The sequence below is a fragment of the Nicotiana sylvestris genome, chromosome 5, assembly GCF_000393655.2.
Source record: "Nicotiana sylvestris chromosome 5, ASM39365v2, whole genome shotgun sequence".
Taxonomy (NCBI): Eukaryota; Viridiplantae; Streptophyta; class Magnoliopsida; order Solanales; family Solanaceae; genus Nicotiana; species Nicotiana sylvestris.
This window is the reverse complement of record NC_091061.1, coordinates 126,052,166-126,124,254: the sequence shown is the minus strand read 5'-3', so window position 1 is coordinate 126,124,254 and position 72,089 is coordinate 126,052,166. Positions and strand designations below refer to the sequence as shown.

At 40.7% G+C, this 72,089-nt stretch overlaps 2 protein-coding genes and 2 long non-coding RNA genes across 4 annotated transcripts; 3 read left to right on the top strand and 1 right to left on the bottom strand.

The window, feature by feature from the left end:
- Positions 1–1,670: 1,670 nt before the first annotated feature.
- On the top strand, positions 1,671–3,093 carry LOC138891115 (uncharacterized). Its single transcript, XR_011407427.1, has 2 exons — positions 1,671–2,118; positions 2,915–3,093. It is a non-coding gene; the product is annotated as an uncharacterized lncRNA (long non-coding RNA).
- Positions 3,094–12,003: 8,910 nt separating this feature from the next.
- Positions 12,004–13,257, top strand: LOC138891114 (uncharacterized). The gene is made up of 2 exons (XR_011407426.1): positions 12,004–12,326; positions 13,084–13,257. It is a non-coding gene; the product is annotated as an uncharacterized lncRNA (long non-coding RNA).
- A 19,637-nt stretch (positions 13,258–32,894) lies between these two features.
- On the top strand, positions 32,895–33,352 carry LOC104234587 (uncharacterized). Its single transcript, XM_009788184.1, has 2 exons — positions 32,895–33,101; positions 33,191–33,352. The coding sequence occupies exons 1-2, from the start codon at positions 32,895–32,897 to the stop codon at positions 33,350–33,352; spliced, it is 369 nt and encodes a 122-aa protein (XP_009786486.1).
- A 9,285-nt stretch (positions 33,353–42,637) lies between these two features.
- On the bottom strand, positions 42,638–43,570 carry LOC138869278 (uncharacterized). Its single transcript, XM_070146882.1, has one exon. It carries the CDS (start codon positions 43,568–43,570, stop codon positions 42,638–42,640), a length of 933 nt encoding a protein of 310 aa, XP_070002983.1.
- Between the last annotated feature and the right edge of the window lie 28,519 nt (positions 43,571–72,089).

Sequence of the window (72,089 nt, the reverse complement as noted above, 5' to 3'; positions counted from 1 at the left end):
GGTTTGTAAGGTTGGATATTTCAGAGCCCAGTCGGGTATTGGCTTGTGTGATTTCTCGGTCTTCTTTATATGATCGCATCAGAGAGCACCAATATGATGATTTGTATTTGCTTGTCCTTAAGGATAGAGTTCGGCACGATGATGCCAGAGATGTGACTATTGGTGATGATAGGGTGATAAAGATGCAGGGCCGGATATGTATGCCCAATGTAGATGGGCTTCGGGAGTTGATTCTGGAGGAGGCCCACAACTCGCAGTATTCCATTCATCCGGGTGCCGCGAAGATGTATCAGGATCTGAGGCAGCATTATTGGTGGAGGAGAATAAAGAAGGACATTGTGGGATTTGTAGCTCGGTGTCTCAATCGTTAGCAGGTGAAATATGAGCATCAGAGACCGGGTGGCTTGCTTCAGCGGATGGATACTCCAGAGTGGAAGTGGGAGCGGATCACTATGGATTTTGTAGTTGGACTCCCACGGACTTTGAAGAAGTTCGATGCTATTTGGGTAATTGTGGATCGACTGACCAAGTCCGCGCACTTCATTCCTGTGTGTACTACCTATTCTTCAGAGCAGATGGCAAAGATCTATATCCGGGAGATTGTTCGTTTGCATGGTGTCCCAGTTTCTATAAATTCAGATAGGGGCACTCAGTTTACTTCGCAGTTTTGGAGGTCTGTGCAGCGAGAGTTGGGTACTCAGGTTGAGTTGAGCACAACTTTTCACCCTCAGATGGACGGGCAGTCCGAGCGCACTATTCAGATATTGGAGGACATGTTGCGTGCTTGTGTCATTGATTTCGGAGGGTCATGGGATCTGTTCCTACTGCTCACAAAGTTTGCTTATAACAACAACTACTAGTCGAGTATTCAGATGGCTCCATATGAGGCTTTGTATGGGAGGCGGTATAGATCTCCAGTTGGTTGGTTTGAGCCGGGTGGGGCTAGGCTATTGGGGACAGACTTGGTGCAGGATGCTTTAGAAAAGGTGAAGGTAATTCAGGAGAGGCTTCGTACAGTGCAGTCGAGACAAAAGAGTTATGCTGACAGGAAGGTTCGTGATGTGTCCTACATGGTTGGTGAGAAGGTTCTGTTGAAGGTTTCACCCATGAAGGGTGTTATGAGATTTGGGAAGAAGGGTAAGTTGAGTCCTCGGTTCATTGGGCCTTTTGAGGTGCTTCGAAGGATTGGGGAGGTGGCTTATGTGCTTGCGTTGCCACCTAGCTTGTCAAGTATGTATCCGGTATTTCATGTTTCTATGCTTCGGAAGTATATTGGGTGTAAATGCCTAATTTTTGCCTTATATATATATATATATATATATATATATATATATATATATATATATGTATGTATGTGTGTGTGTGTATTTGTTCTTATTTGTGTATGTATAGGTTTTAAGAGTTGAGTAATGGTTTGATAAATGGGGTAGGGTTTGGGCTAGTGTAATTTAATTAAATTGTGCCAAAATTGGCCCAAAATTTGAGCCCAAAGAGCCCAAACCCGGTCCAAAAGGGGGCTGCCAAGAAGAGCTTAAAACGACGTAGTTTTGTCTTGAAACTACGTCGTTTTGGTTAAATGACAAGATTCAATCTCATCCACCCATCTTGATTTAATCCAACGGTCCTAGTTTGATCTTCATCCTAGATATTTAAAGCCTAAAATCCCCAAAATTTTCCCCATTATTTCCTCTCTCTCTTCTTTCCCTCTCATCACTCTCTCTTCTCTCTCTCCCAAGACCGCCGCCGCCGCCCATCGCCGCCGCCGAAAATCGTCCACCGGCGGCGGCCGACCTCCAATCCGCCCCAAAATTTCACCATATAATCTCCAACACCTCCTCTTTCCATATCTCCAAACCAAATCCTAAAAAAAATACCTCAAACTCCTTGAATCTTAGATCTAGAAAACTTTTCCGTCACTTTTTTGCCCAAATTCTTGAAGCTCCAACCACTACCACCCCAAAATACGTACATCAATGGATAGAGCTCCTCAAGACCTAGTTATTGATGTCAATTCTACCCCAAAAATCCGGCGACCAAAATCCGGCCTAATTCCGGCGACCTCCCGGAACACCCTCTTTGGCATACCACCATTTTTTCGGCCTTTTGATGTGTAAAATGGTAAAATACTATTCTTTTTCATGGCTGATTTTTTTATTTTTCAAATTTTATTTTTGTCTATTATTAATTATTTTAGCATTAATTTTTGAAGTTTGAAATGTTAAATTTTCTGTTTTTGCACTTGTTGAAGTAGTAAAATAGTTTTGTATTGATAAAAGTGAGGTAATGAAAAATACTTAAGAGTATATGGTACTTGTTTGGTTGTTTGTTTACTGCTTCAAGACTCTTTGAGTACAACACTCAAAAGTCAAATTGTTTGGTAAGAAAATGTAGACCTTTGGACATTATTTGAATAAAGTCTATCTTTGAATAGTGGAGAGCAGATTTTGTTTGAAATACTTGACAAGATTTGAACTAGAAAGTCTGGCTTTTTGAATTTAAGAGCAGATTTTGTAGGAAAATCTGTCAAAAAGATTGATTTTTAATTTTTTGAAATAGCTGGTTGTTTTAATATATAGAGGGAACTCCATCACACTTTTGGAAGGGATTTTTTTTCTGCTTTTGAACATATAACAAAAAAAATTAGCAGCTGAAGCATCCTTTAGTAAGCTGAAATTGTAAGTCTTAAGAGTGAATCTTAAAGTGCAAACCTTTTTTTTAGAAAAGTATAAGTCCTCTTTAGAGTTTGCTTCTGTGTTTCTCCTCTGAGTTTTCGAGCTGTTTTAACACGGATTTGCTGTTGGTTTTGCTGCTGTTGTGCTGCTATTTTTATGTTGCTTTAGTTGTTGAGCTTCCATTCTTTGTTGTTGTATTTATTATTCTGCGACTCAGGTAACTCTTTAATCTTATGTTGCAGATGTTTTCACATTAACAAGAAGATTTGAACTCATCTTGATTGTTGGGAGCATGTCCATTTAAATAAATGAGTGCTTAGCTAAATTTCTTTATTGTTTAAATATATCTTGTTGTAGTTCATATGTAAAATAAATCCTTGGTTGATCAAACACTTTTTTATTCATGTGTTATTTGTCTTTACTATCTATTATAGTATTGGTGCATATAAAATTGAGATGTTCCAAGTAGGTTGCAATGTGCTTAAAGACTCCTTTTGCACCATTGCAGTTCTGGCCAGTTTATGAAAAAATAACAAAAGAGACATGCTTGAAACCTTTATTTATTTTTACAGATTTTATATGTGACCATCTGCTAGGATTTTAGATTTTTTTTGGTAGAAAGTCGCTAGATCCTAAATAGGTTTGAAATTGCTAGTTAAAAATAAGGGTTAATGGCTTAGAACAAAAGAGGCCAGACTCGCAATAAAGCCCAGGTGGGTTGTCGTAGTAAACCAGCATTTGAAATCTATTGGGCTTTCAGCTTGTGCCTATTTCAGAGCCCAATAATTGGCCAAGGCAGATTCTGTCCAATAGGCCGAATGCTTTTAAGAAATCTATAAATATTTTGTCCATTTATTTCATAGATGTTGGCCCAATGCCATAACTAAGTAAGCAAATTGGCCCACTTTCTCAATAAATAATATGATCTATTTCAAAATAATACTTACTAGATTAGTTGAATAGACTTATTAAGAATTAGTTAATTTTCATGATGTGTAATAATAATCCAATAACTTAAGTACCTTTAATTAATTTAAACGCTAGGCAACCAGTATGTCCGTTTTAACTTTTTATTATTATTTCACGGACTCGCTTGCGTAGCGTGATATTAACTCTTAATATTTTAATTCAGTAATCTCATACTATTTCTACTAGCTTTAATTATTTTCTAATTTAATAAACTCTTTGCTAAACTCGCGGATTCGCTTGCGTAGCGCGATAGTAACTCTTAATAAATAATTTTTTCAATGCACAAATATAGTAATTTTTCTGAAAGTAATAACGTGTTAATAATTATTTGTCATGACTGTGGATTCGCTTGCTTAGTGCTGTTATGACTAAGCTAATAAATTTCGTCTAGATTACACATTCGTTAGCGTAGTGTGATTATGACATTTTATTATTATTATTATTTTATCAAATAAGTAAAATCGGACATAAGAAAAGCATAAAAATCAAATAAATCACCGTTTATCCAAGTTTAATTCAAGCCAAATGTAGTCAATAAAGCGACCGTGCTAGAACCACGGGACTCGGGGAATGCCTTACACCTTCTCCCCGTTCAACAGAATTCCTTATCTGGACTTTGTTTTCGCGGACCAATAGTAAAAGAGTCAAACCTTCCTTTGAATTGGGATTCAAATAAAAGGTGACTTGGAACACCGACAAAAATTAATTCCAAGTGGCGACTCTGTAAATAAAATAATCCCTATTTCAAAATTGTCACTTTAATTGGAAAAACTCTTTAACCCACAATCCATAACCCACATTATCTTTTGGAGGGGTAAAAAGAGGTGTGACAGCTCTGGCGACTCTGCGGGGGACAACCAGAATTCGAGCTTGTACATGTTGACTTTTATTTGGCTTTATTAATTTTGTATATACTGTGATTTATTTGGGTATAATGTGCTACTTGTTTGCGTTTTAGCGCTTTGATATTTTTGAATGGTACATATAAACTGTCTTCTCACGCACCCCCTCCGAGTCTTCTTGAATTAAAATTGGGCATTTGCTTGACATAGCCCGCTTTCTTTGAGATAGCCGAGGTGTTTGTCACCCGGTGAAGGATTTTAGTCACACCTATTTTAGGTGGGGAGCACCACCAGTTAAGCCGGAAAGCAATGCTACCGGTACATTGACCCTCCTCGGCTCGAGTTGTCCGCTCGAGTAAGCCAGTCTAGATACCTTTTCCACTAAGATTTAAACTTAGGAGAAAAAACCTCATACCGTATTTTCCTAGTAGGTTCGCTCTATGTGCATCACATGCATTTGACTTAGCGAAACTCGGCACAGGGGTCGGGGCCGTATAAGACAGGTATCCTATTTGAGACCATCATGTTCACGTATGTGCTACTTGATACATCATTTGGAAGACTTACTTGCATTGTCGACCGGCTTTAGAAAATTAGTGTAGCAGAATTATTAAAAAAAAGGTACCCAGTTTTACCAAACTACGCGGGTCTGATTCTCATCGGATGTGAGATACGTAGGCAAACCTCAACGATTCCGGCCCCCAATTTTCAAAAAAAAAAATCAAATATATTTCCCTTTACTTCCTTCTTTAGAAAATAATTTCTTAGAGACCCCAATTTTAAAAAAAAAAATAAAAAATTAAAAAATATTTTCTTCTTTTTTCTTTTATAAGTCTTTCTTCCACACAAAAAATCAAAATCAGATTTTTTTTTCTTCAAAAATCACAAAAAAAATAAATAAATGAAAAAGAAAAAAATCGAAAATTCCAAAAAAAAAAATTGTTGAATTCCAAAATATTTTTTTTTTGCTTCAGAAGTTTTCCTTTCAAAAATTGAAAAAACAAATATTCGAAATTCAAAAAAAATTATTTCTTCTTTAGAAGTGTTTATTTCAAAAAATTCCAGAAAAAAAAAAGAAACTTTAAATATGAAAAAAAATTCTTTTTTTTTTTTAATTCTTTCTTTTAACAATTCCAAAAACAAAATGAAAAAAAAATTGAATTTCAAAAAAAAATCGCTCTTCTTAGAAGTCTCATTTTCAACAATTCAATAAAAAAAATTGAAATCTAAAAAAAAATCTTTCTTCTTTTGAATCCTTTCTTTTTGCCAAAAAGAAAATCCAAAATTATTTTCCTTGTTAGGAGCTTTCGTGGAGTTATTTGTATATGAGTAAAAAACGAGAGTTAGTTTGTGTACTTTATTCCTGATTTTTTCTGAACTACGTAATGATCTGATTCATGCGACGTCATGATACTTAGGAAATCCCCATCGGATTCGATCATAACCATAGAATTAACTGAGGAAAAAATAAACTAAAAAAAAAAAGAAAAAAAAGAGAGAAAAAAAGAGAGTGACAAAAAATAAAAGAGTGACCAAAAAAAAGAAAGGAGAATGCCAAAAAAATAAATAAAAAGCGACAGAGATGAAAAAAATCAAGAGTGATTAAATAGAGGTAGAAATAAAAGAAAAGAGGTACATACTTAAAGGGTTAGTTAAGGCCGGGATGAAACATGCAACTGTTCAAACACATGGTAGAAATGTTTAACTATTAGGTGCATTGCATCCCCAACGTGCGATTTCCTATGTGTTAAATGTCTCAAAACTAACGAGGTTGTGGTGTGAGCAAATTAGTCAGGTTCTGTTCAGGTGGTTGGTTTTGTTGGTATGCAGTAATGAACGCGCAACCTTGCACGCGGCCACAACATTATACACAAAACCGAGCTCCACCTCCCAGAAATGCACATCCTTACCTAGCTCCATATAATCCCCAACCAAATGATCTCCGATACAATCCTCGCCCATGAGAGCCTTTCAGAAAGAATCAGTTCACCCCTATTGGTGAATCGTATTCAAGCTTGTTCCAAAAGCTAATCAGACTAGATCTATTGCAGCCAGTGGCCCCGAAATGGCCGAACCCCGAGTCCCCCTCGTACCAAGCTGATGCTAGATGTGAATACCACTCTAGAGCAGTGGGAAATAGTACAGAGGACCGTTGGACCCTCAAAAGGGTAGTTGAAGATTTGATTGAAACTGAAAGAATCGTTTTTCGGGATGAAGAAACTTCTGATATGATGAACAATCTGTTGACTGCCCACAACATTGGGCCAATGGTCAGAATGATTTGTGAAGCTGAGGAATTTGATCCGGCACCGAAGGTCGTTGCATCCTTTGTCGAGATAGAAGAAAAGACAAAAATGGTCGCCAAGCATGAAAGTTCCCCATCAAACGGGAGTCTTAGTGGCCAGTCTTGCTATCCTTTCTGCATCCGGATTATCTCAGGGTGTGATCCGGATGTTTTACCTTATTGTCTTACTTTCTGATGCAAACCCTTCTATCTTCACAAAATTGAAAAAAATCAAATAAAAAAAATCAAAAATCAAAAAATCAAATGAAATTAATATTTCATTTTCCAGGAATGTCTCTTTTCTTAATCTTGTCATTTTTCTTTCTTATTCTCTTTTTAGTTCTGTTAAATGCAGATTTCAATAACATGACATGCTTGCGGACTTCATGCCCAGATCCTGAAAGTTGTTAGGCCTCGAAATAATAAATCAAGGATTAGATCGCAATGAAGAAAAAGTTTAATGAAATAAAACAAAGAGTTGGAACAATTGAAGGAAAATTGGTTCCCGGATTGGAAAGGTTCGTACATTGCAACAAGAGTACTACCAAAAGAGTGCGTTGCACTTGGGACACATCGAAGGAAATGTCCCTGAAATAACTGTCAATACAAATACAGTCAAAATATACTATGTTGGATCCTCCATATAGTACTAATATTCTCCAATTGGGATGACGAAGGCTTTAATTCTCGCTACCCAAGCACTATCAACCCTTTGCAAACCCTTTGAGCCGGCTCCCAGTCTTTGATTACCCTCTTTGGAACCTAAAAGTGTTATTGAAAAAAAAAATGAAATGAAAAATGAAACAAAAAATATCAATCAAAACAAGTTCAAGTCACCATGAACTACGTTCGACTTGATTCCGAAAGGATACGTAGGCAACCTCTCTCTGGGGTTCAGTCACACCAAAATAAAAATTCAAATTCCCCCAAAAGTGAAATTGGGGCAGATGTTGTAATGGTCCGGCGATGATCCCGCCTGAATGGTTCCAAAGTTTTAATTCGATCCAAATCATTTTACCCAAATCCTTTCAAGTCCTTCCGATCAATCGGTGAGAATGTTCAAGGATCAGAGAATATGAATACTTGGATCCGATGCAATAAAAATGAGAGAGTCTTATTGGTGAAAACTCACACGGGCACCATTAGGCGATGGTAAGAAGAGAAATGAAAAATAAAAGAGTCTTGTTAGTGAAAACTCATAAAGAGCACTATAAGGCGAGAAGAAAAATAAGAGAGGTCAGCTCATGAAAACCCGCAAAGGGCGCCCCTGATCGAAAAGAGGATCCTTACAGCCATCGGCACCGACAGAGTCCTGGCAAGGTTTCTCGATTTTGAGGAAAAAATTGTGATGAATTTTTGAGAGTCGGACGGTTTACACAGATCTGGCATCCAGTTCAAAAGGCATGTCATGTTCATTGAAGTCCGCATGTACTCCAGATAAGTCCTTCTTTCCTTTCCCTGAAAGGGACATTTCTTGTTTTAAACTCATTCTCCATTCCATTGTTTGTTTTCTTTGAATCCCTTTCGGTCTAACACTGTTCCGAAACTAAGACAAATAAAGGATGGCAAGACTGATTTATAGGGTTCTCATTTGGCGCGAGCTAATATGCAGAAAGGCACCCAGCCTCGTACGGGCATCAAGTCGACCCCGACTAGCCATGGCGGCCGATGCTTCAAAATCAAAACTCTTGGAAAGAGAAAATCAAATGGAGCGCCTATAAAGGCAAATGAAGTTGAAAAGGTTGAGTCCCACGTGGCCAACCGTCTCGGCAAAGAGTTGAAAAAAGCCAAGGCATCCCAAATGCTCTGAATTTGAAGTTGGGAGAAAGAATCCAGAAAAGAAAGGCCAACGAAGGCGAAATAAAATTGGAAAAGATTAAGTCCCACGCGACTAGCCGTTGCAGAAAAGTTTGAGGAGCCAAAAGTTCCCCAATGCTCTGAAAAAAAGAAAAGAAAAAAAATGATGAAAAAAAAGAATATAAAAAAAAGAAGAAAAAAAAGAGAAATCAGAAGGAAAAGGCCTACGAAAGCAAGATAAAGTCGAAAAGGTTGAGTTCCACCAACCAATCATCATGACAAAGTCTAGATAAGATAGAGTTTCTCCAGAGTCAGAAAGGCAATCGGTATTCAGGAAGCAACCAGTTTCAGTTGAAAGGGCCGAGATCAAGTGATCAAAACAATCAAATCCACAAAACCAACCACCACTTTGAAAACTCATTCTTTGTTTGAAGCACGAATAAAGCATGAAGAATGGTGATTCTAAAAGAAGGAATGTCACCAAATGTAAGTTCCTTAAAATCTTCATTTTTCTTTTACTTTCGGCATACATCACTATTGTTCACACCTCCTATATTTATGTAGCTTAACCCAGGTAGAACCGTTTCGCCTAGGGAACCCAGCTCCTAGTTTCCGAGTAGAAGTACTCTTCGCTCGGGTTATTTTTACGTAGCTTAACCCAGGTAGAACCTTTTTCTCCTAGGGGGATCCAGCTCATATTTCCGGGTAGAAGTATTCTTCGCTCAGGTTGTTTTACATAGCTTAACCCAGGTAGAACCTTTTCACCTAGGGGGATCTAGCTCATAGTTCCGGGTAGAAGTACTCTTCGCACAGGTTGTTTTACATAGCTTAACGGTAGAACCTTTTCACCTAGGGGGATACAACTCGTAGTTCCAGGTAGAAGTACTCTTCGCTCAGGTTATGTTTACGTAGCTTAACCCAGGTAGAACCTTTTTCGCCTAAGGGGATCCATCTCATAGTTTTCGGGTAGAAGTACTCTTCGCTCAGGGTATTTTACGTAGTTTAACCCAAGTAGAACCGTTTCGCCTAGGGGGATCCAGCTCATAGTTTCCGGGTAGAAGTACTCTTCACTCAGGGTGTTTTATGTAGCTTAACCCAGGTAGAACCTTTTCGCCTAGGGGGAGACAGCTCATAGTTCCGGGTAGAAGTACTCTTTGCTCAGGTTGTTTTTATGTAGCTTAACCCAGATAGAACCTTTTCGCCTAGGGGGATCCAACACATAGTTCCGGGTAGAAGTACTCTTCGCTCAGGGTGTTTTACGTAGCTTAACCCAGGTAGAACCGTTTCGCCTAGGGGGATCCAGCTCATAGTTTCCAGGTAGAAGTACTCTTCGCCCAGGGTGTTTTACGTAGCTTAACCCAGGCAGAACCATTTCGCCTAGGGAGATCCAGCTCATAATTTCCGGGTATTACTTTTCGCTCAGGGTGTTTTACGTAGCTTAACCCAGGTAGAACTGTTTCGCCTAGGGGGATCCAGCTCATACTTTCCGGGTAGAAGTACTCTTCGCTCAGGGTCTTTTACGTAGCTTAACCCAGGTAGAACCTTTTCGCCTAGAGGGATCCAGCTCATATTTCCGGGAAGAAGTACTCTTTGCTCAGGGTGTTTTACGTAGCTTAACCCAGGTAGAACCGTTTCGTCTAGGAGGATCTAGCTCATAGTTTCCGGGTAGAAGTACTCTTCGCTCAGGGTGTTTTACGTAGCTTAACCCAGGTAGAACCGTTTCGCCTAGGGGGATCCAGCTCATAGTTTCCGGGTAGAAGTACTCTTCGCTCAGGGTGTTTTATGTAGCTTAACCCAGGTAGAATCATTTCGCCTAGGGGGATCTAGCTCATAGTTTCCGGGTAGAAGTACTCTTCGTTCAGGGTGTTTTACGTAACTTAACCTAGGTAGAACCGTTTCGCCTAGGGGGATCTAGTTCGTAGTTCCGGGTAGAAGTAATCTTTGCTCAGGTTGTTTAAATACAGTTTAACTCAGATCAAACCGTTTCACCTAGAGGGATTCAACACTTTATCGATAATACATGGTGCTAACACCCGATTCTATTTCCTTCCAGTAAGAGAGGGTACCAGCCTATGATTACATTTCCTTTCAGTTGCACAAGGTACCGATCCCTGGTTAAACTATCCTTCGTTACCAAATTTTGTTTCTTTCAGCTAGTTTATACTACTGTTTCTATCTGCCTTTTCAATAAATTAGATAATTTACATATTTCTCTAATAACTCACAGAATTTTCCTAGTGCCAGACTGGGGCAGAAAAATTTTGTTCGTTTTTGTTTGTCTTTGATGGCTTTGCAGGCTCTGCCGTATAGCACAAGTGACGATTAAAGCTTGCAGTTTCAGTTTCTCATCAGAAGAAAGAAATCCTTCGATCACAAGATAGTCGGAGTTTAGCTTTGATAATGTGTCAGCAGCCCAGCTTCTCAAGATTCATTTTCTCAAATTCTGATCCAGAAAGCAAGCCATCGAGATTGAGTCATAATTTTTTCTTCAAAAGAATTAAGATCCAATCTAAGGTCAACACAAGCAAGCAGGTCAAGAATCAAGATTTGACTCTAGAAGGCACGTGGATAGGAATTTTTGTACTCTTAGTTTGCAGACAAATGTAGTGCCCTTCTCTTTTTCTTTTGATGTAAGAAGCAGTAACGGTAAGAGTAATAGCAACGGCAGCAGCAACAACAGTCTTAACTCCAGTGTCTGGTAGTCCCACCTACCAAATTTTTCCTGAACTACACTGACCTAATTCCTTTATAGCCAAGGATATGTAGGCAACCTCAGAAGCAAGGTTCGGTCACCACCTTTTTCAAAATGCTTCCACTAGAGTGAATGTGAGCAAAATACTATCCATGGCATTTATTTGTCTTTGCACCAAAACTCTTCATGTTCTTGAGCAAAGAGGGGCAGCTGTAAATGCCTAATTTTTGCCTTATATATATATATATATATATATATATATATATATATATATATATATATATATATATATATATATATATATAATATGTATGTGTGTGTGTGTTTGTTCTTATTCGTGTATGTATAGGTTTTAAGAGTTGAATAATGGTTTGATAAATGGGGTAGGGTTTGGGCTAGTGTAATTTAATTAAAATTGTACCAAAATTGGCCCAAAATTTGAGCCCAAAGAGCCCAAACCCGGTCCCAAAGGGGGCTGCCAAGAAAGAGCTTAAAATGACGTAGTTTTGTCTTGAAACTACGTCGTTTTGGTTAAGTGACAAGATTCAATCTCATCCACCCATCTTGATTTAATCCAACGGTCGTAGTTTGATCTTTATCCTAGATATTTAAAGCCTAAAATCTCCAAAATTTGCCCCATTTTCCCCATTATTTCCTCTCTCTTCTTTCCCTCTAATCACTCTCTCTTCTCTCTCTCCCAAGACCGCTGCCGCCGCCCATCGCCCACCGGCGGCGACCGACCTCCAATCCGCCCCAAAATTTTACCATATAATCTCCAACACCTTCTCTTTCCATATCTCCAAACCAAATCCTAAAAAAAAAATCCTCAAACTCCTTGAATCTTAGATCTAAGAAACTTTTCCGTCACTTTTTTGCCCAAATTCTTGAAGCTCCAACCATTACCACCCCAAAATACCTACATCAATGGATAGAGCTCCTCAAGACCTAGCTATTGATGTCAATTCTACCCCAAAAATCCGGTGACCAAAATCTGGCCTAATTTCGGCGACCTCCCGGAACACCCTCTTTGGCATACCACCATTTTTTTGGGCCTTTTGATGTGTAAAATGGTAAAATACTATTCTTTTCATGGCTGATTTTTTTATTTTTATTTTTAATTTTCAGATTTTATTTTTGTCTATTATTAATTATTTTAGCATTAGTTTTTGAAGTTTGAAATGTTAAATGTGCTGTTTTTGCACTTGTTGAAGTAGTAAAATAGTTTTGTATTGATAAAAGTGAGGTAATGAAAAATACTTAAGAGTATATGGTACTTGTTTGGTTGTTTGTTTACTGCTTCAAGACTCTTTGAGTACAACACTTAAAAGTCAAATTGTTTGGTAAGAAAATGTAGACCTTTGGACATTATTTGAATAAAGTCTATCTTTGAATAGTGGAGAGCAGATTTTGTTTGAAATACTTGACAAGATTTGAACTAGAAAGTCTGGCTTTTTGAATTTAAGAGCAGATTTTGTAGAAAAATCTATCAAAAAGATTAATTTTTATTTTTTTGAAATAGTTGGTTGTTTTGATATATAGGGGGGAACTCCATCACACTTCAAGGGGGGCATTTTTTATAATTGCTTTGTCACAAAAACAAAAAAAAAAAATCAGCAGTTGAACACATGAAAAGTAAGCTGAAATGGTGAGCTTTGGGAGTGAATCTTAGAGTGCAGACTTTTAGAAAAGTATAAGTCCTCTTTAGAGTTTGTTTCTGGGTTCCCTCTTTAAGTTTTCGGGTTGTTTTAACACGGATTTGCTGCTGGTTTTGTTGCTGGTTTTATGTTGCTTTAGTTGTTGAACTACTGTTTATTCTTTTGCTACCAGGTAATCCTTTAAGACTCGTAATGTACGTATTTTCAGCAATGGGAACAACTTGAACATGTTGCACCATTTAAATGTGTTTGATGTGATGAATAGTTTGACAACAAAAGAGCTTGTATGTTATTGTTATGTATCAAGCATGTGATAATGTGAATATAGTCCTTCATAATACTTGAATATTGAGTTGTAAGTTTTATGAATGTGATATGTAAGTCGTTTATGGATTTTTTTTAAGCATGTTTTCAAGCTATTATATCTGAGTAACAATGCTAAGTATGCCATGAATGACTTTAGGTGTATAACACATAGCATGAGTTCGTTTTAGTTGCTAAAATTTCACTGCCAACATATGCTTCTAGGAATGCTGTGATAATATCTTTGTGAATCTGGCCATTTTGCCGGATTTGCAAAAATGGCTATTTTGTAAAGTGGGCGTTTATACAATTGTGACTATGTAGTTAATGGTCATGAACTCAGACTAAGTAAAGAGCTAAGATTGTATCAACTTTGGGCCTTATTGAATCAAAAATAAAAGTTGGCCCATTTACCTTTGAACAACAAAATTACCCCTTTTCTTCTATATAACATTGGGCCAATTGAAATTCATTTTTTGGCCCATTTTAATAATAAATTCCAGCAACCCAAAAGCTCCATACAAGCTGGCCCATTTTTTTTAACAAGAAGTTGGCTCATTTCTTTTAAAATAGGTAAAGTTGGTCCAACATTTATTTGCATAATTTTTCCCAACTATAAATCTCGAAATAATAATAATAATATCAGATTTTTCTACTATTTTAATTAACTAATTTCCCTTTAATTAATTTAAACGTTAGGCAAATAGTAGGTGCGCTTTAACTTCACGGACTCACTTGCGTAGCGTAGGTGCACTTTTAATAAGTTAATTCATCAATTTCATGTCATATTCAAGAGTTTTAATTAATTTATAGTAGGTGCACTTTTAATAAGTTAATTCATCAATTTCATGTCATATTCAATAGTTTTAATTAATTTATAAATCTTTTGTCATAATCACGAATTCGCTTGCGTAGCGTGGTAGTGACATTTAATAAATTTTCTAAAAAAAGAGGGTTAATGTTTCCTCCAACACAATTGCAGCAATTTTTCAAAAGTAAATAACGTGCTAACAATCGTTTGTCATGACTGCGGATTCGCTTGCGTAGCGCCGGTATGACTAAATAATAAATTTTGTCGATCACGCATTCACTTGCGTAGTGTGCTTATGACATCTTATTATTCAAAAATATTCTTTAATTTTTTCTAATAATCAAGAGAAAAAAGAGGATAGGTAAAACATGAAAATAATATAAATCACAGTTTGTCCAAAATTAATTCAAGCCAAGTTTAAGTCAATAAAGCGACCGTGCTAGAACCACAGGACTCGGGGAATGCCTTATACCTTCTCCCCGGTCAACAGAATTCCTTACCCGAACTTTGTTTTCGCGGACCGATTAAAATAGAGTCAAACCTTCCTTTGACTAGAGATCCAAATAAATGGTGACTTGGAACACCAAAAAAATCAATTCTAAGTGGCGACTCTGAACAATAAAATAATCCCTATTCAAATTTTGTCACTTTAATTGGAAAAACTCTTTGGCCCATACACATATTATTATTATTTTGAGGGGTAGAAAAGGGGTATGACATTGGGGATCCGTCTCATGTTCTGGATTTCAACATAGTTCAATTAGATGGTGATTAGACTTATGGGGTGGAGGTAGCATCTATTTTGGAGCGTCAGGATAGAAAGTTGAGATCAAAGGATATAGCTTCAGTGAAGGTGCAGTGGAGAGGTTGGCTCGTGGAGGAGGCTACCTAGGAGACCGAGCGGGAGATGCGGAGCAGATATCCTCACCCGTTTGAGGCTTCAGGTATGTTTCTTGACTCGTCGAGGACAAACATTTGTTTAAGAGGGGAGGATGTGACGACCCGACCAGTCGTCTCATGAGTTACCGCTCCGTTTCCCCCATTTCTACTTCTTATTGCTTTGTTTATTGGTTTTGTGTGTGATCGGGTTGGTTGGCTCGGGTTCGAAAAGGCTTTGGTAAGGTTTGAGTCACTTAGTCTCTTTTGAGGAAGCTTAAGTTGGAAAAGTCAACCGAATGTTGACTTATGTGTTAAAGGGCTCGGATGTGAGTTCAGATGGTTCGGATAGCTTCGGGAGGTGATTTGGGACTTAGGAGCGTGATCAAAATGTGTTTTGGAGGTCCAGAGTAGATTTAGGCTTGAATTGGCGAAATGAGAATTTTGGCATTTTATAGTTGATAGGTGAGATTTTGATATAGGGGTCGGAGAGGAATTCCGGGAGTTGTAGTAGTTCCGTTGTGTCATTTGGGATGTGTGTGAAAAATTTCAGGTCATTCAGATAGGTTTGGTAGACTTTTTGATCAAAAGCGGAATTCGGAAGATTTTGGAATCTTAGGCTTTATTTTGATGTGATTTGGTTGATTCGATGTTGTTTGAGGTGTTTTGAAGATTGGTATAAGTTGGGAGGGTGATATGTGACTTGTTTGTGCTTTTAGTTGAGGTCCCGGGGGCCTCGAGGCGATTTCGGATGGTTGGCGGAAAGTTTGGAAGTTGGTTTTGGTAGCTGAAGATATTCCATTGCTGTCATAACCGCATCTGCGGCTAGGGGACCGCAGGTGCGGTCTCATAAAAGCGAGTTTGGAGTCGTAGAAGCGGAAGGAGCCAAGGAAGGTAGTAACTGCAGAAGCGGTTGAGGAACCGCACCTGCGATGGCGTAGGTGCAGTGTGTGTATCGCAGATGTGGAATTGAGGATTTAAGTGAGGACCATAGATGCAGCATCTTAGACCATAGATGCAGCATCTTGGACCATAGAAGCGGACTGCCGAAGCAGTATCTGGACCGCTGGTGCGAAATGCATGGGCTAGAAGGTATAAATTATTTCCTTCGCCAATTTTTGGGTTATTCCACCATTTCTAAGTCGGTTTTGGAGCTTTTTGGGAGATTTTGAAGAGGGAATTCAAGGAAGTTTCGTTGAGGTAAGATTGTTGAAACTAAAAACTCGTTTCTATGGTATTATTTCATGGATTAGAGTTGTAATTATGGAAATTAAGGGTTGAAAATTGGGAAACTAGAGCTTGGTATTGGAGACCTTGACTTGAGGATTTGAGGGGCCATTTGTGGTTGGATTTTGGGACTTTTGATATGTATGAACTCGTGGGGAGATAAGGAATCTATTGATGTAAATTTTATCGAATTCCGAGACGTGGGCCCAGGAGTCGGGTTTTGGTCAATTTCGGCATTTATGTTGTAAATTGATTGTTTTCGCATGGGCTTCATTCCCTTAGCATATTTTGATGTCGTGATTCTGATTTTGGATAGATTCGACGTGAGCTGAGGCCGATTCGAGGGGTAAAGGTGTCGCGGGCTAGAGTTTGGACCGGATTAAGGTGAGTAATGATTTTAAATATTGTCCTGGGGGTATGAAATCCCGGAATACACATCGTTGTGCTATATTGGGGTGGCACACACTCTAGATGACGAGCATGGGGTCGTGCACCGTTGGGGATTATGACTTAGTCCATCCGAATGACGATTTTACCGCGTATTTGATTGAAAACTGTTTGCTATCATCATAATTTGGGCTGAATGCCATATTTGGGCCTTGTGCCAACTATTTGGACCCTTATGGGATTTTTTACTGGTATTTCCTCACTGTTTTGACTTTATACTTATACTCAGTCATGCTATATTCTACTGTTTTCATAACTTAGCCATGTTTGCTCTGTTTTAATACATTAAATGATATTTTAAATGATAATTTGGGCTGATATTTTCTGACTGAGTAAGGCTGAGGGCCTGTGTTGTGAGGATACACTGATTTATGATTTTGAGGTCGAGGGCCTGAGATTGTACGCTATGAGGTGGCTTATTCTTATGAGGCCGAGAGCCTATTGATTATGCCACGAGATGGCTTGATATTGCGCTTGGGCCGTAAGGGGCCCCTCTAGGAGTCTGCACACCCCCAGTGATCGCGGGTACCCATTGTGATACGAGATATAGCCCGAGGGGCTGGTATTGTTCCATGTGTTACCCGAGGGGCTGATTATATTGGTATTGTGCCCGAGGGGCAGTTCTTTATGTGTTTATCTTTTCTAGCTGTCTGTCATTTACTTGCTTAACTGTTAAAAAGGTATTTTAAAGAAGCTTAAACTGAACTAAGGTGACTTTATATGTTTTCATTGTTTCCTTACTTTTACTGGCTTTATACTGCTTCTTTTTAGCATGTTAATGTGCCTTTACGTGATTTCTTATCACTCAGTCTTCATTTATTATTATTACTCACTTTACTCCCTACACCCCGTGTGCAAATTCAGGCACTTCAGGTCTTGCTTGTGAGGGTTGAGAGCTTCCAGCAGATTTGAAGATTCACTAGGTAGCTGCTTGGCGTTCGTAGCCCAGTGCTTCTCCCTCTATCTTATTTTCTCATATTTTTGTTCTGTAATAGGCTATGTAGACTCTTCCTATTTTAAATCGGTTTGTAGATGCTCATTACTGGTGACACCTCGATGTCGGGCTATGACTATTCCGCAATTGTACTGTTTCACCTTATTTTGGGATTATTATTATGATAAAGACTTAATTGGTATTATTTTAATTACTTAAAATGTATTGGGTATGTGTCGACTGGCCTTGTCTTCACGAGAGGCGCCATCACGACCGGGTCTAGGTTTAGGGTCATGACAAAACCCTAATTTTCTGACATTTCTTTGTTTGTCTTCTGAGTACTGATGTATTGATTGTGTTCTTGCCTTAAGTCTTGTGATTTCTCTTTAGCCATTTGAATGTCTCGTGGTTTTCTTACCCTAACATGCCTCTACTGAGATTCTTAATTCAACTTTTCACTAATTTTATATGTTTGTGTTCATCCTGACTACTCATGTTAAGACCTATATCTTTCTCCTTGAATAACTGTCATTTTAACTATCTGTTTTGTTAAAATTATGTGTCGAATCCTGACTATTCATTTCTTACCTTATTTCATCTACTAAACTTGCTAACTCTTTCGTGATTTTCTCTCTAACTGAGCCCTATTAAGGTTCTAACCTAATTTTCGACTAAGTTCTATGTTTCTGTGAAACTTTACTTAGTTTATTTTCTATTTATGGGAACTGATATATATTATTTCTAGAAATCAGTATTACTTTGAAATTCTGGCTGATTGATTACTTCGTTAAAGATTGGTATGCATAGACTTTATTTGTTTCTTTGTTTATAACTTTAATTGGTCGTCTCTGCCTTAATTTCTTGCCTGTATAACTTTGGGATTCTTACTTATTCTTTATTTGGTATGGTTTGGTCTTTTTTGCCTTAATTAAACCCTTGTTGTTACCGTTTGTCTAATTGCCCCTAATTAAAGGAGTCTATTCTGAACTCCTTATATGATTGGATTCTGATTGCCCTTAATTTCTGATTTCTGATTCTTTTACCTTATTGACTCTACCCTCAAACTGCTATATAAGCACTCTCCTATTATCACTTCAAAAACAGAACATTATTTTACAAAAAGCACACTTACACTCTAAAGCTTTCTTTTCTCCTCTGCTACTTGTGATATTCACTGGTCTAGCCGGCTGAAGCCAAGGCTAGATATTGGAACTTCATCTGCTTTATATTCTGCACTCTTTTCTTCAATTGGTATGTCTCTAGTTAAGTATTTAAATCTAAAACCTATGTGTTTCATTCCTGCACTAATTCATCAGTTATGAATTCAACTTGTATTCCTGTTTACTTCTTTGCTCAGCATGTTTAAACTCTGTCCTGTTCAATGTATGCTTTATATTCTACACTCTTTCTTGCTTACTTCTTTGCCTAGCATGTCTAAACTGTATATGTAATCCTGTTCAAGACATGTCAGGTTTTCTGTATTACAATTGTGATCTATGTCTTAACTATTTACTATCCATGACTAGCCTGCTAAAGTCCCTAAGATCCTAAGTGTTTATGCAGTCTGGTTGACTATATGTTTCCGTATACCCTATCCATGTACCCCAATGTGACTCTTATGTACCCCAATCCCTTTATCCCCATGTGAGATCTGTTTATTAAGTGTTTTCTGAATCTAGATATTTTTTATGACCAATTGATTGTTTGCTGTTTTGGTACTCTTCTCAAACTGTCTTTTACCACCAAACTATTTCCTATTTCTGAAAAACCTTTTTTTACTTCTAAAGTCATCTTTGTACTATTTTCAAAACCTTTTCAAAATTATGTCAAGCACTCTCACTTCACTCTTAGAGTACTAGGTTCTGCCCCTCTGATATGTGTGTTTACCGTGAAAATGGTAACAACAATTAAATTTGTAAATGAGATTCTAAAAATACGTGATCTATTTTGATGCTAGCTGTCAGAGCAGATGATGCTAAGAAGATGAAGTTCAATGATGAAATGCAAGCTTAAATGAGGTAGTGATCAGACAGATAGGTCGGCTACCTGAGTGTAGGACTGGTCGATGGAGGACCTCGGGGTCGACGTCTGGGTCGAGCTCGAGCTATCGGGGGCAGTCGGGAATGGGATAACATTTAAGATATGATTAAACAAGGCTCTTTATAGCCAATACCAAGGGATAGAATGAAGAACAAGTAAGAAAGCGATAAATATTAAAGTGACCTCGAACCAGTGGGAGCGAGCAAGTTAGAGAGAAGAAAGAGAGAGAGATTTTATTGCACTTGTGGAGAAATAGTTGGAGCAACATCAGCCCTTTACAAGGTGGTGCATGTTCCCTTTATATAGGAGGGGAACTCGTCTATAGTACATAGGCATTAAGTGTAAAGTATGGAGATGTGATGGTTAGACGCGACGCTTTGGCGTAGGCTTTGGGTAGGCCGGCCCTGTTAGACTGAGTCGCGTGCCTAGGGAACTTCCCCTTCTGTTCTCACCTCGCCTTCTTCTTTTTTGAGTCGGGACCCGACGAGCCCGAGGGAGGGAACTCGGTTGCAGCTTCATGTCCTCGGGGTCTCGAGACACTCTTCCGAAGTGGCTCGATAGCGAGAAATCGAGTCTTCTAATTTTGCCTCATATAGATAGTCTCTGTGTTTCTCAGAACGAAGCGATGGGAAATGATTCTGACACCTGACTCCTCAAGCTTCTTATGGTGACATCGCACCAATGATGCAACCTGTGGCGCGAGCTTTTGTGACAACCAGGGCATCCCACAGACTTATGTATTTTGACTTCATTCAATGCACTACCGATTCCCATTCTCCAAGGTGAGTGTACCGCTATCGATTCGATTTTTCAAGAGCATAGTAATTGCATCCATCGTTCAATATTCCGGAGCCTCAATGCTCGTTTCGTTACCCCTATAAATAGGGGTGCCTTGACATTGATTTTTCTATCCCAATATACTCGTTGGCTTATTTGCCCACTCCTTCTTATCATCTTCTTCTATCCTTGAACATCATGCTTGGGGCTCGTGGCCTCAAGGCCGTTTGGCGGAGCTCTCGTAGATTGTGTTGTGGACTCTTGCCAGGGCTTCCCTTTGTCGAGCATGATCATGCTATCCTATCACTGTGGTGGTCATTGATATGTTTGTCGTTGCTATTGCTGTTGCCCAGAGATGATGACGGACGGGGAGTCAGTTTTCCCCTTATGTAGATAGTCGTTCGGACTATGCACCGCTGCTCACTCTCCTAACTAGGCCTGGTATGGCACTTCATCCCTTGGGTTTTTACTTTCCTAAGGGATAAAATGGCACTATCGGCCGTTGAGGCTGGGGCTCGCCGAATCTTCAACCTTTGGCTTTGGCAGGCCATGTCTCTTTTCTCTGCCTCCTCTACATCCTCTTCTTTTCCTCTTCTTCTTCTTCTCCGGCGGGAATCCCTTGGGGGATTGAGCTGGGAACCTAGAGGAGGCGGCGGTCAAAGGAATCGCCCTCGAGGATGCGTGCTCGAGGGGGTGGTGCTTGAAGATGCTGATGCCGGAGATGGATTTTCGAGGATGGATCGGGCTCTCGGGTTTCATCACATGAACATCCTTCCGTTACTCTATTTTTGGTGTAGAGAACCTCTGTAGGCTTTTGTAATTGTATGTAAGGGCCCCCCGAGGGCTGTTGTTCATGGATTTTTATGAATATGAATATAGTTCATTGACTTCTTCTTTCGGTTCTTGCCTTATAATTTCATGCTCTCGTGCCCTTTGAGGCCTTTGAATGTTTTCCTTTATTATCGACCGCTGATATCTAACTCATATGCGAGCATTCTCTCTGATCATCTACTGATTGTCATGGCTCTTTTTCGAGCCCATTGTCGTACCTCGGACCAAGCCTGAATTGATCTAATAGGTTCGGGCTGTCGGGCCCTCCGAGTTGCATGGAGATAGTACGCTGAGTTTTGGAGCTTTCGAGAATGATATTCTGAGTGAAGGTCAGCTTTGGGTACCTGGGGGTCTCTTTTGTACTTGATGCAGATAGCTTTTTAAAGCGTAGGGGATAGACTTTTGTTAAGGGATTGCCTGTACCCAGGCGCTGCTTCGAGCCTTCCTGGAGCCTTCGTGATCGGAGCTTTGCGTGTTTATATTTCCTTTTTAGAAAAGGAAACTATGAGATCGAGCATCACCTTGGGTCGAGTGATGGCATTGAAAGCTTCCCGAAATCTGACTTCTTTTTTGGCAGGGATCTTCGAGGTCAGATGTTTCCTCGAAACTGGAGATAATACGGTCAACTCCTTGAGACCTGGCTTCTTCGTCGAAGGATGCCTCTGGGATCGGGTATTACCCTATCGATCTGTATCGAGGCCATTGGCCTCTCGGGGCTCACCCGGATAGGTGAATCGTCACTGTTTCCCGCATATATGTGGGGCGGTTTCGTCTTCTTCGAAGGCCTCACTATTTTAGATAGCTACCCTTCCGTCTTGGCATAGGGTTCTTCATTTGTTCAGGCGCGATAGGCGTTGGAGCATACTTTTGCCTTAGTTTGTTGATTCTACCATAGCCATGGCAACTACTTCGGGCCCGGTCCGGCAGGGTGGAGAGAGTTCCACGCCCAACGTTCAAGATCCGCAGGAGTTCTCTCTAAAGACTGTGTCTTTGAAAAGAGAGGAACATCTGAAGATGGTGAGGAGATATCGCGGATGGAGCGAAGAGATAGCGTTGCAGGCGCTTTCCCCGGGTGAGAGCATTGTGGACTCTACTGATGGATTCTTGAGCGTGTACCTACATCCCATCGCATTTGACTCCTTTGACAGGGTCATGCTCGATTTCTGCTTGAAATATAGGGTTACCCTGGCAGAGATACATCCGTCATTTTGGCGAGTGGTGCTGATGATGAGGCTCTTTGCGGAGAAGGTTGGACTTGAATTCATGCTCAGTTACCTCGTCAGGATGTACCAGCCCTTTTATCACCGAGGCCTGCTAACCATGCGGTGCCGTTCGTCTATGCCCTTTGTTGTGGATGAAGAAGAAGATAGGGATCGAGAATGAAATTACGCATGTGAGTGGAGTGCCTGGCGCTTTCTGAGGTTTTGCTTATAGCGAAAGTCTGTTGAGTAACTATTTTTCTCCCCTTTTACAGCAACTTCATGGACGCCGAGCGAAGTTCTCGATCTGCCCGGCTGGGTCCAGAGGTTGGTGACCCATTCGACCTGCAACGAGCATAGGTGGTGAGCTGTGTCCTATAACAGATGGGAAGAGAAATACCAAGGTATGTGCGTACGATGCCTTTACCCTGGTCTTTGTACATTTGAGATGATACTTTCCTTTTTCTTTTGTACTAGTATTGCCGTAGCAGGCATCGAGCGGCTCCTTGGGGGGAGGATGTGCTCTTCCGGAGAGGGGAAGGAATCGTCAGCCTCTGAGATGAGGGACGATGGGGACAAACGGGATCCGTACCCGCAGTGTGACAGAGCCTTTAGTTGGGCTGAACGGGCCCGTGTCTTTGAGGAGAGGGCATCATACGAGCCTGCCGTTCTCGGAGTGTTTGATTCTTGGATGGCGGTTCCTTCGAGTGAATATGCCTTACCCAATGTTGGTTCACCTGGGGTCGGAAGGGCAGGATCAACAGGAGTATGCTCTAATTTCGAGGAAGTCTGCCAGCTTCACTTCATGGTGAGTTTAGGCATAGTTCTTCTGTATTCCGCGTCCTCCTTTCTTCATCAGGTTTTCCTTTTGTAGGCCCGTGATAGGCTCAAGTCTGAGCTGCTCTATCAAGGAGCCAGGCTTCAGAAAGTTTTGGATGAGAGTGAGTCCTTTAGGCGCCTTAGCGAGGAGAAGGAGGCTGAGTTGCTACATTGGTGATATGAGGCGTACCGGAACACGAATTACAAGAGCTATTTGATGGATCAAGTAACCTTTCGTAGCACGCGCTTTGCTCTTTTTGGCACTTAAGGTTAACCCATTTTTCCTATATTAGCTGCAAAAAAATATGGAGGCCTTGGAGTACCTCAAGGGCGACATCGACCGTGTCAGGAATGCTTGTGGCGAGCTAAGGGCTCAGGTGCAAGCTCAAGCTTTAGAGGAGAGAGGTGCTTTGGCCAAGGTTCCTGCCTTTGAGGCCCAACTCTGCTTGGCTCGTGACTATGCTATAGTTCAAGCGGATATGATCGGGAAACTCGAGTTTGATCTCTCAAAGATCAGGGCTGAGATAATCGATGCCCGGGCTGATGAGGCGTTAAGCCGAACAAAGGCTGATCAGGAGATGGCAATTGGTATGAAGGACGCTGTTGATGCCTTAGCCGAGCTAAAGTGGCCCTTGACCGGGAGAAGAGGATAGAGGAATATGTTCGTTGCAGATCTCGAAGAGAGGTGCTCGAGGAGAGCGACGCAAGGGGTTTCGTTCTCTCGAAGGAATCAGCTCGAGCAAGGGCGGACGAGCGTGATGCTCGGTCACTTCCTACTGATGTCATAGAGAGCGAATCTAGGGTCGGCTGACCGTAGCCTTTTGGAGTGGAGTGTAGATCTTGCCATCTTGTATTTGCTATTTGCAGAGCATGTTTGTAGACGGAGAGCGCGCCTTTCGCGCATATATAAAATGAGAGAGAACTTTAAGCTTTACCTTCTTTGTATCTCTTTCCGTATTGCTTTTGACTAGGCAAGCTGGTTTCGGTGTTTGGTGGGAACCTCATGGGTCCGGAGCTAATTAGGCAGGCCCGGAGGCTTTTAGGTGTGATTTTTGAAGCGAGCAGGCGTTGGGGCCTCCGCACTTTGCCTAGTTGTTTAGTCTTATTCTCCGAGTCAAGCCTTGACTCGAGCTTGCCTGACCTTCAATCTTCTGTGTCCGTGTGGGCGAATGATAATCGTTTTTATTTCTTGCCCTCGGGCGTTTGTTATTTCCACTATTTCGGGTTCAGTCTCCAAGCTGCGTTGTGACTCGAGCTTTATTTGACCCTCAAGTTTTTTTGTGCCTGCATGGGCAGATGGCGATAGTTTTTATCTCTTTGCCCTTGGTCGTTTGTTGTTTCAACTATTTTGGGTCCAGTCTCGGAGTCGCGTTGCGATTCGAGCTTTAATTGACCCTTAAGTTCTTTCATGCCTGTATGGGCGGACGATGATGGCTTTTTATGCTTCGGGTCGAAGTGACCTTACAGGTGCGTGGCCCGAAGGCTCATTTGGCTGGAGACAATGGCATTTATGTTGTGCCCTTATGCATATTGTAGTTAACTATTTCGGATCCGGTCTCCGAATCGGGTTACGACTCGAGCTCATTTTAATCCTCAAGTTGTCAATTTTCAAGCTGGCAACAATGGCTCTTACGTTTTTGTCCGTAGGCTTTTTGTAGGCTTTGTATTCCTCTCGTTAAGGTCTTTTTGAAATGATTTTGCCTGACCCGTCGTCATTTCTGGAAGAACCTCTATTTCAAGTCGTTATCGGCGATATTTGAGCACCTCGGAAGGTTCTTAGCTCGTAGGCTGGGTAGGTAGAAGCCTTGTGATTTGGAGCTGACATGGTCGAAACTCGTTTGCCTGTTGAGGAAGCCTATTTTAACCGGTTCTTTCCTAAGTATATTCGGAGTAATGGCCTGTGATTTTGTTTAGCGACGGTCGGGCATCCCCGAGTTGCATTAATTTGGATGTATCAGCCATTTTGACCATAGTCATATGTGTTTGGCCGGAGCCATTTTTGATCCTGAGCGATAGTTTAAGCGTCTACACCGAGGGTATGCCCTTTTGGGATTCTTACAAATGCGATGTATAGCCTAAACTTTGGGATTTTAAGTTTCATGCCAGTTGAGGTCTTACAGTTTGTCATGCCTGTTGAGGTCTTACGTGTTGCTATGTAGAATAGATTGTTATAACCGAGTCTGCCTGCTCGGGGTCTTAAAGTTTCAGGTTTTCCAGTGCATGGTGATTAATGACAGTCTCCGAGTCATCGAGTTTGCTTAGGCTTGAAGGGCGCTATTCGTGAGCTCGGAGTTTCCTCGTTGGGGCCTTATGAGCCCGGAGTTGCCTCGTCGGGGCCTTATGAACCCGGAGTTCCGACCCTGGGGTCGTGCGGGTGCCGAAGTGTTGACGCCAAGTCTCTAAGTATTTCGGGACGCATTTGGTGGAGAGGCCCTGGCCGTAAGCGTGTTGAAATCTCCTTTTCTGGAATACGAGATGTCCAAATATATTCTTTATTGCTTGGCGTAAATACATGTTGTTTTTTTGTTGCGAGCTCGACCCGCGTGGGCGCGGCTCCTTGGACCGTTCGGTTCGGTGCATCATTTCCTATTGAAACTCAATCTGTCGTTCCCCGGTCCTTCCGAGGGGATGGTGCCCTCAAAAAAGAAGATCATCGCTCGTCATTTGATTGTAGAAGAAGGCATGTGATCTTATCGGATCCTCCTTTGGGGGTGTGTTGCTCCGCTAATAACCTTGCTGGCGAGACCCTCTTTGGGGTGGAAGTCCCACCGAGGGGAAAGAGTACGGCGGGTTCCGTTAAGGCCTTGGGATCTCCGGGTGGAGTTAGAACTTTCGAATGTCCCGGCCGATTGTCTGCATGCAGGTTAGTGAAAAAATAACAAAGGAGCATAGCAATTCTTCCTTACCGCGAGGTGTGTAGGTGATGTTTTGAGATTTGGTATGTTCCTACCGTCTCGGAATGTGGTCCCTAGTATAGCCCTCCGTCATGTTTAATCAGGCTTCGGCCGAAGATGTGGTTCACTTACCCTTTGATCCTTTTGAGGGTGGAGGTATTGATGCTGGAAACGTGTCATATGGTGAGGAATTTCCCCTTGTCGCGTATTACTCCCTGCCGACGGTTCTAATTCTGCCACTTGCGTGGGATTTCATTCTTTTGGTGAAGTGGGGTCGATGTTGTCTCTGGGCGGTGCGTTCGGGGCCATCTAAATAAGATGTCCATGCCTTGTGCCTTCTTTGACGGTGTAGAACTCGGTGTTCCAGTTCGAGCTTAGATGGGCTGTATCAAGAGAATGGCTTTCCTGCTTGTTGTAGTGATCGCCATTTGGAATCCGTCAAATATCCGAGATGCGGGTGCGATTTGGTTCATCAATCCGAGTCGCCCTATTAATCTTGGTACGACATCGTTGGTATGTTAATCGAGCCACCTGAATTCATGAGCATATGTTTTATTTGAAAGGGATAAGGTTACCGGTGTGTCAGTGTGAGGCCGAGGCGAGGTCTCGGTGCCTTTTTGCTGGATGTAAGGATGTCCTCTGGAATATATCCCTAGACCCGTTTTTCCCTGGTGACGAACATTTTTACTTTCCATTTTTTGAGTCCTTGGAGGGTGTCGCCATTCCACCACTATCGTGGCGATACGTCGCGGTTTGTTTGCTTTGTTCTTCCTGGCTGCCTTCCTTCCACGGGGCTGAATTCGAGCCTGATCGCTCGACAGTACTCGGCGACAATTTTTATTGAGTAGCACAACTGCTTTCCTCCTGAGCTGGTGGCCATCTCCGACCTGTGGTCGTGCGCGCCCTGTGGTTCCTTTAACGGGGACTCGGTTGAATAGGTCTGAGCCGTTTGGTGTCCCTGGTTTCGCTTATGGTGAACACGATGTTTGGTATAGTGATGCTGAAGTTGTACTCTGATGGGCAAGGTGCCCCTGCCGGCCATGCCTCGTCGAATCTGGCTTTATTGAAGATTCCTCGAGGATGTTGCCCTCGGGCCATTTTCCGATCGTTGTGAGGTAGATTACGTCTCGGGGCATTCCCCCTATCCGCGTCGTACGGGTGGTACCTCCATCTATTTTACATTAGTTTCTTTGTCGGGAACCTGCTCGGGTATATTTAGCCCGAGGAGGCTCCCGGATGGTCATCCATGGCCCTAATTCACGACTGGCACCGGATACGGGCATATGACCAGATCTTGGCTAGGTACTCAACTAAGTTTCGTTTGAACTGCACTAAAACCGTTGGGCTTGGTTTGTTTAGGCTTTGGACGAAGGCATGTGCTGCCCAGTCATATGAGACCGGGGGCAATCGTGTTCGTTCTATCAGGAAATAGGGTGTGAATTCCCGTGGTGTTTCATTCTCTCTTTGTTTGGCCCCGGGTGTGTCGGGATCTCTCGTCGCTACTTTGATGGCACTAGCGTGTGTCTCTGCGAAGGAATCTGCCGATACGGTAAACGCGTTTGTGGGGTTAGGTGTTAGGCTACGACACCACATCTTGGTTCCTTTTCAGAATGTTTCCCTGAACCTCTTCGACAAGACGGGCTCGAACTCATCATCTTGAAGGTCGTTGCCTCTTCCCGCGCACGCATCATCTTGTGATCGTTGGGATCTGAGGTCCCATTGTACTTAGGAATTCTAGCGTTACGGACATCCATGAAACGGGTTCTGGGACCTCTTCCTCGGGGGACGGCCGTTGCATGGACTTTCATGAACCTGACTCGATCCTTTTGGAGAGATCCCTGAGCATCTTTGCTATGGAAGGGTTGGTTACTGATCCATCGTCGCTTGATCTCTCGGATATTTGTTTGGCGGGGGAGCTGTTTTCGGCGTTGCTGTGCTGGGAGTCTCCAGCTGACTTTGCAACTGAGCGATAGCCAACTGCTGTGCCTGCAACATTTCAAAAATATCGTGAAGACTCACTTCCTGTGCTTCTCGAGCCGGGATTTTTTGGGCTTCCTGTCAGTCAATATGTTGTATGCTCCCATTGGTGTGCGAGGTTTCGTCGACCTACTACGCATCTTGTGAGCCCGCGTCCGCTGAGATCGACCCAAATGCGTTATCAGGGTTCTGTGGCGTCGCGCCAACGACTAGAGCAGCCACACCGTTTTCGCCGTGATTTTCGAGGTAGTTGTTCTTAACCCTGTTTGTCGAGCCAAACATTTGACCTGGAATCAAGAGATATTGAACAAGAAAAAGTGTGAAAGATAACTTGTATTTGAGCAATGAAACCAGCAAGAAAATAATCACTATTATTTTTAGCCCCACGGTGGGCGGCAAACTGTTTACCGTGAAAAAGGTAACAACAATTAAATTTGTAAATGGGATTCTAAAAATACATGATCTATTTTGATGCTAGTTGTTAGAGTAGATGATGCTAAGAAGATGAAGTTCAATGATGAAACTTAAATGAGGCAGTGATCGGACTGATAGGTCGGCTGCCCGGGTGTAGGACTAGTCGATGGAGGACCTTGGGGTCGACGTCTGGGTCGAGCTCGAGCTATCGGGGGCAGTCGGGAATAGGATAACAGTTAAGATATGATTAAACAAGGCTCTTTATGTCCAATACCAAGTGATAGAATGAAGAACAAATAAGAAAGCGATAAATATTAAAGTGACCTCGAACTAGTGGGAATGAGCAAGTTAGAGAGAAGAAAGAGAGAGAGATATTATTGCACTTGTGGAGAAATAGTTGGACCAACATCAGCCCTTTACAAGGTGGTGCGGGTTCCCTTTATATAGGAGGGGAACCCAACTATATTACATGGGCATTAAGTGTAAAGTATGTGGTTAGACGCGATGCTTCGACGTAGGCTCTGGGTAGGCCGGCCCTGTCAGACTGAGCGCGTGCCTAGGGAACTTCCCCTTCTGTTCTAGGCTCGTCCTTTGTCTTCTTTGAGTCGGGCCCCGACGAGCCCGAGGGAGGGAACTTGGTCATGGATTCACGTCCTCGGGGTATCGAGGCATTCTTTCGAAGTGGCTCGATAGCGAGAAATAGAATCTTCTGATTTCGCAGCATACAATGTGTACTTCCTTGAGATCCTTGAGATCTATCTGAACTCTGGCATGTCAGAGTTGGCCTTTCCACACTGCGCCTAAGTCAGTTATTGTTTGAGAAAAGGTCTAGGTGTGAGCACTGCCCGGGATCCTTGAGGTCCTTAGGGAACTCTGACACACCTAGACATGAAATTGGCCATGGAACTTTGGGCGTTTGAGGCTTTTGGAGGCTTGGAAGTCATTTGGGCCTACTGCAGGCTCCCTATAGACTAACTTTTGTTCCATTTATGTAAATTGTTCATTTAATTGGTCTGTAATAATTATTGTAAGCAAATAGTGGGGTGATTAGTGAAAAGGAGAGCGTAGTTATATATATATATATACATACATACATACATACATACATACATACATACATACATACATAAGGGTAAATTGGGTAGATACCATGCCTATAGGGTCCATGTTGATTCAAATGTGTTTGTTATGTTTGCTTTCTTCCACACAATTAGAAACTATGTCTATAGGATCTAAATGGCTTTAATAATAGAGATCATGCCTATAGGGTTAAAATCAGCTTTATAATTAGATATCATGCCTATAGAGTGTATAGTAATTGAAGTTTTGTTTTCATTACAACATGTATTCAAATTTGTCTCCTTAGAAATCATGCCTATAAGTTCAAAAGTCAGCTTTTAATAATTAGATACGATGCCTATAGGAATTAAAATCAGCTCTAATAGAAATCATGCCTATAGAACTTAAAACCAGTTTAGTTAAATAAATCAGTTCAAATTCATGTTTATATATTCTAAATTGGCTTAATTAATTAATTTGTCCGTTTCTTTAATAAGTTTTCAACACCGCCTTAAAATTAATACCGCTAGAAAACATGCTTATAGGATTTCAAATTATCCGTTTTAAAAATTGTTCACTGTTTTACTGCATTCCTAATCAATATAGACATCATGCTCTTAGGACATCACTATTATGCGCTTAGGCAAGCCTATAGGGCAATTAAAAATCTTTCAACTATAAAACTGCACTTTGTTATTTGAGACTGCTCACATTCAACAGGTCTAAAATCAGTAGACAAGCTGAATAGGTCTTTGACACTTTGGTTCTAATTCAGTAATGTATAATCTCTGCTCACCTAGATATCATGTTCTAGGATTTTCTTTTTAAATACTTGAAACTGTTGTTTGAGACGTGCACTTATTTGTTCTGCTTGTGTAGGTAAAAAGTGAGCCTGTAATTGTTCTCTTTAAATGCAGTCCTAACTGTTTTGATTGGAGCTTAGACTTTTCTCCTTTAAATACCTTAAGATGGTCTAGAACTACCTAAATTAGAGGTCCTAAATACCTCCAGGGCCACGAGGAAGGGACGGGTAGTGCACGCATAGGGTATCTTTCAAGGTTGCTAGAACGCTTTAGGCTATGACCAAGGGGAGGGAATTGGGTAGTAAGGATATGATGACTACGTGCTAATGTCACGTGTAGCACCTCATTGAGGAGTGATTACCGGGCATTGTCTGGGGTGATCCTGTAGGCTAACCAACCTAGGACCCCTCTTCCCAATTGTCATTGCTCAAATAAAGTTTACTTTCCTTTATATATGTGTCACTTGTTCAAGTCTCTTTCCTTTGTTTCATTACTTAACTCATACATGTGATGAAAAATGTCAAAACATGCCTTTCTTTGCAAGTATGTGTTTAAACTATTTATTTGTTAAAAGGACTAATTCACATAAGTATAAGTTCGGTCGGGACCCACCATTGTGGACCAAGAGGGGTGCCTAACACCTTCCCCTCGAGGTTATTTCGAGCCCTTACCCTAAATCTATGGTAATGCAAATTAGTCTAAGAGTTAATCACTCTAGGTACCCTAACGCACCATAATCCGTTAGGTGACGACTCTTCAAATACCCAATTCGCAAAAGGAAACGAGTTATTACCCCCATGAACGTCGGAACCCGGACATTTCTCCGAGGAGGAAAAAAGAGGGCGCGACAGGGCTTTGGCTCCTGCTAAGCTACGACTGATGTACATGTCTTCACCATATGTGAGAGAATAGAATAGTAAAGATTCAAACTTTAGGATAATTCAAAATTGCATAATAGAGAATGAAAAAAAGTGAAGTTCTTTAAATGTCTCATAGCCTCTCGAGGATAAGTATAAACATCTCCATACCAATCTGCAAGACTTTACTAGACATGCTCATGACTCATGAGATCTATACAACCTAGGCTCTAATACCAAGTTATCACGAACCAAAATCTCGGCAACGATTGTGATGGCACCTAACACGCTGGCGACATGAAACAATCACACTACTAATAGAAGTAATGAAGCATTTTATCAAGTCTAAATGAGATTTATAGCATAAGCAACCATACAAATATGAAAAATAGTAATACAACTCCTAGAAACTGGTGTCAATGAGTACATGAGGTCTAAGAGTATTGAAATATAATGGTCTAAAATAAGTACATCATTGTATGAAATAAGTAACAGTTTTAATGCATTAACGTGACTTCGAGGCCTATGAATGGATAAGCTGCACTACCTTGAGTCTTTCTGGTACAATTACAAATCTTCTCTTCAGCTCTACTGGTAGCAACAACTAGATCTACACAGAATGTTCCAAAATGTAGTATGAAAACTACAACAACATACCCAGTATAATCCCACATAGTGGGGTCTAGGGAGGGTAGTGTGTACATAGACCTTACCCTTACATTTTTGGAGGATAGAGTTGCTGTTTCCAATAGACCTTTGGCTTGTAGTATGAAAACAACTAACCCAATATTCTCAATAAGTATCAAGACTAACCTCAGTAAAGTTGTGGCAAGATTGGTCAACTGATACTTACTATTATAAAGCTCATTTGATGAGATGAGTGTTTTTTTTACAAGAGTTTGATATTGACATCCAAGACAAGAAGGGAAGTGAAAATCAAGTGACAGGCCATTTGTCTCATTTGGAGGAGGATGGGAGGCCACATGATGACCTTGAAATCAATGACTCTTTCCTCGATGAGCAACTCTTGGCACTTTCAATGAAAGAGGTACCATGGTTCGTGGATTTGGCAAATTGTCTTGTGAGTGATATCATTCTGGAAGAGTTCACTTCAAACCAAAGGAAGACGATCAAAGAGGATTTGTCAAGCCAACTATTGGGATGAACCGTGCCTTTTCGGATTTACACGGATAGAGTAATTAAAAGATGTGTGACGGAGGAGGAACAGAGTGAGATTCTTGGATGTGGAGCAAGAACGACAGATAAAGTCCTAAGTTATGGTTTCTATTAGCCTACTCTTTATAAAGATGCAAATGAGTTGGTGAGAAGATGTGACAAATGTCAACGGGCCGAGGGAATTTCAAAGAAACATGAGATGTCCCTTACAACCATCTTGGAGATTGATATCTTTGATTTTTAGGGCATTGACTTCATGTGCCCTTTTATGAGTTTTTGTGGAAACATCTACATTTTTGTAGCGTTGTATTATGGATGATGCTAGAAGTGTGGTGGCTTTCTTTAATAGGAAAATTTTCACAAGGTTTCGGACTCCGCAGGCAATCATAAGTGATGTAGGGTCACATTTTTGGCACAAGGCTTTTGACACTTTGCTTGGAAAGTATAGTGTCACTCACAAAGTGATAACTCCCTATCATCCACAACCAAGTGGTCAAGTGGAAGTTTCCAACCATTAGATAAAGAGTATTTTGTCCAAGATGGTGAATGCAAATCAGATGGATTGGTCTAAGAAACTTGATGATGCTCTACGGGCATATAGAATGGCTTACAAAACACCCATCAGAATGTCTCCTTACCCGTTGGTGTTTGGATACACTTTTCATTTTCTGGTGGAATTAGAGTACAAGGCAATGTGGGCCTTGAAGAAACTAAATCTTGATTGGGATGGGGCCGCTAACTTACAGGTTACACCCATTTGTATGAATTGGATGTATTCCGATACCATGCATATGAGAGTTCGTCCTTGTACAAATAAAAGATGAAGTATATTTAGAATAAGGAGTTCAAGGCCGGTGATCTAGAGTTGTTGTTCAACTTAAGGTTGAGAATGTTTCCCGGGAAGCTCCAGTCAAAGCGAAGTGATCCGTTTGAAATTGTTGGTGTGACACCATTTGGTGCATTGGACTTGAATAACAAGAACAATGAAATATTTTGAATCAATGGCCACTGAGTGAAGCACTACATAGGAAAAGTTGGTGAAATCCACGTGGTGGTTGTGCTTTACTTCAACTGAGGATGCTATGACATTGCATTCTGCCATGATGTTAAATAAGGCGCTTCTTAGGAGGCAACCCAAGTTCTTTTACTTTTTCATTTTTAGTTAGATGTTGTGTCTTGTTTTTAACTAAATTTGATGTGTGCTGCAGTTAATAGTGTTAAGTCTTGAGATGATGGCTGAAGATGTGCCCCGTATGGGAAACTGCAGACCACACTTTTATTTGTGCGGCAATAGAAGAGGAGATGCGGACTACAGAAAATTGCTCACAATCATAGATTTTACATGCGGACCGCATTTTCAATAAGCTGATCAGTTGCTAAATTGAAGGTCCTCTGAACTTTTCTCTTAACAATACAGAGCTAACTTTGCAAACTATCACAAATTTTGCGATTGTTGATCGGGTCCCACCCTACACCACGCAGAGTGGCGAGAGCGGTCGAAGCAACTTTTACCCGAGAAGGTCGGGATTGAATCCACATGGAGCTAAAACAATGTTTGGAGTTGGATTTCTATCTAATCTAGCAGTTCGTAGTGCTCTTGATTACACTTCCAATCATATTTATTTGTTTGTTACTTCTAATTTTGTGCTAATGATATGCGAAATTAAGCTAAGTATGAATGGTTGCAAGGTTTTCTAAATGGTTAAATGGTTAAAGAGACACTAGGGAAGTGACTTTACCCTAGGTGAATACTTGACGGGTTCTAAAGCCTAAAGCAAAGTTATTATGTTTGGGATCGCGATATAGACAATTCACGACACTACTCACTCTATACCTCTCGGTAGCTTGAAAGACTTTGCCCTAATTGACCTTCTCAAGACCAATTGGGTGTCAAAATTGTGCAAGCAATATAGACTCAAGTCAGGTATTACTATCTCTAGGTTTAACCCTTTAATTGGGGTATTCAATCTATTGAATTCTCCCCAATTCCTTATTGGCCGGATTTTCCTAGACTCAAACTATCTTTATCAAGAAGAGCCCAAGTAAAAAAGGCACAAATTAGTGTTTGCAACCACTAATTCAACATGGAAAACACAAATTAGGCCAAATATCAACCACCCATAAACATCTAAGCCTTAAAATAGAAGACCCATTAAATACCCACACTAGGGTTGAGCCACAACCCTAGCTAATGGGTCTAGCTACTCATAATAATGGGAAAAAATCAGATATTTAGATGAAGAACAACCTATAAAATATAATTACAAGCTAAGATTTGAAAATTCAATGTTAAACTAGCTACACAATAGGTCAAAATAGCTAAAAAAAACGTTCACGTGCTCAGCTACAGATAAGATACCATAAAAATCTAAAAAAGAAATATTTATACAAGATCGAATTTTTTGGACAAAAATAACCCTGACGGAGGTACCACGGACCGCAGAAAATGCATCGCGGCCACGGTGAGGCTTTTGGCTTCACATCTAAGTCTCTGAATCTGGCCACCGCGGACCGCAACAAATGGACCGCGGTGTCTTGAATCTCCCAAACTTCACATTCTTTGAATCCCTTCTCCACGGACCGCAACAAATGGAATGCGGCCGCGATGAGGCTACCGCGACCGCGAAGAATCAACCGCGGACTGCATTGCTTGAACTTCCAAAATAACATCCTCTCTGCTCTTTTCCATTGCGGACCACAACAAATGCACTGCGGTCGCGGTGGGTCTATTGCTGCTGTGGTAGATTTACTGCTGTAGTGGTGCTTTGACTTGTTCTTGGCACTTGAGCAGGTTTCACTCCTTTTTGAGTTGGTTTTGACTTCATTGTCACTTTTTTACCAAACACTGCAAACAAGCACAACATGTAAGCTTTCAGGATTACTTATATACATTTTTAGTCCAAAACTCAAACAAAAAGGAGTATAAAATATATTAGAATTCCTAGTTATCAACTCCCCCAAACTTAAGCTCTTGCTTGTCCTCAAGCGAACAAAGTATGTCCCACCTCCTTAAGAATAAAACTAAGAAAATTCAGCTGACCTAAAGTGACCTCATCTAGCATCAATTGGGACTAACAATTGCCCTCAATTCAAATGAATCATTAACAATATTCAACCTTTTAAGTTCCATGGTTTTAGTGAGACACAAAAGCATCAAAAGTTGACTCAACTCATCAAGGAAACTCTTTCTACTCATCAAGGAAACTCATACTCCTCACTCTTCCATAAACAAGACCTCACTTTTAGATTGTAGCACTCAGAACGAGGATTGTGGAGAACATACTCATCTCTCTCAAAAAAAGGTCACAAGTCCGGCTCTAAGTACCATAAGCTTGTCCCTTATATGAGTCACCACTAATGTAAGCTTCACTCAACTCAAGATCATATAGGGCTTTTGTGGGGATACAATGAAGGTTTTTGGTTCAGGGTAGGAAATATTTGGTCTAAGTAGGTTTCATCTTCCCTTAAGCACTTCATTTGCTTCATTTTGTCACACATTCACTTGACTCTTTGGGTTATTTACTTCTTTCTTAGGGGTTATAGAGACACACCGTCACTCTTTCTTGTTCATTTCAAACATTTTTCTCCTTTCTAATCTTTCCACGCCTTTCATCTTTTGACTTTTATTGATTCCCTTCATTTCTTCTACATTGTTCATTCTTTTTGACTTTTTGATTTTTTTCGCCTTTCCTTTTCTTCATTTTGTAACTTTTACCACTTTTTGCATTCCTCGTCTACCCCCCCCCCCAAACTTATGCTTTTTCCTTGTGCTAAGGAAAGATCGGGTGCCAAGAGAGGGTCGTGTTAGAATGGGTAAAGGCTTGTATCATGGTCTTTGAAAGAAAAAAGGGCTATGGCTCAAAGGGTTTGACTAGGGATATTATCATTGGTAGGCTATGGATGTTTTCCAGATATCATTCGGATCAAGGAGAGGATATAATCACTTCTCAAGTCAAACTATACTTAGAATTTTGCCTAGACAAACATTCAGGGCAAGTTCTAGACTCAATGGCACGGGACTTGGACTTGCAATTCAAATTCTCACCACACAAGCTATAGGATTGCTAAAGAGACAGAGTCGGGGGACCATAACAACCTTATCTAAGATTTAAGCTGTCACGCCCCAAAAACCGAGGGGCGCGACTGGCGCTCGACCGGGTAGCCCCCAGCCAAGCGGACCTGGGTGCCTTTCTTATTCCACGTGATACCCTGCGTTTCCACTACCCATTAACCAAGTGAAATAGCCATTTATAAGTTTAAACACATTCTTACGAGATTTACATATCATACATAGTTACTTAGCGTGGTTTACAAGTAATACTGCCCAAAATACATAAGTACATAACCCACATTTCCTGTCTACGGAGCCTCTAGAGATACAGAAGAGTGTTACAATACTTGTCGGTAACAAGGCTCCGGCTATACCTTACGCAGATACCAAAATAAAATTTTCGGGAGGATAAGTGGCATGAGCCACGCAGGGCCCCGAGAGGAAAGGGGCTCACCAATTCAGCTGACGGGAGGTGAAGGAGTGCTACTGTCGGTGGGCTGGAGTACCTGTTATGGAACCACCTACAATCATAACACTTATGTAGTGCCCCCGGCAAAAGGGACGTCAGTATATTTGAATTGTACTGGTATGTATGAACAAACTTTACCCCAAGTAAAATCAAGAAATACACAGATAACAAACAGTAATAGAATCAACAATCAAATGCACATGAAAGGAACAACCAAAGCCAAACAACTCCACAATCTCTCCTTTTCCCCGTTTCAACATTATTTCATCACATCAATGATTTCACAACTTTCATATATTTTTATTTCAATAGTGATTTTGATCACTTTTCCACCCTTATTACCTCGGCCACCCTTATTACCTCGGCCACCCTTATCACCACAACCCACACCTTATAACTTCGTGTTGTGGCGCGCAACCCGATCCCACCAGACAATCATATTTCACACGACAACAACAACAATTCACAAAGAATTTTCATAAACATCAATATCATTTCCATCATATGCAACAGCCCGTACAAAATTTAAGTCACAACGATAATTGCCCACGATAAGTCACATACGATATTACCACAGTTGTTTCAATTGCATCAATTACGATTTCTTTCCATCATTTGTTACACAGCTCTTACCATAAACATATTCACACACACACACTTGGTTTGTTGCCATTTACTTGCACCATTATATTAAGAGACTTAACCAACAACGTTCAAGGCATATTAATCACAAGAATTTGCAAATAGTCCACATAAAAAACACATACCAATTACTCGTACACCAAACAAGGTGACTTTAAAAAGGTTAAAGTTAGCCTTACATACCTGGAGTCGAATTCCCTTTTTAACTTCTACTTTTAATTCACCAACAGCCTAGTACCGTCAATCTAGTTCACAAGTTAACACATATAACTTAGAATTGAAGTTCACAAACTCAACCCGAACTTACTTAGGTTATCAACCCCTCTTTTGCAAATCTTTACTTCTACCCAATTCCTCTTACTAGATTCTAGGTTTTAAAGGACATGCATGTGTATTTCAACTTCCATTTTCAAGAATCAACGCATGAGAATCCCCTTTTTGTTTAAATTTGAAAACAAATGAAAAAGGGTTGGGGAGTTTACCTGCAAGAACGGAGATGAAGACAATTACTTGAAATTTCCCGGCCTGGATGACTTTGAAAAATCAATTTGATGGAGATAAGACTTTCTCTCTCAAGAATTATCTCTTCCCTCTATCTAGTTTTGTTCAGAAAATATGTTAAAATGAGGGGTTGGGGTGTTTTATTGAAGAAGGGGTCGGGTTTAAAATTTAGAAAAATAGGAGCCCGAGTTAGGTGTGTGATTTCACGTTGCGATCGCAGAGTGGAAATGCGGTCCGCAGAATGGACCGCAAAAGTGCTCCCAAAATCTGAACACACTGCCTGGGTATGCGGCAGAAATACGGTCCGCATACCCGTTCTGCGGTCGCATAATCCACCGCAGAACTGCCCCTCTAAAAAATCCCAAGGGAAATATGCGACGACTATGCGGTCCGCATATCGGTTATGCGATCGCATATTTAACCTCAAATTCGACCAACACACTGACTCACTTTGCGGCGATTATGCGGTATGCATACCTGATATGTGACCGTATTCTCGACCGCAGAATCACATTTTCTAGAAAACAGTATTTCTTGACTTTTTATAACATAGATCAGTACCAAAAGGGTTCGAACCGCGGCTTGCTTAATTTTACACATTCCTAACACATATTCGGGACTTGGCACCACGAGCTACCAGGTTTTGAGTACTAGTTTTCATGGGGCCTTACATCCTCCCCCACTAAAAATCATTCGTCCTCGAATGAGGATTTTGGAAATTGGTTGGTTTTGAAAACATGATATGCAAACTCCCAATTTTTTTTGAAATATTTTGCCAGAGTTTCCCTTGTAATTAGACTTATCTACCTGTCAGAGAGCCCCCGAAACATTATTTCCAAGCATTATTACGCTATTCCTATTATCCCTACAACTGGTATGCAAATCATTACCTCAACACCTGCACATAATTTGGCCACTTCATGAGTTCCATACAGTTCAACCACTCCAATACACTATACGTATTCCAATTAATCATTACCAATCTACACTGCCTTTAATCATTCACTTATCACATTAGTTTTTACAAAACTTTCATTTACCAAAAAAGGGCTTGCGCATGACTCAATTAATCACAACACATACAATTATTGCACAACTGGAGGAGTTACAATAGTAAAGCATTTAGGAAAAAATATGGGGTGTCCTTGCACCAGATTGAACACAACATCAGTTTACTTAGGGACAAGAGTTCGCACGATCACTACTAGACTTGTTCAAACAGATGGGGATATTTTTCTTTCATTTCACTTTCCGCTTCCCACGTGGCTTCTTCGACTTGTTGACTTTGCCATAGCACTTTAACTGAAGCAACTTCCTTGTTTCTCAATTTGCGGACTTGCCTATCAAGAATAGCGACAGGAATTTCTTCATATGATAACTCTTCATTGACCTCGATAGCCTCGATTGGCACGATGGTGGATGGGTCTCTAACCACTTTCTTTAACATAGACACATGGAACACTGGGTGCACTAATGACATTTCACGGGGCAATTCCAGTCTATAGGCCACCTGTCCTATCCTTTGAGTGACCCGATATGGACCGACATATCTAGGACTCAACTTACCTTTCTTCCCAAATCGCATGACTCCCTTCATAGGAGATACCCTCAAGAACACCCAATCATCTACTTGGAATTCCAATTTTCTTCGACGAATGTCCGCATAAGATTTCTGGCGACTCTGAGCAGCCTTCAGCCTTTCCTGAATGATTTTAACTTTTTCCATAGCCTGGTGCACGAGATCTGTCCCTAACAATTCTGCTTCACCCACTTCGAACCATCCAATCATAGACCTACATCTCCTCCTGTACAATGCCTCAAATGGGGCCATCTGAATGCTAACATGAAAGCTGTTATTGTAAGCAAATTCTATAAGTGGCAAGTGATCATCCCAATTACCTTTGAAATGCAAGACACAAGCCCGTAACATATCTTCAAGCATCTTAATAGTCCGCTCCGCTTGACCATCAGTCTGCGGATGGAAAGTCGTGCTGAGATTCACCTGAGTACCCAAACCTTGCTGAAATTTCTTCCAAAAATTAGTTGTGAACTGGGCCCCTCAATCTGAGATAATAGAAAGTGGAGTGCCATGAAGACTTACTATTTCCTTAATATACAATTGAGCATATTGTTCCGCAGTATCCATGGAGTTGACTGGCAAGAAGTGAGCTGATTTGGTGAGTCGATCCACTATTACCCAAATTGAGTCGAACTTGCGCTGAGTGTGAGGTAACCCTACCACGAAATCCATGTTGATCATCTCCCATTTCCATGTTGGTATTTCCATAAGCTAAGTTAACCCACCGGGCCGCTGGTGCTCAGCTTTTACTTGCTGACAATTCGGACATTTAGATACAAAGTCTGCCATACCCCTCTTCATACCGTTCCACCAATAAATTTCCTTGAGATCACGGTACATTTTCGTAGAACGTGGGTGCACAGAATATCTGGAATTATGGGCCTCCTCCATTACCCTTCCCCAAAGATTATCCACATCTGGAACACATAGCCTACCTTGACATCGTAATACACCATCCTCACCACCGAGTGAAAATGTCGAAGTCTTGTTATTCAAAACTGCCTCCTTCATCTATGCTAATGCTGGATCAATGAGCTGCTTTTCCTTGACTTCTGCTACCAGTGACGATTCTGCTCCATTACGCACCATAACCTTCCCCTCGTCTGAGGTCGAAATACGAACCCCCAAACTGGCCAATTGATAAACCTCCCAAGCCAAAGGCCTATGATCTGCTCCCAAATAAGCCAAACTACCCATGGAATTCCGATTGAGAGCGTCGGCCACCACATTCACCTTCCCTGGATGGTATAAAATATCCATATCATAATCCTTGATCAATTCTAACCACCACCGCTGCCTTAAATTCAACTCCTTCTGCTTGAACAAATATTGGAGACTCTTGTGGTCCGAGAACACATCCACATGGACCCCATAAAGATAATGCCGCCATATTTTCAAGGCAAATACAACTGCCGCAAGCTCCAAATCATGTGTTAGATAATTCTTCTCGTGATTTTGAGTTGCCTTGAAGCATACGCTATAACCTTCCCATGTTGTATCAACACACACCCCAAACCGACCCTGGAGGCATCGCAATAAACCGCAAATCCTCCTGTGCCATCCGGCAATGTCGAGGTCAATCCCGACATCAATTCCTGAAAACTTTTATCACAAACGTTGGACCATTGGAACTTAACTGCTTTCTGTGTCAACTTAGTCAAAGGGGAGGCGAGGGTAAAGAATCCCTCCACAAACCTCCGATAATACCCCGCTAAACCCAAGAAGCTACGGATCTCCATCGGGGTCGTGGGTCTAGGCCAATCTTTTACTACTGCAATCTTCTGGGGATCCACCTGAATCCCTTCACTTGAAACAACATGGCCAGAAAGGTAACGGATTCCAACCAAAATTCACATTTTGAGAATTTAGCATACAACTGGTGCTGATAAAGGGTCTCCAAAACTGCCCTGAGGTGATCGGCATGATCCTTCCGGCTCCGCGAATAAACAAGGATGTCATCAATGAAAACAATCACAAAGGAGTCTAGAAATGGCTTGAAGACCCGATTCATAAGATCCATGAAAGCTGTTGGGGCGTTGGTTAGCCCAAAAGACATGACCAAGAATTCAAAGTGACCATAGCGAGTTTTGAAAGTGGTCTTAGGAATATCCTGTTCTTTGATCTTCAATTGGTGATACCCGGACCGTAGATCAATTTTGGAAAAGAACCTCGCACCTTGCAATTGGTCGAACAAATCACCTATCCGAGGCAAAGCATATTTATTCTTGATGGTGACCTTGTTAAGCTGCCAATAATCAATACACATCCGGAGCGAGCCATCCTTCTTTCTGATAAAAAGAACTGGGGCACCCCACGGTGACACACTTGGCCGTATGAACCCCTTTTCTAATAAATCCTTCAGTTGTTCCTTTAACTCCCTTAACTCCGGTGGCGCCATTCTGTATGGTGGAATAGATATCGGTCGCGTATCTGGCGATACATCAATCCCGAAATCAATCTCCCTATCTGGCGGGATCCCTGGAAGTTCGTCCAGAAACACTTCAAGAAACTCATTCACGACTAGCACGGACTTGGGGACAGACACTTCTGAAGTGGTGTTCGCCACCCGGACCAAATGGTAGATACACCCCTTCCTAATCATCTTCAAAGCCTTAAAGTAGGAAATAAACCTACCTTTCGGCACCACACCATTTCCCTTCCACTCAATAACCGGCTCATTAGGGAACTCAAGCCTCATGACTCTCGTTCGGCAGTCAAGTTTAGCAAAGCACGAATAAAGCCAGTCCATTCCCATAATCACATCAAAATCCACCATTTCAAGCTCAATAAGATCGGTCGTGGTAGCACGACCACATACCATGACAACACAATTTCTATAAACTCGCGTGGCTGTAATAGAATCACCAACCAGAGTCGATACAGAGAACGGCTCATGAAGCTGTTCGGGTTCTACCCCAAAACTTGAAGCAATAAATGGGGTGACACAAGACAAAGAGGACCCCAGATCAATAAGAGCATAACAATTAATGGCCTGAACAGCCAAGATACCTGTAGCAACATCTGGGTAAGCCTCTGCACTCTAGCGACCACTCAAGGCATAAAACTGGCTGGGTATACCCCTACCACGAGCTCCACCCCTAACTACATTGCGCCCTGCTGGGGCTGGAGGATGCACGGATGATGTGGCAGCTGAAGAACTGGATGACTGAGCAAATACCCTACCCATGCCCAGACTGGGCACACGGCAGTCCCGCTGGATATGACCTCTCACCCCGCATCTATAACACACCGAAATATCCAAATAACAAGTCTCGGAATGGAACCTCCCACACTTGGGGCATGAAGCCCTCCTCTGCTGCTGTGATCTCCCTCCTAGACGATCGGAATGATGGGGTCTCCTACTGTCTGAACCTGATCTCAAGTGACTGCTCTGCTGATAACTGTGCATAGATGGCGGTGCGCTTACTGAGGACTGGGCATATGACTGGGATGGCCATCTTCCCGGAAGTGGTCTCCCTAAGTGACCCGCTGATCGGGCCCTGCTGCTACTCTCCCTTTCTGCCCGTATTTTCAACTTCCTAGCCTCTGTGGCCTGAGCAAACCCCACAATCTTCCCATAATTCATATCTGAGTGTAAGGCCGCTGTAGAAGCCTCATTCACCACCAAAGGACTAAGACCCTGAACGAAACGCCGAACTCGAGCATCCATGGTCAACACTAATTGAGGAGCATACTTGGACAACCTCACAAACTCCATGTGGTACTCCCAAACACTCATACTGCCCTGATTGAGGACCTCAAACTCTGTGGCACAGGCCGTCATTGTCTCAGCAGGCAAGAAGTGGTCCATGAATGTATCTACAAACTCATCCCATCTAGCCGGAGGTCTTTCCTCCCCACGGGAATCCTCCCACATCTCGAACCACAAATATGTTTCTCCCCTCAACCTGTATAAAGCCAACTCAACCCCTTCCATCTCTGTAGCCTTCATCACTCGAAGGGTCTTATACATTTCATCAAGGAAATCCTGCGGATCGACCTCTGGGTCTGTGCCCGTGAACTCTGGAGGGGCCAACCACAAAAACTGTTTGACTCTGGAGCTAGCGGAATCTCCCTATCCGCTGGGGGGCACATGGCCATCATGAGACCTCTGGGCCTGAGTGGCCACTAACTGGGTCAACATATGGATGGCTCCTCTAAGGTCCCCATCAGAAACCCTAGGACCGGAAGTTGGAATTGCATCAAGATCAGGAATATCAGCGGGAGGGATGGTAGCACCCTCTGCCACAGCTGGAACAAGAATACTTGGATCTGGAATAGATGGGCCAGGTAGATTCAAGACCGGGGAGTCACTCTTACCCACGACATCAGGTACAAGATTCACAGCCACACTTGGGGTGGCATTGGCCCCGAGGCCGAGTCTAGCTCTCTTCTTAGGTGCCATTACTGAAAATTTGGAACAGAGCACGAGTTAGATGTAAATACTTCCACTTTTCACTTCACTGCACGATATAGAGTTACAAAGAAGAAGGTAATTTCCTAAATGCCCATGTAGCGTCCAACTTATAGATGTGGTCGACAACACACCGATAAGGAGGACTCTACTAGACACAGCTCCGAGACATCCTAGGACACTTTAAAACCTTAGGCTCTGATACCAAGTTTGTCACGCCCCAAAAACCGAGGGGCGCGACCGGCGCTCGACCGGGTAGCCCCCAGCCAAGCGGACCTGGGTGCCTTTCCTATTCCACGTGATACCTTGCGTTTCCATTACCCATTAACCAAGTGAAATAGCCATTTATAAATTTAAACACATTCTTACGAGATTTACATATCATACATAGTTACTTAGCGTGGTTTACAAGTTATACTGCCCAAAATACATAAGTACATAACCCACATTTCCTGTCTACGGAGCCTCTAGAGATACAGAAGAGTGTTACAATACTTGTCGGTAACAAGACTCCGACTATACCTTACGTAGATACCAAAATAAAATTTTCGGGAGGATAAGTGGCATGAGCCACGCAGGGCCCCGAGAGGAAAGGGGCTTACCAATTCAGCTGACGGGAGGTGAAGGAGTGCTACTGTCGGTGGGCTGGATTACCTGTTATGGAACCACCTACAATTATAACACGAATGTAGCGCCCCCGGCAAAAGGGATGTCAGTATATTTGAATTGTACTGGTATGTATGAACAAACTTTACCCCAAGTAAAATCAAGAAATACACAGATAACAAACAGTAATAGAATCAACAATCAAATGCACATGAAAGGAACAACCAAAGCCAAACAACTCCACAATCTCTCCTTTTCCCCCTTTCAACATTATTTCATCACATCAATAATTTCACAACTTTCACATATTTTTATTTCAATAGTGATTTCGATCACTTTTCCGCCCTTATTACCTCGGCCACCCTTATCACCACAACCCACACCTTATAACTTCGTGTTGCGGCGCGCAACCCGATCCCACCGGCCAATCATATTTCACACGACAACAACAACAACAATTCACAAAGAATTTTCATAAACATCAATACCATTTCCATCATATGCAATAGCCCGTACACAATTTAAGTCACAACGATAATTGCCCGCAACAAGTCACATATGATATTACCACAGTTGTTTCAATTGCATCAATTACGATTTCTTTCCATCATTTGTTACACAGCTCTTACCACATAAACACATTCACACACACACACTTGGTTTGTTGCCATTTACTTACACCATTATATCGGGAGACTTAACCAACAACGTTCAAGGCATATTAATCACAAGAATTTGCAAATAGTCCACATAAGTAACACATACCAATTACTCGTACACCAAACAAGGTGATTTTACAAAGGTTAAAGTTAGCCTTACATACCTGGAGTCGAATTCCCTTTTTAACTTCTACTTTCAATTCACCACCAGCCTAGTACAGTCAATCTAGTTCACAAGTTAACACATATAACTTAGAATTGAAGTTCACAAACTCAACCTGAACTTACTTAGGTTATCAACCCCTCTTTTGCAAATCTTTACTTCTACCCAATTCCTCTTACTAGATTCTAGGTTTTAAAGGACATGCATGTGTATCAACTTCCATTTTCAAGAATCAATGCATGAGAATCCCCTTTTTGTTTAAATTTGAAAACAAATGAAAAAGGGTTGGGGAGTTTACCTGCAAGAACGGAGATGAAGACAATTACTTGAAATTTCCCGTCTTGGATGACTTTGAAAAATCAAATTGATGGAGATAAGACTTTCTCTCTCAAGAATTCTCTCTTCCGTCTCTCTAGTTTTGTTCAGAAAATAGGTTAAAATGAGGGGTTGGGGTGTTTTATTGAAGAAGGGGTCGGGTTTAAAATTTAGAAAAATAGGAGCTCGAGTTAGGTGTGCGATTGCACTTTGCAATCGCAGAGTGGAAATGCGGTCTGCAGAATGGACCGCAAAAGTGCTCCCAAAATCTGAACACACTGCCAGGGTATGCGGCAGAAATGCGGTCCGCATACCCGTTCTGCGGTCGCATAATGCACCACAGAACTGCCCCTCTCAAAAATCCCAAGGGAAATATGCGACGACTATGCAGTCCGCATATCGGTTATGCGATCGTATAGCGGACCGCATATTTAACCTCAAATTCGACCAACACATTGACTCACTTTGCAGCGATTATGTGGTCCGCATACCTGATATGCGACCGCATTCTCGACCGCAGAATCACATTTCCTGGAAAACAGTATTTCTTGACTTTTTATAACATAGATCAGTACCAAAAGGGTCCGAACCGCGGGTCGCTTAATTTTACACATTCCTAACACATATTTGGGACTTGGCACCTCGAGCTACCAGGTTTTGAGTACTAGTTTTCATGGAGCCTTACATGATCAACACAAATGGTCCCAAAAACTACTTGATGATTATTAGCCAACACAAGAGTCTCAAGGTCACAACTGTCACCATCCTATACACACCAATTTGTTTTTGACCATAAGATCAAAGGCAAATATGTTAGGCCCAAGTAAAGCTTTGCTTGAGGCACTATTACTCACTAGCTACTATTTACACAAAAATGAAAAGAAAATAGACTCAAACCCGTAAGAAGGTTGTCATGCCATCCATCATCGCGAAGAGCCACCTGGTTCACACAAATTCCACCATTGGAAAGAACCGTGGCATTAAGAAAACCAAAGGCTTATTTAACGCAAAATCCAAAATAAGAAGCTATGAACTGAAGAAAAAAACTACTAAAATGAAGTAAGAAGCTATGAAAGAAAATGCAGAAGGTAAACTAAATATGTACAATAGGGGGTTTAAACGAATATACATAAGAGGGAATGAATATATACATCAGAAAGTAACTTTATATACAAACCAAGGTTGAAAAATACGAAAAATGAAATAAACTGGTAAAATTATGTACATACCAAAAGTTAAAAAGCATAACAAAAAAGAAAATAGAATCATAATAATTACAGTCCAATATCATCAAAATAGGGCTACTCCCTCAAATGAAAGCTAGCATTGTCCTCAATGCTAACTAGCCAAAAATAGCTCAAGAATAAGATAGAGAGTAAAGAAAACTCCCTATTGGTCCTTCGTCTGCATGGGGTCATGAGGTCCTTGTGAGTACCCTCCTCCTCCAAGCGGGACAAGTGGTCCGCCTCTTGGTTTTCACACACTTTCCGGTCAACAATCTCCAAATCAAACTCTTGAAGCAACAAGACCCATCATATCAGCCTATCTTTGGAATCCTTCTTTGTCATCAAGTATTGGAGTTCGACATGATTGGTATGAACTATGACCTTGGTGCCCATGAGATACGACCTAAATTTCTCCATTGCGAACATAATAGCCAACAACTCTTTTCAGTCACCATGTAATTCACTTGAGCATCATTCATTTTCTTGCTCACATAATATACCGGATGAAACATTTTATTCACTCTTTGACCCAAGACCGCCCCAACCGCAACATCACTTGCGTCACACATGAGCTCAAAAGGCAAGCTCCAATTTGGTGCGATAATAATAGGAGTGGTGGTCAACTTGTACTTGAGGAGTTCAAAAGCTATCATGCATTTCTTATTGAACACGAACTTGGCATCTTTTTCCAATAACTTGCACAAGGGATTCACTACCTTCGAAAAGTCCTTGATGAATCTTCGGTAGAACCCCGCATCCCAAGAAAACTTCTAACCCCCTTGACTGAGGTAGGAGGATGAAGCTTTGAGATCACTTCAATTTTGGCTTTGTCCACCTCTATGCCGTGCTTTGAGATCTTATGGCCGAGGAAAATTCCCTCCTTGGCCATAAAGTGGCATTTCTCCCAATTAAGCACAAGAATGATTTCTTCACAACGGGCCAACACCCTATCAAGATTTTTCAAACATTTATCAAACGAATCACCCACAATATTGAAGTCGTCCATGAACACCTCCAAAATGTCCTCCACCATGTAGGTAAATATGGCTATCATACACCGCTAGAATGTAGCCAGTACATTACACAACCCAAATGGCATCCTAGAAAATGCAAAGGTACCATACGGACAAGTGAAGGTGGTTTTCTCCTAATCTTCCAGAGCAATAAAAATTTGGTTGTACCCAGAATACCCATCCAAGAAATAGTAGAAGGCACGCCCAGCAAGTTTATCTAACATCTGGTCTAGAAAAGGCAACGCAAAGTTATCCTTGCGGGTCACTTTATTCAGCTTGCAGTAGTCCATGCACACCCTCCATCCGGTAACAGTCCCGGTAGGAATCAACTCATTTTGCGCATTGGTAACCATGGTCATACCACCCTTCTTAGGCACACATTGCACCAGTGAAGTCCAAGAACTATCAGAGATGGGGTACACAACCCCGGCATCCAACCACTTGATCACTTCCTTTTTTACAACTTCTTGCATTGCCTCGTTCAACCTCCTTTGATGTTCCACGGAGGGCTTTGCATCATCTTCAAGAATAATCTTGTGCATACAAAAGGTGGGGCTTATTCCCCGGATATCAGCTAAAGTCCATCCAATTTCCTTCTTCCATTTTTGTAGCACCTCCAAAGTGGCATCTACCTGCATGTTAATAAGACAAGAAGAAAGAATAACTAGCAAAGTTGAACTAGGGCCTAAGAATTCATACATGAGGTGTGGGGGGAACAACTTCAACTCCAACACGGGAGGTTCCTCGGTTGAGGGTTTTGTTGGTGGAGTCTTCCTATTCTCAAGATCCAAAGAGAGTTTCCGAGGCTCACAAGAGTAAGAGCTCACTCCATGTAAAACATTGACACACTCCACCCGACCTTCATCCTTATTTACATCAAGATTCAACAATACTGCCTCTAGAGGGTCCTCTACATTGATCATTGCACTAGTATCATCAAATATCACTACCGTGACAAGATCCACAAAAGAGCACACTTCAGAACTGTTGGGTTGCTTCATTGACTTGCACACATGAAAGACCACTTTTTCATCACCCACCTAGAAGGTGAGTTCCTCTGCTTCCACATCAACTAAGGCCTTCCCAGTTGCAAGGAAAGGTCTTCCCGATATGACCGGAACCTCATAATCTACCTCACAATCTAAAATCACAAAATCAGTGGGCAAAATAAACTTGTCCACACGAATAAAAACATCATCTATAATACCAAACGGCCTCTTCATACTTCTATCCGCCATTTTCAACCTCATTAAAGTAGCCCTCGGTTGACCAATACCCAAAGTCTTAAAAACGGAGTAAGGCATCAAGTTGATACTTTCCCCCAAATCACATAGAGATTTTGCAAAGTTTGCACTCCCAATGGTGCAAGGAATGGTGAAAGCACCAGATCTTCTAGCTTCAGAGCCATCGAGTACACTATTTCACTAACTTGGTAGGTCATCTTGATGGTCTCACAATCCATGGATCTTTTCTTTGTCACCAAGTCTTTCATGAACTTGGAGTACCCCGGCATTTGTTCTAGAGCCTCCACCAAAGGCACATTAAATGATAAGCTCTTCATCATGTCAATAAACTTCTTAAACTGATTCTCATTTTTCTACTTCGCAAGCCTTTAAGGATAAGGTGGAGGTGGTCTTGTCAAAGGAGCCTTGGCTTTAGGCACAATCGTTACCGTCATGTTTATTACGTGTTCCCTAGACGGGTTCACGTCATTTTGAGTTTCCACCTCGGTATCTTGGATATCAATCCTCACTTCCTCATTCACGTTCTCATCAGTCACATTCTCAACCACCAAACGGATCTCATCCTCTTGCAACTCAACTTCATCACTCAAAATTTCTTTCTGTTTGGAGGCATTCACATCACCGCCTCGTCCACTTCTTGTAGTTACTGCCATTACATGTCCGACATTGTTCCCAACCTTCAGGTTGACTACTGTAACACTAGGTAGAGCCCTTTTAGGGTGAGTATTCAAGGATTGTGAGATTTGTCCTAATTAAACCTCCAAGTTTCTGATTGAAGTATTGTGGGATGCCAACTGGGCATCAGAGTCAGCATTCTTTTTCATCATCTGTTCAAACATCATTTCAATTCTCCCCATTTCATTGTTGGAAGAACTAGGACCTTGGGATGGAAATGAGGATGGATTGTTCGGTTGTTGATACATCGGGGGCCTTTGAAATCCTTGCCCCCAATTTCCTTGATTGTCATTGTTCCAACCACCCTGATTATTATTTCCACCCCAGTTATTGTTGTTGCCACTCCAATTACCCTGATTGTTCTAGTTGCCCCAATATAAATTTTGGTTGTTGTTCCCCCAATTACTATTCCCTTGTTGTTGTTGATTTCCCCAATTGCCTTGGGGTTTCCATTGTTGTTATTGGTTAGAAGAATTGCCCATTTGACCCTGATAGTTGTTCACATATTGCACTTCTTCATTCTACTCATCATACCCATCATATTGGAACCCACCACTATCGTGGTCATATTGATCCAAACTCCCTTGGTTTTGTTGACCTCTTTGTCTTCTTTTGTTCACTAACATGTTGACACCCTCCATATCATTTACTTGGCGTGGAGATTGAACATGTTGTAATTGTGCCTTTGCTAGCTGGTTCATTGTTGTTGTTAGTTCTACTATTGCCTGCCCATGATCATAGAGATCTTTATGCAAGTGAATGACCGTGGGGTCACCTTGTGGCACATTGGCTCTACTTTTCCAAGCGAAGGACGTGTCAACCATCTCATCCAATATTGCATTAGCCTCATCATACGGTGCAATCATGAAATTGCCATCTGTGAGTTGGTTCACTATGCACTAATTTGTTGTGTTAATACCCCGGTAGAATGCCTGTTATATCATTGCCTCAGTCATATCATTATTTGGACATTCATTTACCATGGTCCGCTATCTCTCCCATATCTCATTCAGTGGTTCGTTGGGTTCCTGTTTGAAAGCTAAGATTTCATCCCTCAAGGTCACCATGTGGCTCGGCGACAAAAATTTTGCAATGAATTTATCCATCAACTCATCCCAAGTAGTGATGGAATGGTTGGGAAGCCTTTCAAGCCAGTCTAAAGCCTTCCCTCTAAGTGAAAAAGGAATAATCTCACCCGAAGTGCATCCTCTGACACATTTGTTTGCTTGCTTCCCCAACAGGTATCCACGAAGCCCTTAAGATGTTTGTAAACATTCTGATGGGGAGTACCTATGAAATACCCTCGCTGCTTCAACAAAGTCAGCATCACATTTGTAATTTGGAAATTGCCTACACGGATCCAGGGTGGGATAATTGCACTAGCATATCCTTGGTTTGGAAGCACTCGAGGAGCCACTCTTGGAGGTGTCGTGGGAGGGTCTGGAACATTATCATTGTCCTGGCGGCCTCTCCTTTGAGCTTGAGGCAATATAGATAAATATTTTCATCTACCTCTTCCCCCGGTGGAAGATCTCCAAGAGGTGCGTTGTTTGCCGCCATTTTGTACTTGAGTTGGCAACACACACAAATTAGTAACACAGAAGGAAAGAAAAACAATACACAAAACTATTTAGATAGATAGCCAAAACCGTTAGCTCCCCGGCAACGACGCCAAAAAGTGATTGGGTCCAACCTTACACCACTACAGAGTGGCAAGAGCGGTCGAAGTAGCTTTTACCCGAGAAGGTTGGGATCGAATCCAAAGAGAGCTACAACAATGTTTGGAGTTGTATTTCTATCTAATCTAGCAGTGCGTAGTGCTTTTGATTACACTTCCAATCATATTTATTTGTTTGTTACTTCTAATTTTATGCTAATGATATGCGAAATTAAGATAACTAGGAATGCTTGTAAGATTTTCTAAATGGTTAAAGAGGCACTAGGGAAGTGACTTTCCCCTAAGTGTATACTTGACGGGTTCTAAAGCCTATGGCAAAGTTGTTATGTTTGTGATCGCGATATAGCCAATGCACGACACTACTCACTCTATACCTCTCGGTAGCTTGAGTGACTTTGCCCTAATTGACTTTCTCAAGACCAATTAGGTGTCAAAATTGTGCAAGCAATATAGGCTCAAGTCGGGTATTACTATCTCTATGTCTAACCCTTTAATTGGGGCTATCAATCTCTTGAATATGCCCAATTCCTTGTTGGCCTGATTTTCCTAGACTCAAACTCTCTTTGTCAAGAAGATCCCAAGTCAAAAAGGTACAAATTAGTGTTTGCAACTACTAATTTAACATGGAAAACACAAATCAGGCCAAATATCAATCACCCATAAACATCTAAGCCTTAAAGCAAGAGACCCATCAAATACCCACACTAGGGTTAAGCCACAACCCTAGCTAATGGGTCTAGTTACTCATAATAATGGAAGAAATCAGATATTTAGATGAAGAACAACCCATAAAATATAACTACAAGCTAAGATTTGAAGATTCAATGTTAAACTAACTACATAATTGCTCAAAATAGCTAAAAACCATGTTCACGTGCTCATCTACAGATAAGATACCCTAAAATCTGAAAAAGAAGTATTTATACAAGGCCAAATTTTTTGGACAAAAATACCCCTGACGGAGGTACCGAGAACCACGGAAAATGCACTACGGTCGCGGTGAGGCTTTTTTGCTTCACGTCTAAGTCTCTGAATCTGGCCACCGCGGTCCGTAAAAAATGGACTGCGGATGCGGTGGCTTCACCGCGGACCGCAACAAAAGGACTGCGGACCGCAGTGTCTTGAATCTTCCAAACTTCACATTCTCTGAATCCCTTCTCCGCGGACCGCAACAAATGGAATGCGGCCATGATGAGGCTACCATGGCCGCGAAGAATCAACCACGGACCGCATTGCTTAAACTTCCAAAATAGCATCCTCTTTGATCTTTACCACCGCGGACCGCAACAAATGCACTGCGGTCATGGTGGGTCTATTGCTGCTGCGGTGGATTTACTGCTGTAGAGGTGCTTTGACTTGTTCTTGGCACTTGAGCAGGTTTCACTCCTTTTTGAGCTGGTTTTGACTTCCTTATCACTTTTTGACCAATCACTGCAAACAAGCACAACATGTAAGCTTTCGAGATTACTTGAATATATTTTTAGTCCAAAACTCAAGCAAAAAGGAGTATAAAATATACTATAATCCCCAATTATCAGTCACAGGAGAGCAATCTCAGAGAAGTCATTGAAACTAGGTTGATAGAAGTGCGACTACACTTGAAAAGGTGCGGACAACACAATTGCATGTTATCCACCGCCCAGGTAACAGAGTGCAAACCGCATTTGGAATTCTACCGCCACACTCACCCTCTTTTACCCTTAGCCACGTGTCCATATAAATATAACTGTAGGTCTCCCATTTATACTTTTACCATTTTTACAATCTAACTGAGACTCTACTGAGGACCAAGTTGTTTGCACTTTTGAACACACATAGCAACCCACACTCCAATCGTTCCTATTACACTACCACAATCTGGTATGTATGACTTCAATCTTGTTAGTTTTCCTTTTTGAATTTATTTTTGCTTTTTAACTTATTTTTAGGCTATCTTTGATTACATCATTTTCGTGTCTGTGTAGGGTAGTTTAACATCGGGTATTGGTGAAATCATGCTTAGATAGAGTTAGGTCTTTGACTCTCATGCCTTTACCATGTTACTTAATTGGATTGAACACATAATTGCATAGCCTAGGTAGAAAAAGACCTTCATCCATCATTGTTCAAATTTCTGATTTAGGTAGCTTGGTTGATAACCCTTATTGTGCAATCGTACTTTATTTGTGCAGACTGCACTTGAATTTTTTGCGGCTGCAATGAGAGGTCCACACTATCCTTCAGAGAACTTCTTCTCGGGACCTCAGTACTTTTACTCAAGTACGGACCGCAATAAAATTGTGCGTACCACAATTAGATTTCTACGACCGCAGATGCAGGTCCACGTTATCCTTCAGAGACTTCTCTCTGAAGAATTGAAACATCTATGCAGGAGTGCGATGACACTTGGATTTGTGCGGACCGTGCTTCCTCTTTTCGGACCGCACTTGAAATTGTGTGGACCGCACTTTTTAACTCTATCTTATGCATATTACACACTGCACACCCCACTGATTCTAAGGTGTCCTTTACTGCTAATATGATTCTTAACTACTTTGCAACTTGTATATCAACTGGAAACTCTCTTTGTCCATACATAGATAATGGTGTGACCAAGAGGAAAAAGAAAGACATCCAAAGGAAGGGGTAGCCAAGGGGAAGACAGAGGCTGAGGTGCCATGCACCCAAGTGCAAAAAAGGGCAATCGTTAAAAAAACAACTACAGGCCAGGGGAGAGGTAGAAGCCTCTCAAAGTCAGATTTTTATGTCCCGTCTAGGGAGGCCTCCGAAGGAAATTCTGTGTCTCTATCTAAAGAGCACAATGAGGAGTCGTCTCGACCATAGGCAGTCTGATCCCCAAGTTTTGCCCTCCATATCTTAGAGAACCTCCCAGTGCACAACTAGTGCCAGTCATGAGACAAATGCACATGCTCAAGACTCTGATTCTGATGATGCCCCTGATGACGTAAATTCGGTAATGATTTCAAAAGATGGCATAGTAAGAACAAATAAGAAGGTGGTCTGGGAAAACTGGTTTTTGAGCCTCAATGTTTATTCAGACTTCGGAAGGTGGTGTAAAGAAAGGTCCCTTACTCATGGAAGGCAATTCCTCACCAAGGACTTACACAAGTACAATCTAGCAGTCTTGGAGTAGTTTAAAAAGAGAAAAAGGTGGATGCAGTTCACTGAGGAGATGGTCGATGTCAAGGAATGCCTTGTTTGGGAATTCTACGCCAACACGGTGCATATTGTCAAAGGGACCAAGGTTACCAAAGTGCGCAACCTTAAAGTTAAACTTGATCAATGAACTTTGAGCACCTGCCTCGGAATTGAGGAAATGGATCTGAAGGAGTACTTGGCTAGTTGGCCGAGAAGAAGGAGGTCAGACCATGGCTCACAGAGATTCTTACACCTGGGCCTATTCCCTCTTGGATAGGTATCGGAGTGTCGATCATCTGCCAGACTCTGAGTTTCAAGGCAAAGGGGTGGCAAGATTTTGTGTGTACAAGACTTGATCCATGCCTGAATGAGAACAACTTGCCTCTGGCAAGAGCGGTGCTAGTAGCTTCTATCATGGACGAGTACCCAATCAATGTGGGTGCTCTGATGTCTGCAATTTCTCTCTCGTAAAACAGCAAGGTAACACCTCCTAGCCCTGCCCAGTACCATCACTGAGTACTTGATAGATTCCAAGGTGTATTTTAAGCCATTTGACACGATTATTAAGCTTATCCGCCCCTTTGATCTGTACAAATTGCAAGACCCCAGGAACCCAAAGACGAGGAGTCAACCTTCCACTACTATTAGCTAGTCTGATGAGCCTATAGTAGTAGATCTTGGTTCCTATAATATTCCTTCCACTTCAGTCAAGCCTTCCACCAGTGCTAAAGAAACTTTTTCTGAACCACCATCAGCCCCTGCTCCATTGCCTACACCATCTCTGAGGCTGGTGCCTTTGCCTACTAGCATACTATTTGCTTTACGGGTTTCTCAGATGCTAGGGAGTCTCAACAACTGGATGCACACAACTACATCAAAACTCTTTATTATATCTGGTATAGTTACGGGGTAGACCTACACAACTGGACCTTTTGACATTGACATGAATCTCACCAAGGTCTTGGACCACCAAAAGGTGATTATGGACACACTTGTACAACATGGTGCATTGATTGAACGATTGACCAAGCAGGTAAAGAAAATGAGAAAGACAGGCCAACAAGAAGTCAATTGACTCACTACGAGCTGAGGTGACTAGGATAGCTGAGGCCGACAACTTGCCATTTGACATGTTGATTGACCCCATCCAGCTCAGCCTTTTCATGAGGATCCTACTGCTCAGGCTGAGGAGTCTTGCCTTGAATCTAGTACTGCTACTACGGAACATTATATGTTCACCTCTCAGGCATATCCTGCAGAGGATGATAACACCATTCAGTTAGCTTAACCGACTCAGACTGATACTGCTGGTGATACCATGATGACCAATGACCCTTATGGAGTTTCTTCGCCCCTCTGTGCTCTTTGATCTTTTTTCCTAAGCATTAGGGAAAATTCATACTTTTATTTGGGGGTGGAGAATTTGATATTTGATAATTGATACATTTGATGACACTGGGATGTAATAATTTGATGATTTTTTTATCTTTAGTAGTTTGATACATTTAGTAGTAATCTATAATTTTGTTTGTTTTGGTAGTGTAAATATTATGTTTTTCCTTATTTTGTTGATAATAAGCCTTTGATTTTCTTAATGCCACGGTTATTTCCAAAGGTAATTTCTTGTGTGTACCGGGTGACTCTTCCCGGGGATAGATAATGTGACAACTATCTTAAGGGAATGAGTCTGTTTCATGTTTAGGTAATAGTAGTGTTGATACCCAATTTTTCCCTATATATTTTTAAATATGCATAAATACTTTCAAAATAGCATATATATGTATATATAATCATGCACAAGGTTTTTATAATTTTCCCCATAAATTTAAGGGTTTAAATTGATTTATTTTCTCCCCTTTTACTTATAAAATCCCTAATAATTATTACCCAAATTATTTTTATGATAATTTATTCATTTAATTTCTATACTTATACCAAAATATGGTTAATATAATTTTTATGCATTTTTATAATTGCATTTGGTATTTTTTAAGCTAAATTGCATATAATTGCAATGTTAGCCCATTTAGTGTATAATTACATTTATGTACGTAAAATTGGTCCCTTTATTTTTAAAATTATAATTACATATTTTAAATAATTTTTGTAAGAAAAATTATATTCAAAAAATTATTTATTATTTATTATAAATTAAGTAGAGAAAATGGCTATTTAAATTATAGCTAGATTTGGCTTTCAATTGTAGCCCAAATTGAACCCACTCCCCAACACAATTTCATACCTAATTAACCCGACCTAGAGCCTATGTACACCTACCCAAACCCAAAACCCATCTGCCCGGTCAAATCCTGACCGTTGATCTCCCAGGTCAATTGTCCACACGACCCCTTTCCTTTTTTAATTCAAAAGACCACCTAACCCTACCTCATTTCCAACCCCCCGCCGCCTTTAAATCCTCTGGTCTCCTCTCAACCTAACCCTAATCCCTCTTCAACCGCCGCCTCCTTCTCCAGTCTTCTCCGGTGACCATCTTTCAACCCCAAGCCTCCAATGGTTCCTCCATCGCCTTGCTCATCCTCTCTAAGGCCTTCAAGGGCCCTGGACCACGCCGACTTGTATTAAGGGTTACTGCTTTGGCTGTTCATGACTTCTCCGGTGTGATTTTGAGCAAAAATCACGCTACATTTTTTACGATCTTTGAAGTTTATAGCAGGTTCTTCCGTTTCTATTTGGGTTTCCTTTGAAACCCTAACTTTCATTTGTATCTCTTAGATCTGTGCTATTTTTAACGATTCGAGTCTGTTTCTTTCTATGTTTTACAATATTCTCAAACCTCTTTTGCAAAAATCATCGATTGAGAGTTGTTTTACTTTCTTTTAAAAGTTAGGGTTTTCAGAACTTTTTCTACACTCTGTTTAAATCGATTCTTCATGTTTAAACCTCTTTCCTTTGCATATCTCGACTGATTCTATGTTTTTCTCCTTTTTTAACTCGTCTATATTGAAAACCCATGTTCTTGGTCTTAACCCTGGGTTTTGAGTCTGTATTTGCGGATTTGTTCATCTAATTTATATGCTTGCTTGTTTCTCATGAATCCCTGAGTTTTGTATGATTTTTTATCCTACTATACCTATTAGGTTTTCTAATTTTTACTTCTCCTGCCTATACTATGCTTATTCTATTAACTCCTCTAATCAGTGGTATGTTCTATGCAAATCCCTAATTTTGTGTGATTTTTACCCTACTATGCTATTTTTTAAAAAACTTTTTTTTAAACCCCTACTATGCTATTAGGGTTTCTGATTTTGCCTCTTGCCTATTTTGTATTTATTCTGTTTGTTCATAGGAATTTATGGTAATTTCCCCTAAATCAGTGCTATTGTCCATCGGGATCTTTGATTCCCTATGATTGATATCCTTCTAATCTCTTGTGATATTCTATAATGATTTTCAACCTCTCAGTCATTTTTCTTGCCTTATTTCATGGTCGATTATGCTGTCAACTGATTCTTATGTTATTTCCTTAATTGGAATATTATGTACCTGGCCTTAATTGCATGTTCTATACTTGCACTATGCTGAAATTATTTTCTTATGTGTTATATTCCATGTCTTATGTGATCTCTTTCCTTATCTGTCTTTACCGTTTGAAATTAACTCCCTTAATTAAGGGAGTACTTCAACTAATTTTATACTAATTGATACCTAGTTCCATAATTACTGCTTGATTTTGATTCTTACCTTATTATTCTACCTAGTTTCAAACTATATATATGCTCTCTCATTAACACACATAGGACACGAACTCTTGGGTTCAAAACTATCTCTCATACTTAAAAAAAAATTTCTGCTCTCTCTCTCTTGTGCTACTTGCTACTGCTCTAAGTTAGACGGCTGTAAGCCAAGGCTAACCGTTTGTGTTCTCTTGTTCTTTCATTCTGCTCACTATCCTCTTTACTGGTCTGTCCTAGTTTTAATTCAAAGTTCCAACCACAATATGATTCTCTTATTGTTTCAGTTCCTCTTGTTTCTGGTTTGCTTCTATTTGTGGTTCTGTTGTGAAACTTGTAGTTGAGGGTTACATTATTAGCATATTATCATGTCTTCCCGTCTCCTTGAGATCAGTATATTTCCCCTTTTGTTTGTCTCTGAGCATGTCTACACTAGTCATCTCTTACTTGTTATATGTTTACCACCATGGATCTCCCGAATCCCTATCCCCTTGCATGTGAGTCTGTTCTTTATGTCTGATTCTGTGACTATGTCTAGTTAACTACTTCTGGGCATGACTATTAATTCCCAGGTCTTGCTTAACTATGTGTCTTATGTATTCCCAAACCCCTTTACCCTGTTTGTGACTACCAAACCTGCCTTGATGTTATGACTCCTGGCTGTGTAAGAACTTATCCCAAGGTGTTTGGACTTTGTTAACTACTCTAATCTCTTTTTCAAACAATCTCTGTTGATTTACTAAATTACTTTAAAAAAGACTTTTGTTAAATACAGTTTCTTACTAAAACCTTTCTACTTGTGTCCATCACTTTTCACTCTACTCTTAGTCAATAAGTTCTGCCCCCTCTAGTATGTGTACTACCTTAGGATCCTTTTGAGAATCCTCTGAACTCTGGCATACTGAGGTTGGCCTTTCCACATTGCACTTGTTCAATCTTTGGCTACTAAGTCTAGGTGTAAGCACTGCCCGGGATCTTTGAGATCCTTAGGGAACTTTGATGCACCTAGACTCTGATTTGTCTATGGAATTGAGGCATATGAGGCCATTGGAGGCTTTGGGAAATCCGAGACTGATTGAAGGCTCCCTATAGAATAGTTTCTTGATTTTCTGTTTTTACTTATGTAATTCATTCATTGTCCTGTAATAATTTGTAAACAGATATTGGGGTATTTAGTGAAAAGGGTGGGTAGATACATGTTTTATGGGGTAATTCATGTAGAAATTATGCTCATAGGACTTTGCTTTTAAATCTGTTTGCTCTACTAAGTAGAAATCATGTTTCTAGGACTTTACGTTTAAATCTGATTGTTTTTCCAATAGAAATCATGCTCTTAGGACATCCTGCTTAAATTCGAGTGCCTTATCAAGTAGAAACCATGTCTATACGGTTTTATATTATGTCATGTTTAGAAACCATGCTTATAGGTTCCAAACAATCGTGTCTTAAAATCAGTTTAATAATAAATGTCATGCCTATAGGACCTGATCCAAATTCAGTTACAATGAGTATTTATGTATGTTTCCATACCTACAAACCATTAAAATCAGTATTACACTTAGATATCATGCCTATAGGGAGCCATACTCGAAATTCTGTCTGTTAATCTAATTTAGTCTAGATAAATCAACTTGACCGCGCCTAGTTCATTTCTGAATTGGTTTTATTAAGTATTAATTACTTCCTGAAACAAGTTCCTTCAAACTACCTCAATCACACTAGATATCATGCCTATAGGTATTAAAGGAGTCCATTTCTAAACCTGCTTTGTTTCTGTATTAATATAAACATCAATATTATGCGTATAGGCAAGTCTTTAGGGCTTTTTTTCAAAACTGCATTTCTGAAACTGTTTCTATTGCTCAATATTTTCTAATCCTAACATGTTTTAAAAAGAATCCATAGGCAACTTCTAGGGTATTACTTCTAACTCTAAGATGTAAGCACGTGATTTTTGCCCTATATGAGAATTACTCCCAAAAAATCCAAAAATAAAATGATTTTTCTTTGGTGTGCAATTTTGTGATATTTTGTGATATTTTGAATAATTATTTGTATTTGTTTGTGCGTGTTTATTTGATAAATTAATAAAAAATACAAAAATATGTCGCATTTTGCATGTAGGATTTAATTCTATAGTTGTTAGTAATTAAATTTGTTTTACAAAAATTAAAAATTACAAAAATAGGCATCGTTTGCATTTTTAGCATTTAATGTCCAAATATACAATTTTATGCTTAATTAATACTTAATTGTGCGTTAATTATTATTGGGAGTTAATTTGCACTTTTATAACTTAATTTAGTTCTTAATAATAGTTTAAGTATTTTTATAATTTAGTTTTAGAAAAATAAAAGAAGAAAAGAGAGCGAAAATATAAAGAAAGTCGGAATTGGGCCTCTTCTTCAACTTCAAGCCACAGGCCCAAAAAATGGCCCAATCTTCCCTACGACCCAGTCCAATTCGAACTGGGTCGACCCAGTCCATAACCCAAAAGACCCAAACCCCTTTGGTCTTACCTTTTACAACACAAAACAAAAGAAAAAAAAAAGAAAAAACCCTAAAAAATAAGAAAAAGACCCGCCCCCCTATCTTCCTTCTTCTTCTATTCTTCATCTTCCCAAAGGCTCCAAAACTCCATCAATGGCTGCCCTCAACCAACTACTTTCGCTTTCTTCTTCCTCGACCAAACGACACAAGTCCCTCGATCTCCAACGACCCACCATAACACCGTCGCTACCATAGCTTCATCTCTTTTGTCAAGCTCAAAGCTTGATCGACCATGGCTTCCCTTGCATCGTCTTCTTCAACTACCCAGCTGCGTTGGTGATCCAAACAAAAGCTAACGAACAGCTCGTCACCACTGTTGCTCCTTCTGCCTCACCATCCATCGCGACTTTATCTTCGTCGTTCGACGTCAAGCTCGAGTTTGAGCTCGACGTCCATGGCAGCCCTCAACCGCACGTCCAAAAGACCAGTTGTTCAAGCTTTTCCTTCTCCGACCATGGATGACCCTAGCTGCCTCGTCTGCTGCTGCCCGCGCCAGCTTCTTGACGTAACCAAACACGTCGCCGCTACTTCTCCTCCTTCCTCCGAGCTGCTGTCGCGGTGTTGCTTCCCGTTCCACCTTCTTCTTCACTTCCGGCTGCTGCTACTTCTGTGTCAACCTCGCCGTCCAGCTGCTGCCTCATCGAACAACCATGGCCAGTCTCCATCGTTGCTTCTTCTGCATTCAGTTTTCTCGCAAACAAATTAACTGCTTCCGTTCATCACTTCTGCCTTCGTTTGATCGAGTTCTAGTTGAGGTCGTCGAGCGTAGTTTTGAGTTCGTCAAGTTTACAAGGAAGGTGAGTTCGTCGTTGAGTCCGAACAGACTTATGCCCATTCGAGGTTTGTCGAAATAGTCCAATTCGTCGTTGTTCATTTCCGGTTAGTAGTTTTTGCGTTTTATTTTGTTCGTATTTGGTTTTTATATTTTCGAATCTAAAATCGGCAAATGTTTGTTTTGTTTATCGTTTGAATTAATTTTTAGTTCATGTTCATGTGTTGTTTGTTAAATTAATTTTTCAGATTCCAATTGAAAGATTAATTAATTGTTTTTCATGTTTATTTCGTGTTCGTATTGTTGTTTAAGTGAATATTTGTTAGTTTAATATTTGTTAGATTCAAATTGAAATTTAATTAATTGTTTCTTCAATTTGTTTCATGTATTTGATGTATTTTCCGGAAATTGTTAATATTGTTAAGTTCAAGTTTAAATTCATAATTGTTTCTTCTTAGTTTTTGTTTTGTCATTTGCCTAAAAAAATATAGTTGTAATAAGGGAAGTATGTTGGTTTTAGTCATTTGGATCCGTCGTTTTTATTTTTAGATTTAATTCATGTTCATATTATGTTTGTTTGATTTTTGAATCCGAAATGTTTATAGTTTGATTTCTTGTTTACCATTTATGATTATTTCTTGAATTGTTCTCATAATCTTGTTTAAAGTTTAATATAAGAATTGTTTGTTGTAATGTTGTTAGAGTTGATTTTAAGTTCAATATGATTGAATTTAGAAATCTTCATACTTTGTTTGTTGTTGGTGTTGAATCCGAAAATAGGATTGTTTGTTGCTAAAATATTGTTCAATCAAATTTTAGTTGTTCTTGGTTGTTCAATTTGTGTTCATGTGATTTGTTGTTGAAATGTTGTTAAAATCATGTTCATGTGATATTGTTGTTATGATGTTCATCCATGTTCATATTGTTGTTTGAACATTGTTAGAAATTGATCATATTGTCTATATTTTGGTTAAGTTTGATTAATTGATGTGTTATAGCTGATGGGTAGTTTGGTAAATTTGTAATACGTTCAGGGGTAGTTTGGTAATTTCAGTAAGGTCGGAAGGGGTAGTTTAGGAATTGTACATTTTGTAATTGTTTATTTGAAGCATGGGGGACAAAATGAAATGGGGTGGTTTGTGATATTATTATTTAATATAAAGGGGGGACAAGATTTAATTTAAAGGGGAATCTTGCATTATTTTAAAAGAAGCATGGGGGACAAAATGAAATGGGGTGGTGTGATATGTTTTTTTAATATAATGGGAATGAGTGGGAAGATAATGGGTTTGGTAGAGAAAGGGATTGATTTTAATTGATTTATGGGATGGGATATATATATGTGAAGTCTTGAACACAAGAGAGGGGAGAAGAAATACAGACAGAAAAAAAGAGATTGAAAAAAAAGCTGAACATCTATTCCGAAAAAAAAAACATTGAAACTCTCAAGAAAAGAAAAACATACAAAGAAAAAAAAATTTGAAAAATTATAAGAGAAAGTAGTACACACCTGAGAAATATTCTGGTATACAGGTGTAGAAATTAAGGGTTGAAGATTAACTAGCCTTTCAAAAATCTGAAAATTTCCTTTGGTTTCTGTCCATTATTTTCGGCATTCCTGGATTTTATTTTGAATTTTTCAAAGCTGTCACTGGGATTTTCGTTGACTGGTTATTGCTGGTTATTGTTGCTGTTGCTGTGTTACGTATTACGTTGCTGACTTTCTTCTTCTTATATTGACAATATCAGGTACACAACTGTAATTTTGGCATTTTGTAAGCTGAAATGAAGAATGGAGTGTTAAATTTTTAATTTAGTTTAATTTAATTTTTGTATTGTATTTAGGTTATTCATGTATTATTATTCTGTAAATCACTGTCATCGGCATAACTAGGCATATTATAGCGACGTATTAAATAACGCCTTTACCAGATTATTAGGAAATATAGTTAAGCCTGATTATTAATTAAAATTGTTTAAAAAAAAAATAGAAGAAATAACGTAAAAATGGCGTTATTGAATCAGTTTGGCAAAAATTAACTAAGTTCCTTATTCATAAGGTTTTTCGTCAACGATAAGTTAATCCGAATCATGTAGTCAATTTCAGTTATAACATGAATTAGTTTGCAAACAAGTATTAGGACATGATGAATTAAAACAAAGTTAGTTAATGTTAAATTGTTTAAATTTTTAGAAATATGATTTAGTACTCAAGTTTTTATTTTTATTTCTTTCAATTTTCAGTATTTGCAAATAATTAGTTTCAATAAGCTTAAGTCTTACTAATAATTTGAATTTTAATCCAACTATGGGATAATTAGTTTTTTTTTTTTATATTTTTTTTACTTTCCGATAATTCCATGTTGTACTTATGATTATAATTTTATTACTTTCTGTTAATATTTGTTTTTCTCTTCTATTTAAATATGTCATTTTCAAGAATGTAGATATTGATTTTATATTTATAAAAAAAAAGCTTAGTAATAATAAAAAGGTAGTCATTAAAGGATATTATTAAAGGAGTTCGCTAAAAATAAATAGATGTAAATAATACAAATGTATAGGATTCTCCATTCTCATTTATTTATTTAATTATTAAAAAAAAAATTACTTAGAATTAGGGATGGATTGTTTAGTGAATTTCACTTCCTTCCCCAAAGATGATGACGCGTTAGACTCTTTAGGCGCGATTTAATTAATTTTACCTTCTTAAACTCGGATGCGCATTTCATGCGACCCAAATCTAAATCCTAAAACATCAAATAAAATATGTTTCGTATTGTGGGTGCATTTCATGTGACACAATCCAAAGATATGTTTTAAGCGATGTTCACATTCCTAAAAAATAATAATTATAATAATAAAGCGGTAAAAGATAAAATTTGCACATGGTTCATAATTGTATTAAAAATCAGATAAATAAGCCGAATATAACAGTTGAGCGACCGTGCTAGAACCACGGAACTCGGGAATGCCTAACACCTTCTCCCGGGTTAACAGAATTCCTTATCCGGATTTCTGGTACGCAGACTGTAATATAGAGTCATTCTTTTCCTCGATTCGGGATTAAAATTGGTGACTTGGGACACCCTAAATCTCCCAAGTGGCGACTCTGAAATAATTAAACCAATCCCGTTTCGACTGTCCTTTAATTGGAAAAAACTCCCTACGCACCTCGCGGTGCCGGAAAAAGGAGGTGTGACAGCTCTGGCGACTCTGCTGGGGATATCTTAACCCAGAATCTCTGGTTCAGGGTTAGAAATTCGAGCTCATATAAATTGTTATATTTGGTTTTATCTGATTTTTACATGTTTGAGCCTAATGTGCTAAATGCTGCTTTTACCGCTTTGATATTACGTGAACTGTGTATAAACTGTGCCGAAACCCATCTCCTCTCTGAGTCTTCTAAATCATGAAGAAGGGTGTACTTCGTACGACTTCTTTTCTGTATAGTGTAAAATCCCAATTTAGAACGAGGTTCGGACAAGTTGCTAAGCCGGTGAAGCTTCTGTATTCCCGGTACGCTACCCCCCCTCGGCTCGAGCTGTCCGCTCGGGTAAGCCAGGTCTAGAACAAACACCCAGGTTCTGAACCTAGTATAACAAAACCACATGTCGGATCCCTAGTAGGAACGTTTGTTTGCATCACGTGCATCTGACTTTGGAGGCTCAACACAGGGGTTGGGTCTGTCTAGGACAGGTGCACCAAAAATGAAAATGACCATCCTGATGCATCTTATTTGTTTTATGTGCATTTATTTGCTCGGTCTTGCATGTTGACCGGCTTCTGAGTCTCGGGAGTGTAAAAAATAAAATAAAATAAAAATAGCAAGTGTAAAGTTATTTGATTAATTTAGAAAAAATCAGTGTCCAAGTACTGTCGAAGTGCTGCCGAATTTTTTTTAAAAAAAAACATATATATATTTTTTACTTTTAGAATTGTTGGTTTGCCTAGAAAGCAGAAAGTGTGTAGGAATAAGTCTTTTATTTTAATTTGCTTTATTTAAAAAAAAATGAAAAATGAAAATAGTTTTTTTTATATAAAAGGAAGTGGAAAAATTTGTTTGTTTTCAAAAAAAAAAAAAAAATTAGTTAGTTTATAGCCTGAACTACGCGGGTATGATTCTCACCGGATGTGAGATCAGAGGCAAACCTCTTTGGTTTCGGCTCACCATATTCAAAAAAAAAATCCAAAAATATTTAACATTACTCACTTCTTTAGAAAGTTTTTCTTTTAGACCTCAATTTTTAAAAAAAAAATATATTTCCTTTTAATCTCAAAATCCCAATTATTTGTTTAAAAGATATTCAAAATAAAATTCAAAAATATTTTTTCTGTAGTATTTCTTTCATAAATTCAGAATATTGGTTCAAAAATATTTCCTTTCTCCTTAAAAGTTTTTTTCAAGAAAATTAAATTTATTAAAATCCAAAAAAATATTTCTTTAGAATATAGATAGTTTTTAAGTCAAATAAAAGTTTTTCCTTCTTTAATCACTATAATAAATGTGCAGGATGAGCACAAGTCAAAATGAACCATTCTCAGTGTGTAACGAGGTCCCTTCGCAACTCCACATGTGGTGGAATGATATGGGAAAGGATAGTATAAAGATAGTGGAAAGAGTTTTGGGAGGTTTTGTCGATCTGTTGAATATCAAGCCAAGGACAGATATCATCGAGGCTCTAATACCGTTCTGGGACCCAACCCGCAACGTGTTTCGTTTTGCTGACTTTGAACTTTCACCTACACTAGAGGAAGTCGCCGGATATGCGGGGTTGAATGGGAAACTAAGAGGGCAGTATTTACTTTCACCAAGACCAGTATCTCCGCACGCGTTCTTGGATTTGCTAAGCATTAGTCGGAAGGTACAGAATGATGATTTGTCGAAGGGATGTTGTACTCTCCAATTCTTGTATCAACGGTACGGAATTCCTCAGGGTTTGGAAGAACCAAACCTCGGATTAATTCACACTGGGAACAGAATCAAGTGGGAAGCAAGACGTACTTTGGCATTTATCACAGCATTTCTGGGAGTTGTGGTCTGTCCCCGCAAAGATAAAAAAATAGAGATAGGCCTTGTAGGGATGGCCGATGTTGCAATCAAAAGAACCGACAGTACTGTGGTTCCTTTGATTTTGTCTGAAATCTACCGAGCTTTAACTATATGCCGAGAAGGAGGCAAGTTCTTTCAGGGATGCAATCTGTTACTCCAGCTGTGGATGCAAGAACACCTCCATCACCGAGTGGGATACATGAACCACGGGTTGACTGAGAAAAACTGCATTAGCGGCTTTGAGAAACGAATGACAGGCGTCATATTTCCCGAAGGCGTCGAAGCATGGCTTGCACAATTGAGGTCAACAACAGCCGACCAAGTTGAATGGGCATTTGGGTGGTTGAATGATACTGAGGTAATATACATGGCGGCCGAGGAATGTCATGTTCTTTTAATGGGACTTCGTAGCATCCAACCATATGCTCCTCATCGGGTACTGCGCCAACTAGGAAGATTTCAGGTAATTCCCACTGATGAGGATCTAAGCAAGCACGCCATTGAGTTGAGTCCAGGAGTCGTGTTCCCCGAAGGAAAAATTAGAAAGTTGTGGCACGAATGTAGATTCCTTGAACCCAAGACTATGGTTCGAGAGCTGGCTAAGGGTGAGGTAGACCCAAAATACGATGTTTGGTTCGGGAAAAGGTTCCAGATTCGTCAGAGGCCTGCCAAAAGAGCTCACGTCCAACAATTTACGGATGATTCGCAGGAACAGTGGGGCTGGTTAGTGAGAGAGGAAGGCTACCGGGTTGAAATCGGGCAGCTGAAGCGACAAATTGAAAGGCTTATGTTTGAAAACAACGTTCAAGTAGCCTCAGAGCAGGGTGAGAAGAACAAATTAGCCAAAGAAAACCAGGCACTGAAAGCCCGAATTCGCCGAGTCAGTAAGAGTGATAGCGACCGACAGAAACGTCTATCTGATGAAAGGTTGATAGCGGAATTGAGAAATCAAGTCAGCCAAAGCCGAGAAGACTTGGAGAGATCCCAGGCTTGTATAACAAGAATGCGGGTCAGATGGGCTACAGTTACAACATCACGGAGAGAGCACCTATGGCAAGTAAAAAGGGACTACGAAATGAGTGTTGCGACATTGAGAGAGATAAACACCATTCTCAATAATCGGGTCCTCAAACAAGCCCAGGATGCTAGAACATATAGAGAACACTACCATGAGTCGATAGCCCGGATGGAAGAACAAATGGAGAGGTTCCAAGAGCAGCTCATTGACAATACTCGAATATTGGGACTAAAGAATCAACGGATAGAACAACTGTGCATAGAGAGGGATAGAATCAGGGGTAGGATCAATGATATAGGGCGCTATATCACCACAAAGTGCCTAACATGTGAAGAGATGCCTCGTGATGTCCTATTTGCCTCAATCATGGGCTATGTCCATCAGATCATGGAGGAACTAAAAAGCTTGCAAAGAAGCCTGGCCCCCAAGCCCGCGGAAAGGCCGAATGATGCCTCGCGGGCACCAAAATTCAAAGCTTTAATGTATCCCTAGTTCAATCTTGCACTTGTTTGTTTTTCGAGTCTGTTGTCTACCCATATGTTTTTTTTTCCTTTTCTTCAAACATTCTCAAAAAAAAAAAATATATATATATATATATATATATATATATATATATATATATATATAAAGTCTGTATTTTTTGTTTTTTCTGTAATGGCTTGTAATAGCATTATTTTTGAGTAATATAAAAAAAAGAAAAAAAATATTTGGTCTTATGGCACGAACTACGCTTGGTCTGATTCGTGCGGGGTCACGATACGTAGGCAATCTCTATAGGATTCGACCGTAATTAAAAAGAAAAAAAAAAAAAAAGGAAGAATATATATTTGTCAGAGCAAAAATAAGCCGGGATGATGCATACGGTCGGAGCAAAAGCATGTTAGAAATGATTAACTGCCTAGGAGCATTGCATTCCCCTAACGTGCAATTACAATATCTGTTAAGACTCTAACACTGACAAGTTTGTTGTTTTTCCAATCAATATCAGTTAGTTGTTAGAGCATACTGGCAGCGTACCATTATCAGACAAGATCAAAAGGTCCTATACCAGAAAGCATGACTGGGTCAGACAACAGCGTTGAGTCAGAAAAAACGGCCAATCAGATGCTGAAGGAAGCCCTGGAGAAAATGGAAAAAATGAGGCTAGAAATGAATGAAATGCAGATAGCCTTAGCTAGAGCCCAGAAGGGGCAAGAACTACCCGTTACTCCTACCCTCCAACCAACACACACGCCGGAATACCCTTCTCCCGGTCCTTCAACAAGTTTCCCAAGCCATCACTATTATCAGGGAAGAGAGGCTTATGATTCCCAAGCTCCACCACCCACTCAAAACCCTCCTCCACCAAATGTTCCCGTCTTTGTGGCACCTCCCCCAGCCCCATTGCACAGATCATCTAGTGAGCCATTGTTTCAGGCTCACGATACACAATACTACCCCCCTGAACTCACATTCAAAGCACCCGAGCCACATACCTATAATCCCCACTTTGAGGTCCCGGCGGAGATTGAAAAGCCGGCTAAGAGCCCAGAGCAGGACGAGGTGATGCGGAAATTTAAAAGCCTGGAGCAATCCTTCAGGAACATACACGGGTTAGGTAACCAAGTCAGCGTGGCTTACAAGGATCTATGCCCTTTCCCTGACGTTCAATTACCAGCAGGGTTCAAAATGCCCAAGTTCGATTTATACGAAGGGCATGGTGATCCTATGGCACATCTACGAGGTTTTTGTAGCAAAATGAGGGGAGCAGGGGGCAAAGATGAGCTATTAATAGCTTACTTTGGCCAGAGTTTGAGCGGGTCGGCGTTAGAGTGGTATACAAGACAAGATCCGAGCAGGTGGTACACCTGGGATGACTTGGCACAGGCTTTCGCAGGACATTTCCAATACAACCTTGAGATAGTCCCAGACCGTCTCACATTGCTAAAGCTCGAGAAGAAACCCGGAGAGAGCTTCCGGGAATTTGGGTTCCGATGGAGAGAACAGGCAGCCAGAGTTGATCCCCCAATGAGAGAAGGAGAAATGGTGGATTACTTCTTACAAACTCTCGAGCCAACTTACTTTGGTCACTTGGTGACGTCAGTTGGCAAATCATTTAATGAAGTTGTGAAAATGGGAGGTATGATAGAAGAGGGACTTAAGTCTAATAAAATCCTGAGTTATTCGGCAATTAAGGCAACAACTCAGGCCATTCAGAGCGGCACGGGAGGTGCGCTAGGGAAGAAAAGGAGAGAGGAGGTCACGACATTAGAGGCCGACAATTGGTCCAGATCTAGAGGTCCTTCCCCTCATTACCAACCCAGACCCCATCGTCTAAACTACCCACACATTCCAAATTACCCTCCACAACCCTACTACCAACCACAAGAACAACATTTCACCGTCCATCAAGCCCAGACATACACCCAACCTCCGGTTCGCCCACAATGGCGCACGCCGGTTCCCCACAATACATACCCACCTCCACATAACACATACCCACCACCACAAAACACCTATCCACCACCAAGAGCCTACAGGAACCCTCCAGGGATGGGTTTCAGGGGAAATCCGGCCGCCAGAAATGAAAGATTGCAGAGGCAAAGAACTTTTACTGAGTTGGGGGAAACTTATATTGCCTTGTTCCACAAATTGAGGCAGTTGGGTTTATTAAATCCTGTTGAGCCTAGATTACCAAATCCCTTACCCCAAAATATGGATCACTCGGTAAGATGTGAATATTGTTCGGGAGCTCCCGGACATGATACCGAGAAATGTTGGAGGCTGAAACATGCAATACAAGATCTTATTGATACCAACAAGATCGAGGTACAGGCACCGGAGGCACCTAACATTAACCAGAACCCATTGCCAAAGCACCCTGAAGCCCACATGATCGAGCTTGTGCACGAAGTAGGGGAGCCGAAGAAACCCCCACAGACAGTGATGATGATCCGTGCCACTCCAAAAGAAAAATCGATCAATGAGGAAGCAGGGGTACAGTTGAAGGGGGAAGATGTCAAGCCAGTGGTGATATTGGGGAAGAATCCATCTGCCGCTACAAGGAAACCAGAACCAGCCAAGTTGGTAATAACGGGAGCATCATCTGCACCCGTGGTTGTTGTGAAAGGGGTCTGTAGGGAACCGGTCATCATAAAACCAGTAGTCCAAACACCAATGATGGATAGCAAGGCTGTGCCTTGGAAGTATGAGAAGGCAGTGGTGATGTACAAGGGACAACAAGTGGAGGAGAATAGTTGTGAGGCGCAGGGACTGACTCGATCAGGACGGTGTTTTGCTCCGGCAGAGTTGAGAAGACCCAATCCAGCTGCAATAAAGAAACCTGTGTCAGAAGAAGAAGCTGAGGATTTCTTAAAGAAGATGAAAGTGCAGGATTACTCCGTGGTCGAACAATTGAAGAAAACACCGGCCCAGATCTCACTGCTATCATTATTAATCCATTCGGATGAACATCGTCGGGCCCTGATGAAGATACTGAATGAAGCTCATGTGCCCAATGAAATTTCTGTAAATCACCTGGAAACGATTGCCAACAAAATTTTCGAGGTGAACAGGGTAACATTTTCAGATGATGATCTGCCAGTGGAGGGCACGGAGCATAATAAAGCTCTCTACCTAACTGTCAAATGTGAAGATTCGGCAGTTACTCGGGCATTAGTGGATAACGGCTCAAGTGCCAATATTTGTCCATTATCCACCCTGAACCAATTGAAGATCGACCACGGAAGAATCCAAAAGAATAGCATTTGCGTCCGAGGATTTGACGGAAATGGAACAGCCACCGTGGGGGATATTATACTTGAGTTGACCATCGGTCCAGTCCAGTTTACCATGGAATTCCAGGTATTAGATGCTACGGTATCTTATAACTTTCTGTTGGGACGTCCGTGGATCCATGCAGCCAAAGCAGTGCCATCCACCTTGCATCAGATGGTCAAGTTCGAGTGGGATAGACAAGAGGTCGTATTGCACGGCGAGGACACTGCGTGCACCGTAGGAGGCGCCATTGTACCCTTCATAGAGACTAATGATGACAAAGGTCCCTGGGTCTACCAGATTTTTGATGCAGTGTCGGCAAACAAGATCCCCGAGGGTGAAATCATTCAGCATCCTAGGATAGCTTCCGCAACGGTTATGATGGTTTCAGAAATGCTAGGTAATGGGTTTATGCCAGGAAAAGGCTTGGGAGCTGAACTTCAGGGAATTGTTCAACCTGTTTCCTTGCCCAAGAATTTGGAGACCTTTGGGTTGGGGTTCAAACCGACTGCGGCAGATG

Excerpts from the sequence above, each read along its gene's own strand:
- LOC138869278 (XM_070146882.1), bottom strand. The coding sequence starts at position 43,570 with ATGTATAAGACCCTTCGAGTGATGAAGGCTACAGAGATGGAAGGGGTT.
- LOC104234587 (XM_009788184.1), top strand. The coding sequence starts at position 32,895 with ATGGTGAATGCAAATCAGATGGATTGGTCTAAGAAACTTGATGATGCT. Across the intron at positions 33,102-33,190 it reads ATGGGGCCGCTAACTTACAG|AATAAGGAGTTCAAGGCCGG; the intron begins GTTACACCCATT and ends AAGTATATTTAG.